Source organism: Dreissena polymorpha, chromosome 11, assembly GCF_020536995.1.
Source record: "Dreissena polymorpha isolate Duluth1 chromosome 11, UMN_Dpol_1.0, whole genome shotgun sequence".
Classification (NCBI taxonomy): Eukaryota; Metazoa; Mollusca; class Bivalvia; order Myida; family Dreissenidae; genus Dreissena; species Dreissena polymorpha.
Genome location: NC_068365.1, coordinates 7,436,293 through 7,498,792, shown reverse-complemented (window position 1 = coordinate 7,498,792; position 62,500 = coordinate 7,436,293). Strand labels below are relative to the sequence as shown.

Genomic DNA, 62,500 nt, shown 5'->3' with positions numbered 1-62,500 from the left:
AAACAAACGGTAACTTATCTCCAGTTTATGATTTTAACATGATTTATCATCTGAATCGACACTTTTGGACACAAAATAATACAAGAGAGAACTTGTTGGAGACCGGATATATTGTCAATGTAGTTATTTGAGATATCAAAGTTACTAAAATAAAGAACAATGGCAAATATTATATTCAGATGTTTAGGTCATTCAGTGCAGTAATTTATTAATTCGTAAATGTCAAATGAGCCTATTGATTTATTTTACAATCGTGTCCATTTGAAATATAGTCTATATTACATTTTCCTAGTATCTCAGAAATGAATCTTACACAAAAGTAGGTTTTTTTCAGTGAATTGTCAGGGAAAAGAAGTGGAAACAACATAATAATGTTAATCATGGTATATACATATCTATACTGTCGTTCATGATTTTCAGAATTGTATTCATTTAAAACATCACTTTGTTTTTGCAATCGCATAGACAGTTATGTTATGACCAAACAAACTCGTTATACGACCCAATGTCTTGCGACAAAGAATCATTTTTTTCCGACAATTGTTTGGCTTGAAACAAATCCAGCAATTCCTAAAATACATATGCATTCCATTGCGGCTGTTGGGATATATTTACGTAAAGTTCAAGGATACCAAATGTTTATACCACGCTGTTTACTACTGCTTACACATATCGTTAATTTGATTGCATTTAATGACGGATGTGTGTGCTTTGAGATAACAGGGAGCGGGTCATTAACTCGCAGATATCAGAAAATCAAACAAGCAAACATCGGAACGTCAAACTGCATCGTTTTAAATGACTTTTTAAGTGATAATATTTATCATTGTCTCCCAATTAAGTTTCTAACGTTTTGTGATGGGGTTTACGAGCTGAGTACAATCATGCTTTTCTGAATTCAAATGACGTCTGAGACAGTGATCATCGCACAAACTAATACAGACACAGGGCTTATTTCCGTAACAATATGGTCAGTATTGATAGCTCACTTACTTCAGCAAAGCGGTATATTGATACTTGTCTGTAAAATATTTCTTTACCTGACATATTGGTATAATGGTTTGTTGTAATTGTTTCACAAAGTTATATCGATATGGGTAGAAAGTATGCACATATTAAATGTCCTCACACTCATGAGCATGGTAATCTACACTTAAACATCGGTCAACAGGATGATGTACAATTCTAACAGTAATTGTACTGTTTGGGTAATCGGCCACTTGCCTTAAATAAAGGACCAACTAATTGTTTATAATAAGATTTCAATACTGCTCAAGCAGCTGGAGTTTCACTTCTTTATGTTCAAGGAATACATGTTTGTGATAAACACGATTGTAGAGGCATTCTGAGTAAGTTATAAGGGTGGAAATGTATTCAGGTGTTGGTAAATATTATCCGTAGGAAGGCAAATTTTGATTTTACATCGCTCAAACAAATTATTATGTAATAGTCAGGAATTCAAGAGCGAGTGGAAATTGTATAACAATATTGTAAGCTGCGACAATATAATGTATCGGATAAAAATGTATTCCTTGTATGCGAAATTATCAGGTAAAATGCTTGTGTAAGTTACTAAAAAAAGGATGGACTGAATTTTCTAATTATCTTTTGTAAAATCCCTAAGTTGCTTAACATTTTATATCACTCAGAGAACTTTATTTAATTAGTACACTCACTAATATTCTCCGTTTGTTTTAATTATTGGTAAAGAATCATTAAATGCGTGTCGTCAAAATTTGAGGTTTCGTGCAGAGTCGCAGTGGTCAAAGTAGTAGCATATTTGGTTTCCTAAAAATGTTTATTTTGTTTTGATTTACATAAGTTAGCTTCTTCTTATTATAATATACTTGTATTTAGTGGCAGAGGAACCGTACTGTACTTTAAGTCGCCTTATTACGCCATACGATGTTGATTAATATTCAAAAGCACTGGACAATATTGCAACATAAACTATCTTGTTTATGGTCTCAAATTGGTCACTTATTATTAGTTTTGCCAAACGTATCTCTATTTGTTCATGTCCAATGATCAATTTGACACTTTTGAGAATAAGGTAATCATTAAAACGCATGGCATTTCTCCCGCAAGTCATCCGTTATAATGCAATTGTTTGCTCTGTACTGATTTTCAAAACGCGATCGTTGTTTTGTAGAATATATTCAAAATATAAAAAATTGATATTTCCACCAAGTCGTACTAACAAAATGCACATTATGGTAAATATGTTCGTGTAATGCTATCACTTGTCCTTTTGACCTTTTTTAGTAAACATGTTTAACTGTTTTACTGTTGTCTTACAAATGTAACCTTTTATTTGAATAAATGCTTAAAGCATCTGCCACGTTATTATGACATAATGGTATAAGCATCATAATAAACATAGTTAGTTTTCACTCTACAATATAATCAATGGTCCGAAGCATGAACTTTCTATTTCATTTTTATTAAATATTCGTAATCTCCAAGTGTGTTAGCTGTTAGATCGGACGTTTCCCCGGACTTAAATACAATGGTTATTTCTTATATATTTTACGCAATTTAGGAGTAATGAACCTCAACATACAAAAGATGATCATTACAAATGAAAATGTCTCCTTTCTCCTCGTTAATCAAACTATTGCATTTACAAATGGGATAAGACAATACAATAAGTCAATAAAAAAAATAAAAAATCATTATACCTCCAAGGATTTTTATTTAAAATAGTAAAATTTAGCCAATGTATACATCAAGTGATTGTTTATGAACACTTATGTCTAATGGAATAACGTGAGGTCCACACATTTTTTGTCAAAAATCATGTAAACCTTTTATTGTGAAATCTTTTTCTTAAAACGACCATAAGACACACGTATATCATATTGATCTTTGAAATATAGCACAAAATTTGAATATTTAATGCAATATAAGTTGCATAGAAAGGAATAGACTTGGAAGTCCAGAGGTTCGCAAACTCTAAACGAACTGAACAAATATTTTCAAACAACGTAAAACACATACATAGGGCCAAGTATAGTTTCTTAATGTGTCCACTTCTTTGAACTTAAGTGATATATTATTTTGTGTTAGCGTTTTATAGCAACGTAATAAGCGACAACCGGTTGGTTTTCATGAGGGCAGGAATTTTAACGTCGTTACCAATAGACCCATTCAAAAATGGGCCTGACATTGGAAAGACCAACTTACCAGTGGGTACAAAAAAAGCTGACGCATTTTCAATAACAACCCGTATCGACCGTTATGATGAAATCAGGTGTCATAATTTTAAAAGATTTCCACAACATTCACGTAACTACGGTGGCATAGAGGTGACATGCACTTTTCTTTTTTAAATTGCTCTCCTCTTTTTTCTATCTCGTGGCCACGAGTTAGCTATGTCGTGGCCACGAGATAGAAAAAAAGGAGTGCAAAACTAACTTAGAGCGGCGTACAATAAAAAAAAGAGCGGTGCAGTAAATACAGGCAGAGTGCATTAAACAAAAGCGTAGAGAATTTTCGCTATCTCGAAATCCCGAGTTAGTCAGACAATCAAATTTTGCGAAACATGTATAAATATTCTCTACGCATATATATAGCTGGTCAAAGCAGACAAGGCTCTGATATAACATAACATACTTCTATTAGTACTACTATTACTGCTACTACTACTGCTGATGTTGTTGTTGTTGCTGCTGTTATTACTACTACTACTACTACTACTACTACTACTACTACTACTACTACTACTACTACTACTACTACTACTACTATTACTACTACTACTATTACTACTACTACTACTACTACTACTACTACTACTACTACCACTACTACTGCTGCTACAACTACTACTACTGTTACTACTACTACTTCTACTACTACTACTACTACTTCTACTACCACTACTACTACTACTACTACTACTACTACTACTACTACTACTTCTACTACTACTACTACTACTACTACTACTACTACTACTACTACTACTACTACTACTACTACTACTACTACTACTACTACTACTACTACTACTACTACTACTACTATTAAAACTACTTGAACTACTACTACTACTATTAAAACTATATGAACTACTACTACTACTACTACTATTACTAATATCGATACTGCTGTTACTGCTCCTCCTCTTTCTCCTCCTCCTACTATTACTACTGCTATGGCTGCTGTTGCTAGTAGTTGTAGTAGTAGTAGTAGTTGAAGTAGTAGTAGTAGTAGTTGTAGTAGCAGTAGTAGTAGTAGTAGTAGTAGTAGTAGTAGTAGTAGTAGTAGTAGTAGTAGTAGTAGTAGTAGTAGTAGTAGTATTTGTAGTAGTATTTGTAGTCGTAGTCGTCGTCATCCGTCGGTCGTCGTCCGGTCGTCAGTCGGTCGTCTGTCGGTCGTCTTTCGTCCGTCTTCCGGTCGTCCATCCAGCGTCGTCCGTCGGTCGTCCCTCGTCCAAAAATCGGTCGGTCGGTCGTCGTCCATCGGTTGGTCGTCCGTTAGTCGTCGGTTGTCGTAGTCGTCGTCGAAGTGGTAGTCTTAGTAGTTGTAGTAGTAGTAGTAAAAGTAGAAGCAGTAGTAGAAGTAGTAGTATTAGTAGTAAAAGTAGTAGTAGTACTAGTAGTAGAAGTAGTAGTAGTAGTAGTAGCAGTAGTAGTAGTAGTAGTAGTAGTAGAAGTAGTAGTAGTTGTAGTAGTAATAGTAGTAGTAGTAGTAATAGCAGCAAAAACAACAGCAGCAGTAGTAGTAGCAGTAATAGTAGTACTAATAGAGGTATTTTATGTTATATCAGAGCCTTGCCTGCTTTGACCAGCTATATATATATGCGTACAGAATATTTACACATGTTACGCAAAATTTGATTGGCTGAGTAACTCGGGATCTCGAGATAGCGAAAATTCTCTCCTCTTTTGTTTAGTGCACTCTGTCTTTATTAACTGCACCGCTCTTTTTTTAATTGTAAGCCGCTTTTATTTAGTTTTGCACTCCTTTTTTTCTATCTCGTGGCCACGACATAGCTAACGCGTGGCCACGAGATAGAAAAAAAGAGGAGTGCTTTTTCCATTTCGTAATCTCAAGATCCCGACTGAGCTAACTCGTGGCCGTGAGATAGAAAAAAGAAGAGTGCTTTTTTCCATTTCGTGATCTCGAGATCCCGACTTAGCTTACTCGTGGCCGTGAGATAGAAAAAAGAAGAGTGCTTTTTTCCATTTCGTATCTCGAGATCCCGACTTAGCTAACTCGTGGCCACGAAATAGAAAAAAGAGGAGTGAAATTTAAAAAAAGAGGAGTGACTCCGTACGTAACTATCATGCGTAAAGCTCTTCTGCTCGTAATGGGAAGAAATAATCTTAGGGGAAAATGTTTTTATTAGCGTCATATTTTGAAAACAGAACAGTCTAAACGTGATGATTTAAAGTGTCCTGTATAACAAACATGAACATGGTTTTACTTTACTGTTTGAAATGCATTCGTCATATTTATGTTTAGGTTAATCTGTTTATGTCAACATACACTAAAACATTAACATGCATTTTTTTCAATTTTATCTGAACCGATGCCAAGGTTTTCAAATTCTTTTAAAACCTTTTCACTCAATGTTTTTTACACAAAAATCATTTCACACACAAAAGCTTATGTACCAAATGTAATCAAATATTTCAAACGCTCCACTGCAAACAATGGGCCAAGAAGTCTAAGAACGTATTTGAATAGTGTTAAAACAGAACACATTACATTAAGTCACAAATAGACCTGATTTAAAAATAGTTGTACGATATATTTATGGCAAGGAAATCATATGATTACAAAACTGTACCTGGCCTGGGTATTTTATTCGCGGTCTCTAGATGCCTTAGCAGTCACTCTACAAAAACACCACGAACTCACTCGGCTTTTTAATGTTTAACGTTGTAAAAACGGTACGTCGGTAAAGCAAGTTTTTTTTTCAAAATCTTTCGAATTTTAGAATGTCGATTACTGGTTACAAGTAAAAAAACATATGTTTAGTAATATTCTTCATATATGTAGTAAGAAGTGTTATTTGGCTTGATGGAATAAAACGTTTTCGAATCTATAACCTTTGTTTTGACATTTTTTTTAACTGTTCACCAGTACTGTTAAATTATGTGTCCAAGTTTAGTTTTTTATCACAAAACTAGTGCGATTAGTTCCGTATTTTTGTTGCAGATATATACATATTTTTTAAACGTTCAGAGAGTACTGTTTAGGCCGAAATTCGCATTTTCATATCAGAAAACAATCTTGAATCTTCCTAGTTTTTGTCGCAATTACCAATGGATTGTACCGTCTAGTGTTAATGTACGAGATATGTGAAAACTGTTTGGGACTATATCATTACATAAACGGAAACCGTATACTTATAGCATAATTGTGAAAGGCAGGTATACTTATCTATATGCGGGAAACATTAAGAAGTTTATTATGTTGACCGCGGCTTTTATATGATCACAACTGTGAATATGCTTTAAATGCATCATAACCGTTATACCTTTGACCATTGATCTCTTTATGAACTATTTAATACTATCTTTAAAGAAAGATCTTCGTAAGTTATATATAATTTGACGTTCATATGTCTACATTTAACAATCACAGTACTGATAGTACTGGTGTGACGATGCTTTTGAGGAGGATGGATATAAAAGCATCAATTTAAGTTTATCTACATCACCACAATTGTGTATGTTGGTACGAAAAAAAATGGGTACAAACATTTTAGATATGATTAAAATATGCGAAAAAAAATTTGGGTACAAAAACAATTTGGGTATGAGAAAAAATTTGGGTACGAAAAGAGAATAGGGTACGAACACAATTTGGACGAATACTTTTGGGTACAGAAAAAAATTGGGGGTACGGGAAAGTAGTACCTGTGGGGAACTTATCCCACAGTCGCACATTTTCGGCCCGTCAAACGTCAAACATCGGATATATACCTCAAAGGCAATTGTATGCATACACATTTCGGAAGCGGTAATGCGGTTCTACCTATGCGAGTCAAAATGTAAGCGAAATATGTAAACAAAGCGGTAGCATCGGAACACATACTCAAAAAACAAGTGCATCAACATGCTTTTTGAGTAAGTGTTCCGATAATATAGAGGCCATTGTACAGAAAATTGACATAAATGTGAATATATTATTAATAAAAAAAGAGCCGACAACGAACGATTTAGCGTTAAATTTCCCGGGTACATTTTAGTATGTTTACCGTAACCGGGGTACATGTAAGTAAACATAACAGTACCCGAGCCGACAATTAACAATCAAGCGATAATGGAAATTGCAACATCTCTCACGCCCCCTAGCATAGCTTTAAGCTGTATTCAATTCTCAACAGAAAAGTGCTGGAGTCATTGATCCGGGGGACAAGAAAAACAAACATTAATGTTCGAAATAAATCATTTGATTAATGACAATTCTATTATTTGAGTCAGGTCACAGGAAAAGCGCAGTCAAATCAGTATCCAATTAAAGTATTTGTTATTGTCAAAAAACAGCTTTAAAGCAAACAGATTTAAAGCGACCGCAGGCTGATCTGGATCCAAACTGGCCACAATCGCCTTAATATCTCTTTTTCTGTGACACAGTTCAGTTAAATTTAAAATGAAATAAAGTACTAAAATAGAAAGAAGAAAGAGTACAAACCAATAAAGAGTTTGTAATCAATGTTGAATTTCAGGACAGCTTTTCGATCTGCAAATCCCCTATGATATGTTGATATCGGGTATCAAAGTCATTAAATAAGTCGCAAAATGCTCGAATACAATTTACAAAGCAAAATGTGACTTAAATTGACAACTCAAAATACCAGTATGCCAGTTTTGCCGTGCCAAGCTGTCGAGATCCAGAAAGTCCTTCATTCACATCGAATATATCCTTCGAATTCCATCCATTGTTGTCTTAAGCGGAGATTTAGTGAATTAATAACTCAAATATCCTAAATAACAGTTTCTAAATAGTCAAACAAGCCGATTATTGCTGTAAAAAAGTTTTGACCAGAGTGTCATGATTCTCTTATGGGCGCGGCCATTGTTGTATGTTGAAGCACAAACGACAACTCTGCTAGGAGAATGTTATCAATGATAATCAGCGAGGTATGCCGGTTAGAAAAAATAGCATATCAATCGGACTGGCGCGGCCATTGTTGTCTGTTGAAGCACGAACGACAACTCTGCTAGGAAAATGTTATAAATGATTATCAGCGAGGTAATCCGGTTAGAAAAATAGCATATCAATCGGACTGGCTCGGTCTTTTACATAGGTCGCCATTGTGAAGAATGTTTTCATGGTATGATAACTTAGACGAGCTGCTGAAGCAGCATCGTCAAAAAATCGAAGAATCGTGTGTGTGTGTTCCAGAGTTTAGTTACAGGTCCTACTAGCCCCTTCACAAGGTAATTGCAACCCTACTTGGGTCGAAAATCGAAGAATCATTTCGTTTTAATCACTTTATTCGTCAAAAGTAAATATCGAAAGTGATTGGTAAGTTTATATTCTGCAAATCATCATCTTGGCATAACAGCCGTTTTGCAAATATGATTATAAAATATCCGCATGCATTATGATGTTTTGTCGGACCGTAAATTTCAGAATATGTAAACCCCAGCAAACCGGAAAAACGTTTTAGAATTTAAAGACCTTTTTCGTTTTAGATATGCATATTTTAAATAAAGTTTGCGATACAATACTTCTGTATGGTCTTTAATTGATGATTTGAATGCATATTTACGTTTCTTTCATGTATTCTTTTTGATGTTGGCCTTTCCCGCGGGATTCTTTCATTTTCTCATGGAATATATGTTGTTTTCCGTATCATACGGTTTACACTGAATCAATATATTTTAAGATCTGATTGGCTGATTGGACATTGAATTTTACCCGTCAAAAACCGTCTGAAACGATTCGCATCATACGGTTTTGAATCATACGGCTTAACGTACGAACCGGTCCAAAAGTCTTGTAAGCGTATCAAGCGTATAGGTCCAAAATTCGTATTCGTATCAGACGGTTTAATTAGAACCGTATCAGACGGTTTATAAACCGTATGATACGCTTTAAACCGTATGATACTCTTTTAAGACTTTTGGAACTGTTCGTACGTTAAATCGTATGATTCGAAACCGTACGGATAGGTCCAAAAGTCGTATTCGTATCATACCATCGTATCAGACGGTTTAGCTAGAACCGTATCAGACGGTTTTGGGGTCATAAACCGTCTGATACGATCGTATCAGACGGTTTTGACTTTTGGATCGATTGTACGCTTAACTGTTTGATGCAAAAACCGTATGATACGATTCGTATAAGACGGTTTACGATTCGTATTATACGGTTTAGCGTAAACCGTATCATACGGTTTTCACTGAATAAATCCATTTTTAAATTAAATAATACATTTAAAATATATCCGTCATAAACCGTCTGAAACGATTCGTATCATGCGGTTTCGAATCATACGGCTTAACGTACGAACCGGTTTTTATTAAATGTTTAATGTTTTGTAGTCAAATTATGCTTCTCAAACATGGATTTTTTAATTTGGACAACACATTATCATTTTCTCTTATCTGAGGGATCCGGATCCGAAAAACTGGAAGAAACCAATTTTGTATTCGGATTCGGATCCGAACAAATTTTTTGGATTCGTTGCAGCCCTATTGCCTATACACAGTAGGATAAACACAAAAAATCAATTAAAAGCAATGATACAATATGGGTGTTACCGTCTTGGAACGGTCGACGCAAACAATTGGGAATTGAGCATAAGCTGAGAATAAATCAGAAAACACACAAATATTCAGAAACAACGGCATTACGAGGTAATACATGGCAATGATAATTTGATGTTATTTCAATTCAAGTATACAATAGTTAAACACCACAACAGAAGACGTTATGAGTCACGATACGTTTGCATATCATATTTTTGAATTCATTATTTACGTTTGAATAAGATTTCTTTATTTATCGATCAATAGAAAGGAATGAACTCTTACATGAAACATGTTAAAAATATAAACTACACGTAAATACAAATATATAGCAATAGTTTGTTTTACTGTTGTAATAAATATTAACTTGAATACCATATCTTTTTAATATAAATTGTTATAACTGTCACCTTTGCATTTATGAAAACGCTTGACACCGATTTGAACCTTAATATAATATTAATATTTCCTTTGAATTTTTTATTGATGACGAGATTTGGTTGTAAATATTTTGTTTGCCATGCATCAGAGAGCAACCCTCCTTTGTTCCAGTTACATGTTAATAGTTAATTCATTGAAAAGTGTTTTATGTTGTATGTGGATATTTGCAGTTTTTACTTATCAATGTATAGGTCAAGGGCAACGGTCGGATGCTAAATGTGTTTCTTTTCATTGACCATAACAAGGCAGTGACTCCAGATTGCCTGTATGTTCGCCGTGGTTTTAGTGGTGCTAATTTTGTCAATATGCCATTTCTGCATGCTGGTTTTTATAAATGAACCATCGTGTAATTTTCGTGTACAATAAATATGAGTTATTACTGCTCTTAGTTAAACTGAGTATACATCGCTTATTTTGTTATTGTTGCTTGTTTAATCAAACCATTTCTCATTCCTTATAAAAAGATAATAAATATCCATTATATAATCAAATGTAAGACAATTTATACAATAACAACTGTATTGAACCACCACACTAAATAAAACCTTTTAAGTTAAAAGTCGTCCTAATGTTAAATGCAGTAGATGAAAATAAGTTTTCAAGAATGTCTACACATATTTTATCATTTATGAAAAAGTCAGCGAATTAAATAACTACTGGTAATGTAGTATATTTTATATTTGGAATCGTTGATATGATCATTAGATAACATATTAAAGAGGACCATGTGCGCTTCGACGGATTCGAACCCGGAATATCATCAGCAAGCATACTTTTTCTTTTAAATGTATACACATGTCGTTTATACCCGTATCTGCTGAATTGTTGATCAGAAGGTTACAAACGCTTTGAAGTTATGATTATGGAACGTTATTAATGTAGCATTTCTTTTTTTTCATATATATGTTAACTAATATCCAAATATTTGTCATATAAGGTTTTCCTGTTGTATGTTTACTGATACAAAACACGTACAAACACAATATTATTCAATGATGCTGAGCTCTTAAATATCGTAAATATTGTGGAATTAGATGGCAGTTGTGGCCTTCGAACGGGTGTAGGGTTCAACAGAAGTTTAAAGGGAGATTATACGATTTTGTCAAATAATTATGAATTTACAATAAATGTGTAAAACACTTATTATACATATATTTCAATATAAATAAAAATAAAAGTTAAGATGAACATGTGTCGAAAAATGCGGAATAAGCAAGATATTTAATTCTGAAATCGAAAATGTCTGTACAGTCGAATTCGCCAGGATTAATATCATGCATGTACGATGTGAATCTAAATTTAGTTTGACGGATCATTTTTATTTCCTGCAACGATATCTATTCGTACGATACACGCACACTAACGCCGATAAAAAGACGAATGCTTCTGTTATTGTAGGAAAATATGTACGACATATCTTCGTCACAATCGGCTCGGGGCACTAATTTGTCTTTGCTGCATTTTATGAAATTAGCCTTCATTGTATACTTTTGCTTATATATTTAGTGTTATTGTAACATATTTTTATCAATATATTACAATTTAAAACATATGCAAATCGTATAATCTCCATTTAAACCGGTTTAAAGCCCATCGCTGACCATTTCATTACAATAGCTCTGTTCATATCATGTAATGATTAATGTCACGTTTAATCTAATGTAATCGAATTAATAATGATTTTCGCAAACCGTTCCAATTCGGTAACCCTAAGATCTTTGATACGTTCAGTTTCATTTTACATATATTGTGGTTATAGAGGCAAGCGGTTGGTTATAACACCTTCTCTGCAAATAATGTTTCAGAATTATTCCTAGTGTGATTGAACTGATACCAAACAACAGCCACTCTATCTATTTATAACATATAATTTAAATGACCTAGGTGCATAACAAACAGATATTACATCAAACAAAATATTATACTCAAACATATGTGATGCGCCAACGTAAGTTGCAATACCAGTTGATGCAACGACTGTACCGTAATGAATTATTATGGAACGTCACAACTACATCATACCGAAAGTAAAGGCATTACACATGGAAGAAGGACACACGGCAAAGAGTTGAGTTCATAGAAGTCAATCAATAAAAGATACGTTATGCTTTGCGCATCGTGACCTTTAGTGTCTAAGACAATGGCCACATAAATCCTTGCGCCTTCTATGAAAGTCTTAGTTACCTCATGTATATGCCAATTCCAGCGACCGAGCGGCTGGTCATCGGTCTCGTATATAATATGATTTGAACATGGAAAGTGGGATTATCAAGCGAATTGTAAAGCGTCTCTCTCTTTCTCATTAAGTGACAAACTGAAGATTGTTCTTCTGAGTGTGATATGAGGAATACCAATGTCGAAGCGATATCATTTATCAGAGAGGCGATATAATATAAATCAAATTGTTTTAATTCAACATCACGTGTTACTATGGTTGAGCAGATAAGAACATTGATGTTGGTATGAAGTCGTCATATAAATCGTATTGTTGATATATTTAAAAGGAGTGTTTAAAATGTTTAGTATAACTATTAAAGCCTTAATGGGTTGCAAACTGTTTATTTAAAGGAATCATTTTCAATATAATATACAGTTCAATTTGAGCCTATTTGTTTGTGCATTGAACGTTTAAACGGTATTGTAGTGTTTTGTGTTTCTCGCTGATGTGCCAAATTGTGTACACGATTCGCTCAATTATGAGGCTAGGATTTAAACTGGCCACAGTCGAGAGTCTTCAAATCTATTATTACGTCTTGTTTGAGATTCACAGAATTTCCTCAACAAAACAAATACAAACGTTTTTCAAATATTAACACTTTCTTAATAAATGTCGTTTGACTAGTTATTTAAATGTCACATCGGTTAATGAACGACTTATTTTTCAGCTTGGTCTACTAAAACATGAAATCCAATTTACATAAATTACGTTTACAGCGTCTTAAAGGTAGCGCACCTCTAATGGACACATATCCTCATATAATCTAATTAATTATTTTCTTAATCAGCATCATTTCACTGAACTACATGTTAATTTGTAGGTAGGCTTTCCATGCTTTAAAAAAAAAAATACCGTTTTTTTCAAAACCACCCTACGCTCAGCTTTTGTACAGTTTATTTTCACCCCTGGGGTATATTAAAGTTCCATAATTCATTCAAATTTCCAAATATGGGCATGCTGTTGGTGTGTATAGATGCAGTTAAGGTGTTTAAAATTTAAACAAGATGAAATAAGTATTCTTTTACAGACATTTATTTTTTACAAATTTTTATCTATGGAAGAGCGCCATGGAATGTAAGTGATTTCAGCCAAGTAAAAATTGGGTCGGTTAAAAACAAAGTGTCATAAAATTTGAAATAATATAATTTAATTTATATTTTAAACATAGTTTGTATAGAAACACTATATACAGCAAAAATACCAAGAGATAAACAGATTTACCGTTTACTTTTTGAAATAAAAACAAAAAAGCAACATGCATCATTCGTATTTTCAGAAGTAATTCACCCAATTTAGCCATAACGTTGTTTTAATTTTAAAAATTGAAGGATGTGCATAAACATTTCAACATATTAAACAAAAAAACCCATAGCATATATGCTATATTAAATCATATTACGTTAGAAAAGAAATAAAACGTGTCGCAAAAAGTATGCGATGTCGGCAGGATTCGAACCTGCGCGGGAAGATCCCAAAAGATTTGAAGTTCATCGCCTTAACCACTAGGCCACGACAACTTCAAATTGGTGAAAGCTTAAAATAGATATTCATAAGTAAACAGTAAAGGCTCGCCAATCTTTGAAGAAATCGCGAAATCGTATTTTTATCAAATGATATTTGTATCAAAGTCAATATTTATTGTGAAAATAATGTATTCTAAAGGAATTACGTAAACATATAACAAAATTCGAACTATGAAAAAAATAAAATGCATCTCTCGGAAATAACCGATCATTGAAGATCGGCAATGATCGTAAAATAAATCGCGGGAAATCATTAGAGGTGCGCTACCTTAAAAATAAAATAAGAAAATCTTGATCAGCGTGTTAGAATAAAAGTAAAAACTTCAGCAAATGATTTTCACATTGGAAGTTTGGAACAGCTATCAACTCACTGTTTTGGCACCTTGAACACTTGGTATGATAGCATTTGATTAAATAACACATACGCTTATGTAAATCAGCCAATGGAATATATACACATAAAAAATCATTGTTCAAACGATCATTTAGTCGTGTAGAAACAATCTCGACTGTTACACTCAACACAATACGACCACACACCAAATGAACTTTAAGCAGTACATGCTGTTCGCATGTGAAGTGTTTATTAAGTCAATTACTGAACTCTAGCAATGACGATTACCTTGACGACTTTCTTATGCCAGATTTGTCAATTATAAAAGGGGAATAGGACGAGTATTGACGAATGAAAGTCTGAATAATGCAATTAAACATTATCAAGAATATAGCATAGTTTAACATTTAATTACACTAACGAAGTATTGCAATGGAAACCAGAAATATACAAATATATTGCACAATTATATCTGAAAATAAAAATCATTAACATTGAAAAAACAATCTATCAAACAACAGGCCACATGCCACTTATCTGGGAAATGTGGCTTACATATGTTGCATTTGGCCATTTTGATATAACATTGTCTTACTAAATAGACAACACTGTTATGTATAATCACTTGGAGACAGTGCACTAGTAGTGGCAACGGTGTCTTCCGAAAGCGATGGTACAGACAAAAACGATCAACATCTTAAAGCAATGATTGAATAGCAAAACTTTTCTCAAAAGCTATCGGGGAATACATGACGTACTTAACCGATTAAAATAATTAGCATACAAAGAATGAAAAACTGTTTAGCTTAACATTTGAAACAAATCCGTTATAAGGATAAATCACTTAAACTTTATTTAGTTTGCGCTAAGGAATAAAAATATTTCACATAATTATTAGTAAAACACAAATGGTCTATATCATTTAATTTGGATGTTTCACTCTCACGCCGGGTATGCGAATACTTCGTTGACGGATGGCACTTCACTAACAGAGAACAACAAACGCCACGCGCGAGATGTAAGTTCCTATGTTATATTTAAAGTTATATACTAAAGATTAGTTTTTAAGACAAGACACATGGTCGAGTTGATAAATGGTGTATCCTTTTGTATTGGGAATACATAATTTCACGGAAGAATGATACAGTTTTGCCCCAAAAATAGAAAATTCGATCGGAAAACAGCATAAACTGGATGAACAGTAAACATTGAATTTTCTCAAATACATTAGTAAACTAAAATGCAGCATGTTGTAACATTACTGGATATATTGATCTTGCATTTCGAATAGTAAGCACGTTCTTGATTTATTTCCAAGTATGTTTATTTTGTTAAAATATGTACTGGTCATTCAATTCATGCTGATTATCGATGGAATTTAATCGTTATTGTTTAATAATTCACCGTTATTCCACGAATTTCTTTCTTCGCAATACGAAGTGCTATACCATTAATCACACAAACAATGTTCTGTGTCTAAAAACCAAAAAAAAGAACATTAATACAAAAGAGCTGAAGAACTCACCTCTTGCGCGTGTCTTTTGTTGTTCTCTGTTAGTGAAGTGCCATCCGACAACGAAGTATTCGCATACCCGGCGTGACTCTGTATACGTATGTTCTATAATGTTATTAATTAGTTGAATTCATATTATCTTTGTTATCGAGCTGAAGACAGCCGTATTGTCTGAAGCTCAATAACAAAGCCAATATGAATTCAATTAATTAATGACAATTTCATTAATTAACTTTTTAATACAACTCAGAAAGACAATAAGGATTGAAATCTTACTTATTGCCATTAGAAATTGCATTTGTAATGTATAAATCCTCCATGATTTCGAATTAGTTTTGCTTACGACGCTTGATTATGGTTGATTGTAGCGTTGTTATTTAATGTACGCTCAAATATTGAACCTTACTGTTGTGGTTACACTGCACTATTCTTATTGTCAAAACCTTGAGCTGAACATATGAGGGGCTGAGTACGTTAAGCATTTTTTTAAAGGTTTAAACTTTTGCACCCGAACTAAGCATACAACTTCAAAATGGCATCCACATTTGTCAAAATTTTAGATTCTCATATAAGGCCGAGTTTCTTATTGGCTAAATCTAGTATTGGCCGACCTTTTTCCGTATTGGCCGTGTTTTTTCCCTATCGGCCGCCTTTTTCTCGTATAAGGCGAGTTTCGAGCTTTATTGGTGAGGCTCAACCTGTATTGATCGAACAAATTGAACACATTCTCGTCGTATATTATAGAGTTAATTAATAATATTCGAAATAGCACGCGCACACCGCTGCTACCGCGTACAACCCATTTTTATTATAACTAGCCTCGGCATAATTGTCCGTGTCTTTGTTCCATAGACACCGGCTAACTACTCTGAATCCCTGGTTACTGTCCTGACCATCGGTCACGGTCATTATATACTTGTAGCGCTGAAATCCCATGTCCTTCGTGCGCGACTTGATGCGATCTATTGTCTATTCGGGAGTCAGAGGATTGTTATAAACTTTCATATCGAAACGATTTTTTTCTTTTATACCGATTGCATGCTATGGTACATACAATTCACAGTGGTAATCTATAGAATGTTTTAAAAGCATGCCCCTCTGATAAAAATTATATTCGTTCAATTGGTTAATAGTACGTTGATCTAATTTCTACATATTTCAACAAGCGGTATTATTGCCACTATTTCGATTGTATCTAGTTCTTTAAAGCATATAATATAGTCCGAAAAACCCGTCATCCATAAACGTTATCCATTCGTTATTTATGTTGCATGCCTGTATAATGTTACGTTTTGTATCGCGCAGTATTTGCAAAATGTTATCAGTTCTGTCAAATCTAACACAAATTACATTTGCTTTTGTCAGCAAAACTTCATAACGTATGCATGCTTTACAAACTAATTATTATTTAAATAGTAAGAATTCTTTAACTATGACCCGCATTTATCTAGTGTTCCCACCGGTCTTTATGTGGAATTTTGCCATTACAAAATGTCTCCATCCTTATACTCTGATGGTTTACAACTGAAAGTTAGTTGTAAATGTCACACAAAAGGAGAAGAATCTATCTGTTTGAAATTGGACGTTCTGTAAATAACAAATGAGCTGAATAAGTCATTGAGGTCCATGTCAATTTGGACTATAAAACCAACATACAAATATATTGCTTTGTGATAATTTATGCCGTTTTGGCAATAAACTGTCATTTGTCTTCCCTTCCAGATATAACAGTAATGATGTAATGCTTCGTCTTGACAATAAAAATAAATTGTTCCCACTTTACATTTAATGAAATAGCCGCAGTATAAATACATGGATAAATAGACATTAAAGCAACTAAAGGGCCCTGAGTAGTGACACAGATTACAACTTCAATGGTTCTTCGGGCGCCACTTTGTGACTTTGGGTTATACATTCATGTGCAAGTTCATTTTACATTACACAATGATTGAACGCAAACATTATATAAAGTGAAACAAATCTTTGGCCAGTCACGCGAATAACCACTGGTCTTTTGGAAGCAAGTATAACATTTCCAAACAAATTCGGTAAATTCTAACAACATAAAATAAATCAAATCATACAAATGATTCTATTTGTGTCACTTCCCTGGAATGACCCATTCTAAGCATGGCGTTGGTATTTTACCCATTAAAACAATTCCGTCAGAAAATCACACTTTGACCAGATAAACATGTACATATCGCCCCTCAAACAATATAAAATTATACTTAAAACATTTTTTATCGTGTTATGAACACCGCAGATGATTCTCGTTCGCAATTCACAGCTAGCAAAATAATCACTCTTAACTAGATGATGTTCACAGAACGAAAACGAACACGGATCATTCATGGAAACACCTAATGTTATTACATGTCTGGAAAAAACAGTACCAACGGAGACATGTTTTAATAACGTTTGGCCAGAATATCAAATAAATGCATTTCAGTCGGTCTCTATAAAATCTTATTTTAATACCCGTGCGTAAGGAGTAACCTGTGTGGTCCGCACATCCTTATCAAGGGTAACTCTTTCCGCATTTAAAAGAAAGTTGTGTAAGGAAAATACTTCCTTTTAAAACCTGAACGTTTAAAGTGTCGTTCCATAGGCTATACATGATCAACTTGGAAAATACTTAACGAATATGCATTAAAACTGATTTTCAAAGGAAAAGATTAATCTAGGATTATACTTACCGCACATGCATTAAACCCGGTTTTATGTATTCTGTTATTTGTTGTATTGTTCGCCATGAAGCTCTTATAATATTCGGCGTAAGATTGCTATAGAAGGAGAATCTTTAAGAAAAGTCAGGTATAAATTTATTGATGCATTGCGATGTTTTGTTTTTATCATAACAATTTGTTCAGGGAAAACAAGTAACTTATAAATCACCTTTTTGTCTATTTAAGACTAATCGTTTGCGACATGCGCTCCTAATTGTCGCCCGGATATATCAACGGGTTTCATGGATCCAATATTTAACACAGGCTTTACGATCACATGATTTGAATATTCTTTTGAATTATGCTCTCATGAAACTGTTTATTTTAACCAAATATTTACATTGATTTAAAAGTGTTTCAGAAAGGATGTTTGTTTTTACATTAAACACTGCCAAGACCGACAGCTTGAATGTGTGTATAAAGTGTCAAAACTGTACGCAAATGCATTTATATTGTGTTATGCTGATGAATGCCAAATTGAAGGCATCTTGTTATAAATCATGTATTTCAATATTCACCGCAGATGGTTTCCGTACGCAATTTAAACATCGCGAGTCAATCAATAAAACCTCGTTTACTTACAATATTTCACCACGTTCGCGAACCTAATTAAATCACAAAACACACATATGCAGTGTAGTAAACATAATGTACTACCATGGACAAGTGTTGGGTATTGTATGTGTCACATTGGAAACATGACTTGTTTCAATTTTACCTCGAAGCACATGGCTTCACGAAGCATTAGCATACATACCATGGCACACGTTGTTATAAAATCTGTAAACACATTATAATATAAAATCAAAATGTTTTTTGTTAATTTACATGATGTACTCAACCTCAACATCAACAATCTGCTCAGGTGGACTTGGTCTCTGTTGTAAAGGTATATAACGTGTACAGAAAATAAGTCAAACCTTCATTGGATGACACGGTCTACGTGACATGAAATCCAGTCTTCGTTCGGCAATCATTTTCAAACAATGGCGACGTTGCTTATGGATAGCTCAGTCGTAAAAAATAATCATGAATAATGTTAATATCCTGTTGTAAAATACAGATAAACTGCTTTCCACTAATGTCATCAGCTAGGTACCACTTGCCATTGCTTGTTTCGCCCTTTTAAACCTAGGACAAGCTCTAAGTGGCGGGCGGCAGTGTTGATCAGACACTACCCATTAGTGGATGGCTTCCAGCTACTGGCGTTCCTCCTTAGCCACAGCCAGCTGGAGCTTCTTTCTGCTGCCTGTGATACCTTCTTAATGGCCAGCTTTCTCGCCTGTCCCTCTATTCCCATATCCTGGAACATATTTCCCAACGATGGTGCAGGAAACCCTCTGCATCCCACTTCAATCGGGTAGTTCCATGCTCTCCACCCGGCCTCTCTACATTCCTGGACGAGATCTTCGTACTTGGCCTTCTTTCTCTCATGTGCCTGAGTACATCTTTCTTCCCACGGGACAGTCAGCTCTACCAGGATGATCTTCTTTGTCTTTCCGGAGACCATCACAATGTCTGGGCGTAGGGTAGTGTGGACAATGTCTGGAAACTGCAGCTGTTTCATAAGATCTGCCCGTAGTTCCCAGTCATTTGTGCCGTCTAGGATACTCGGATGTCCTCCCTTTGTACCCTTCATTACTGTCCCTGCTGGTACAAAGTTGATGTGCTTTGCCCCTGCATGTACTCGTGCCTTCTTCTTGTGTCTCTCAAGTGTATCCGCTACCTCTCGGAGTACCTGGTCATGTCTCCAGCGGTATCTCCCCTGGGCAAGTGCTTCCTTACACGAGGACAAGATGTGGTCCAGGGTAGCTCTTCCTCCACATAGGGTGCATTCTGCTGTTTTTATCAGCCCCCATCTCTGGAGATTCGCCGGTGTTGGCAAGACATCATAAACAGCCCGGATCAGGAACTGCAGTTGAAAAAACTGGTACTTCCAGATATCTGTCCATGACAGTTTCCTCCCTGTTGTCTGCCACTTTGTCCAGCTTCCCTGGCTCCCCATCTGGACTGCTTTCACCTTTCTTATCTCTTCTTCTTCCTTTCGGATTTCGCTCTGGACAAGTTCTCTTCTTTGGACTGTTGTGGCTGAACTCCACGGTTGTCTAGTGTTCAAGCCGAGTCCCTGTCTACCTTGACAACTTGTTCCCACTATGTCTTGATGTCTCAGTCGACTCTCTGCCTGCTCAACTGCATTCGATGCTGACCATCTTCTTCCAGTTCTGACCTCTATCCCTGCATTTCTAATGCTCATGTCACTAGAGTCTCGTAGGGTCAACACGAGCCTTGCCTTACTAACTTTGTACTCCTCTACAATTGATGAAAGAGGGAGCTGCAACATTCCGGTTCTGTTGTAGAGTCCAATACTTGTCATACATGATGGAAGTCCGAACCATCGTCTCAGGCTCTTGTTTATCATGCTTTCCAAGCTATCAACCGTCGATGTTGGGATCTCATACAACATTAGTGGCCACAGAAGACGGGACAGGAGGCCATGCTGGAAAAGCCATGCCTTGAACTTCCCTGGTAGGCCTGTTCCCTCTATCTTTGCAAGCCCATTCCTCAGTTGCTGCCTGATGCGCTCTGTGTTATTTCTGCTATCACCCAGTGTGGTGTCAAACCATTTACCCAAGCACTTGACGGGGTTGTCAATAAGTGATGGGATATCCTCGCCCTGTACCCTGAGTGTTGTCTTCTGCCAGACTTTACCTCTTCTCAAGATAAGAAATCTTGACTTCCTTGGTTTGAAGGCCATTCTAGCCCATGACACAACATCTTTAAGGGCTGATAGGATCCACCGAGCTTGTATGTGGGACTCTGTTGTGATAGTCAGATCATCCATAAATCCCCTCTGTGGTGGAAGTCTGATATCTGTCTGGGTCTTCGGTCCCCTTGACTCCCTGTCTCCGGCTTTGATGATGAGATTCATAGCGGCGATGAACAGTACTACTGACACTGTGCAGCCGGTTACAATCCCCTTCTGAAGCTGTATCCAGGATGTTGTAAAGTTCTTTGTTGTGAAGTGCATGTTGATGTTTCTGTAGTAGCTTCTGACAATGCTCTGAATATGTTCTGGTACATGGTGGTGTTTCAGAGCAAACTCTATTACCTGGTGGGGTACTGTGCCATACGCATTTGCTAGATCCAGCCATACAACTGTGAGATCTGTCTTGTTGATCTTAGCTTCCCTGATTAACTGGCTAATAGCGCATGTGTGTTCAATGCAGCCAGAGAATCCTGGAACACCTCCCTTCTGTGCTGATGTGTCAATGTACCCATTACTGGTCATGAATGTTGTAAGACGCCTGGCAACCACTGACATGAAGATCTTGCCCTCCACATTCAACAATGATATTGTCCGGAACTGTCCAATATCCTTGGAAACCTCCTCCTTTGGGACGAAGATGCCTTCTGCTCGCTGCCACTCCACAGGTACATCTCCTTTACGCCAGACCACCTTCAATAGTTTCCACAACCGTCTCAGCAGTTTGGGCATGACTTGTACACCTTGTAAGGTATTCCATTTGGGCCTGGTGCTGACTTGGATCTAGCCTTCTTGATTATATCTTGGACCTCCTTGAGGGTTGGTTCTCCCTCAGTAAATGCAACAATGGGCATGGGTACTGGGGCTATGCGTTCATGTCCCTCCATCCGCATATGTCTCGCCTGATCAGAGTGCGTGTTCTTCAGATGCTCTTCAACCTCCTCTTTAGAACAATTCAGCTGTCCCGCTTTCTTCTCTTCAAGGATTTCCTTGCTAAAACCATAGGGATTGGAAAGAAATCGTGATCTTTGTCTGGCCTTCTCCCTTCTGGCTTTTCGTATCCTTTCCGCTTTCCTCAGGTCTTGAAGTCTGCGTCTGGTGTGGTCTCGTAGTTCCTGTAGACCAATTTTCTCTAGCTCTGATGCCTGTCTGTACTGGTTCCCCAAGTTGCGAAGGTCCTTCCTCAACTTCTCTATTTCTATCTGCCGTCTGTTCTTGGCGACTGTAGTCTGCTTCCTTTCCGATGGTGTCACCCCAAATCTTTCCTTCCCGACTGCATATATCAGTCTACACATACTCCGCAGTTTCCTTTCTACTGTTCCAAGTAACACCTGTTCCACGATGCCATCTACATCCTCATCAAACTCCTTCCACTGTTTCTCGTTCATAGCTGGCCATTTGATGCGCTCTAGTCTGTCATCTGTATGACTGCCCTGGCTACCAAGATCATGTTCTGGTCTTGTAGGCTTATCCACCTGTTCCACCTCAGATTCGTGGAGATCCTCAGCACTGTGGTGTTCTTCCTGGCTGTGGTCCTCCTGTGTCTCACCAGACAAGTCTGTGCACTGTCTCTGCTCCGGATCAGGCTGACAACCCTTCCTAGACCGGTGTATCTTGAGACCCCTGGCTTTCTTACAGATTTTCCCGCAAACACACTGAGCTGTCTCTGTATAGGCCTCACCTGTCAATGTCCGTTGTACTAGCCGTGTCGATTCCGTTGTGTCCGTCCTATTGGATCTCTCTTCCACCCCCCCCCCTCTCGAAAGACCCTGGGGGTATCTTTTTGTATGTCTTGTTGTAGCTGTTCTGTGGGTTACTCCTTACGGAGTCATCATCTTGAGGTGCCGGCCCTTGATGCCCAATTCCAGTCTCTCCTGGATGTCCACTGTCTCTCCAGTTATCACCAATCTATTCCTGGTTGTCATCCAGTCTTTCCTGGAAGTCACTGATTCCTCAGAAGTCATGTTGTAAAATACAGATAAACTGCTTTCCACTAATGTCATCAGCTAGGTACCACTTGTCATTGCATGTGTTTCGCCCTTTTAAACCTAGGACAAGCTCTAAGTGGCGGGCGGCAGTGTTGATCAGACACTACCCATTAGTGGATGGCTTCCAGCTACTGGCGTTCCTCCTTAGCCACAGCCAGCTGGAGCTTCTTTCTGCTTAATTTCCTGGACGAGTTTATAGAAACATGGTTCAAATATAGCGAAGTATTATTTAAATCAATAAAAATGACAAAAATTACATCGTGATAAATCCTAAAAGTAATTCACCGACGTCATTGCATTCGGGTGACATAAATACATCAAAATAACATCATGCAAGTGGCCAATCAAATACAACGTGTAAAATACAATCGCACACATGTTTTAGATGTACGTATTTATAATGAGGGACATACACTACTGCAAATGAAACGTGTTTACAAAAAACTAAAACTAAAATGCAAAACTAATACAGTCAATATTGAAGATGTTTGGGCTTCTATAAAAATTACTTTATTAAATTATTTTTGTTTAATATTAGCATACAACACAAAAACTACATACTTTGATAAAATTTACTTTAAAACTTTCAAATAATTGTAACTATTATCGACTTTTGACTTTAACTGATCGACATTTATATAATATTAGTGTCATCGAAGTGGTATTAAGTGTGTATCTTTATTTTAGGGTAATAGACAAACACGATCCGATCGCTAAATAACTGGTTCAGAAAATATAATTATCTCACTTGACCGCCGCGAAGACGTAAAAGGGACACTAATCATATTTACTATAATGGGCATGCGGGGAATACGGTAATATGATTTGTATTTAGATGATACATTTATAGTACACGTTGTTTTTCTGAAACGACTACATGAATACATCTACTGATAGACTTGACATGTTTGTTATGAATAATCAAAGGGTGAACATAGCTTATAAGAAATGTAAATAAATTGTGTCGTGATGTGTGGAAATTAAATAAAGCTCAACAAGCTTTACACAGTAACACAAATTAACAAAATAGCAATCACTTTTAGTTACTGTTCTATATGAAAAACTACATCGATATAACACCGCCGAAAAATCTTGTTACGAAAAGCATTATCAATAATGAAAAGATGTCGAGCGGCGCAGCATTTTATAATTGGATAATGAATGCCAACCGCAGATGTTTCTCGTTCGCAATTTGCACATCGTATGGCTATCTATGCGAGTGTCAACCTCGTTTTTCTGAAGATATTTTTAGTGGAGAACATACCGACGTTTCGCAGTTATAGTAAATGTGTTATGATGTAAGCGTTGTAACTGGCGGAAATAATATTTTCAAGAATATTTAAAAACAAAATATTTCTATGTGCAAAATATTTTTTATAAATAAACAACGGCAAAGGTTTTACTTAACACCAATTATCTTACACATATTCTGTTTCTATATGATTATCTATAAAAAAAAACTACGTGATGATATTTTTTTTTAAAGAAATTGATAAATTATTGCAGCCAGCAACAATTTGCATATTCTTTTACTTAAAACGACTTAATAAATGTAAATGCATTCTAACTATTCGAATAATTACTTAAAATGATAAGAAATCTTATCTACTGTATAAGTGTTAGAAATTTGGTATTTAGTGTATAATTGACTGACACAATGCAAGTACTTAAATTACTGCTTCAGAAATATGATCATCTCAATTGACCGCCGCGAAGATGGGAACAGAACATTAATATTTTTTACTTTCAAAGGGAACGTTGGAATTGTGGTTTGCCTTTTATTTAGACTTTAACGATACACGTTGTTCTTGTGAAACGACGACATTCATATATTTTCTTTCATGCATGATATGTTATAAGATTGCGCTAATATGGATAAAAGAAATTATTAATTGGGTGCGTCGTGGTTTCGTTACATAAAATCAAACTCAGCATGCATACGCCGTGACACCAATAGAAATATTTCTAATGGAAGCATGTATTAAGCATGGCATATACACACAAATATATCGATTTAATACGTTTAGAAATTCATTTTACTGAAACTGTTAAGAAGATTAAGAAACGATCTCGAGCGGAGGCAAAAGTTTGTAATTGGGAATGAATGCGTAACACATATATTTTCGTATGCGATTTACACATCAAGGTACATAAATCCGGATGTCAACTCTTGTTTGTTTCTGGTGATATTTTAAATGACAACACATGGATATTTCATCAGAGAATTTAATTGATTATGCTAAACGAAATCTGTGTTGCTAGCATAAAGTACATTTATTAAAACGTATGTTTAAAATAAAGCAACGTTGATCATGAATGACTTTTTCCAGCTTTCATCACAAGCTGCACTGTTAAAAAAACATTAATTGCTATAATACATTTTATATGCAAACTTGTCATTATGAATATTTTTCTTCCTAAATTTCCTCCAAAATAATACAAAACAATCATACAAATAAGAGTTACCGCATTGGAACGCTCGCTGCAAAAATTGGGAATTGATCGCTGGCCTAACCTCGCACTCAGCCATGACGTACAAGACATCAGAATAATAATAATAATAATAATAATAATAATAATAATAATAATAATAATAATTAGATGTGATTGAAATTAAAGTACTCAATGATTAAGATGCCAACAACTTAATTTTTGAATCACGATGCGCACGCGATTCATACTTCGATTCCTTATTGCTCGATCAACAAAAATGAACGAAACCTGAACAGGAAACGTTTAAAAATATAATTGACGTGTATGTTTATTATTTACGTTAAAGAGAGTGTTTAATGCTTCATCACTTGCATCTTTTGATTTTGTTAAAGTTACATGGAAAGATTCACAAATATACTACAAATACCAACTCGCGTACACATTTGATCCAAAGCCGTATGCGATTGACTATAATAAATAATCGTTCTGATAACAAAATATTTTGAACAATTATTGTGTAAGGTTTTAAATGAAGTTTATATTAGTATATTAATAATTTAAAACTATGTGCTTTTTGGTTTTGTATAAACGTGTGTTCAATGCAAACAAGTAGCTTCCACGACTTTGCATTTGAATACTATGATGTCATCCTGTGAATATTCCGAACTAATTCAGATTTGTCAGTGCCGTGGAAGGTAGGTTATTATTAAATATTTACTGTCTGGTGCTTTTAACACTATTAAGGAGCATACGGCTTATGTGATGTTTCAATAAGTAATTTAGTAAATTTGTAAATACAAATATTAATTGCACAATACTGACGGAAGGTGGTGAAAGTTGTCCCCAAATCCTTTTTATCAAAGACAGGAAGTGGTTGATATTTTTTACAATTAGCCCTCCTTTTTCCGGTGACATGTTACGCTATAATAATTTAAACGTCATTTAATTGAAAAGTTCTATCTTTGTTTTGAAATCCATTTATTTGTTTGTCTATTTATGAACCTATTGCGGCGGGCGTGACTCTATAAAACAAGGCAAAACCCGACTGTATTTTGCAATTACAAACACAATGCGATGACTCAAAAATCATGATGTTTTCGTTTTTCAGCGACGACATGTGTGTCAATTGATATTTGCTTGTGTTGATAAATGGATCATCATGTAATTTTAAAACATACTCAATATGAATGCAACACGATTGTTTACATTCATCACGCTAAGCATTCAACGCTTGCATGTGTCTTTTAATTTGTATTCTCATTCTTACAAAAATCAACTAAGTTTCAATTGTTCACAAATATCACAATATAAAGAAGTGAAACTCCAGCTGCTGGAGCAGTATTGAATTTTCATTAAAAACAATTAGTTGGTCCTTTATTTAAGGCAAGTGACCGATTGCATAAGAAAGGTCTTAAACAAGGTTTCTTAAAAAATAATAAAAACACAATACCGCTACCAGCCTCTGAAGGCTGAAAATATAACAACATCGAAGGTATGTACGGGGATACACGCTACTGCATCCACGCAGCACACATCAAACTGTTGTGCAATGCAACATAAAGAAGTGAAGACATATGTTATACAATACAAATTGACTGTATTTATCTACCACAATCGAACGCTTTTTATTTGATATTCTACCGTATGCTATTTGCAGTAGATTAAATTAATTGTTCAAGGGATTAAGTATTACATAAACATGTAATTTAATGAATAAACTATACTGAAACTATAATATATTTGATATTTGAAAAAGTATCAATAGTTATGCTTACTAGGACATATATAAAAAAGAAACACGAGAACCTTTTAAACAAGCAGACTTTTGACTTTTAATTTGAAACGCTATTTCAGTAATACCAGTTTATTACTAAATTGTCGATGAGAATGCTTTTTTAAAATGATGTTTCCGTTTTCGAGTGATGTTTAAGGAACACACATAATAAAATATATGTAAATGTAGACTGATATTTATGCATTAGAATTTATTCTCGTTTGAATCTATGCAAATTGATTCCCTCTAGAAGATATGACAAACCTTATACTTATCATACTGATATCATTAGCCAGTCTACCTTCAATTGAAAAATTGCATTTCTCATCTTAAATCCCACTGGGAATGCTTATATCAAAAATCACCGACACAACAATGTATCTAGTGATTTCTAAATGCAAATGTAATTGTTCAATCACTGGAATGCAAACAGATTTAGATGCACAAGAGTACCCCCTATTCCAATAATTTAAATTTGACTGTTTTTACGTTATGTTCGAACGTTTACTGTAACGTTTCTATTTTCTAGAGGTTGTTTTTTTGCAACCATGATATTGTTTCCATGAACTACGCAGACCATTATTTTTGTTTTTACAAAAATGAACATCACACAGTACGTGATTTTGCTTGCTTATTGGGTTATATCTATAATTTCATTCTTTGTTCAATGCCACGCGTATTCAAACCATCTTTCATTGATCTGCGGATGATGGGATATACAAGTAGCTTTTAAACTATCCTTAACTGCGTCATATTAGTTTTACCCGTCGTATGTCTACACATTCAAAACAAGCACACGCCCAATTGTATGCAATTGTTTCACGATCTAAAATACTCTTAATATTATGAAAAAAATATTAAATCAATGACCATATTATAAAGTAGGGTACAGCAGAGTCTGAAACTGGTTCAAACCCCAAACTATCTACCTGAAGAAAATTACGCCTGTTTTCATAACGTTATCCAAAGTGACAAATTGATAATCCTTTAAGATTTGGAAGGAGTTTACTTGTGAATGCAGAGATTACCGCTAGTGAGATAACCGCTGCTTTGATTTTGATTTGTTATCGAAATCGAAACTACAAATTAAGGAAAGATCAATTTGACGATCTACAGTACATTTTTAAAGTGAATTTTAGTTAACGTAAGTACATTTATTTATTTTTTATTGATGTAAGAAATTGTTAGCATGTATCACTTATCATTTTAGACGCAAAAATGGTTCGATAGAAAACAATTTAATTATAGGCAGATTCAAAATAATGACGCAGTATATCACTTGTTTCATTTTAATATGCAATAAACGTTAACAGGAATTGCCTTTTTTATAACAAGAATTGTTCGTTTTGCCACACAATAGTATTTTAGTATTTTAGAAATAAAGTCAGCTATACATACAATGAAACAAAATATTGCTGCTGGTGTGAAAATATTCTGAAACTATTTTTTTTTCTTATTTTCAATGAGTAATCGTGAATTCATAAAATTTGGAACATCGATGATAATTACCATCAATATTTCGAAATAAAAAGGTATTTCAAAAATACTTATAATTTTCACACTGGCCAAATTCTAAAATATGTATATCTCCGCCTGAATCTACCATCGATTGTTCGTAGATTTTTGCATTAGTGACTAATAGCTCGAATATTCAAATACGACCTACGGCTGATGCAATGGCTTTCCGAACGTCTCCGATGTTTTATGATTTGACGCATGTTGCCTTTCAATGACGGTTGAATATGTAAGTCGGAATATAAATCCAAATGCAGTCATTTCAATATGTAGAATTGAACCATACTTAATTTGCCAAACAACATTTCAATATATTATATTATGCTATTTGGTGTGAGTATGGTTACCGACTAAATTCATTGTATAGTTCAAGTAAATGGGAATAAAAGGTTTACGCAATAAAAGGTAGTTGACGTGAAAAGAAAATAATATATTGACATTGTTTACATTCATTTAGCAATTACCTGACCAGAAAAATATCATACATTCTCAACGTGAGCAGAAAGTAAAGCTCGAGGTATGGCCGTTTTAAACTAGAAAATTGAGTTTACATTTTACCTACATTTATTTTCTGAATAAATGTTTTTTCCATAATATTATTTTCGAACGCTTTACAAATCGCAATAACAAAACTTCATGAAGATGTTTTCCTTGCGTCAAAAGTACTTGCGAACGACACGGTGAAACATACACAAATCATGACGATGGAATCTCGCCTAGATTCATACACAAATTGGCCATTAGACCTACCCCAGAAACCGGAACAACTTGCGAAGGCAGGAATATTTTTTACACAGGTAAACGAGTTTTCCTTTAAACTAATGTATGTAGCACAATTGCAAGTGAGTAGGCTTAATTGCAGTTGTACGTTTAAGATTTACTTGATATTTTATTGATATAATTTACTTTAAAAAGTGTTAATGCAAGCCTTATATGAACTTCTTATTGACTGTAATACATTCGTTTGTTGTCAAACAATAATTTACACGTTTCGAGAAGCCGCCATTCTCAATGCTTAGTTTATCCGTTATCTCTTATTTTCGTAAGAAGATTTTGCGTTTACAGTTGATACGCTCATTTGATGCATGGTCATTTTCATATGCTTGAAAGTGAAATGAAATATAAACAAATACACAAAAAACGATTTCAAATCGTTGAGATTGCAACAATATTTGAATAAACCATCATCACGTGGTGAGTAAGGCGGTAGGGATTTGATATGACACCTCTCTAATCTCCACGCGGTTGTTGGTGTTTTAGAATAAAGACCTTATTTAACGCAATCTTAAAAAGAGCATCACATAAGTTTTCAGTGTCATAAACGTCATTCAAGTTCATACCTAAATGCATGTGAATAATTCATATTATACATCGTAACATTTGTCCACCTAGTTGAGTATATACTTTACACACTTTCATTGTGATATATTTATTCTGTGTTACATTTCTATGTTTACACATATTTCTTCGAAGATTTTAATTACTGCTTAAAATAGTTAATGCACTACGATATACAAGCACATGTGTATGAATAATATTAAACATGCGGTAATACAGAATACGATCGTTTCATAAAAACAAATTAACGAAACAGAGTATGAACAATTGACACCCCACGCAGAAATCAAAACTATGAATTTGGAAATATACAATTATGTTGCATAATATATCGCTATCATGCATGGTAAGAAAACGAGAGTGCATGTGATAAAACAACTTACAGTGAATTCAGATGATGTTTACATGTTAACAGTAACTGGTCACAACAAATAACACACCCATTATAAAATGACTTTAACCTTTTACCTTAATGCGCGCATATATACATATGCAAAAACTTTCAAAAGGACGTACATGCATACATTTGATGCGTATATTTGTCTGCTTTAATTAATTGAAATAAACAACAAATAATGATGGAAACTGGTATAAACGTTTTGTGCATAAGACTCGAATTCCATTCTAATTATACCATATTGGAATCTAAGAGCATACCTTCTTGTTAACAATATGCCAATTGTATGAGTCGAAATGCTTCCAATTTGAATCGTGTTTTTTTTGTCATAGGAAACCGCATATATATATTTATATATGATCATGCCATCAAAGCAAAACATCAAGAATCATATCTCATATGTTCGAATTATTTTCCTTGTCGGTATGTTACAGTCTGGACATCTATCACTGTGTTGTACGCAGTCCAAACAGTACTTGTGATGTGTGCATGGGGTGCATGCGTTCACTCGGTTGATGTGGCATGAATTGCAAAGAAGCATGCTCTTTAATCATTTGATCATCCCATATATGTGCGAATCCTTTCCTCAATCGGTCTGCCACAGTCTGGACATATATCGCTGTGTTTTGCGCAGTCCAGGCAGTATTTGTGATGTGTGCAGGGTAGAAACAATGCGTTCTCGTGGTTGTTATGGCATAAATGGCAAAGAAGCATGCTCTTTAATCGTTGATTTTGTTCCAATAACTCTCCTGAAAATAAATGTGCGATTAATTTGTTGAAATCATTCACATTATTTGTGCCTTAAACATTTGAGATAAAATTAGCATAATATTTAAATACCATCAAAAAGCCCTGGAAGCGAAAATATAAAACATCATATTCGGATTGCTTTTTTTTATTCATCACAACTACAGAGCTGACTATTGTTTCTGTGATATTTTGGATTGATTGTATGCATGATTGCATAATGACATATAACTAGTGAGTCATTAGTTATGTGTCATTACGCAATCATGCATACAATTACTAGTTACTTGTCCTATACAGAGATAAGAGATTACAATGTACTATTTATTTATGCGAATGATTTCAAACCTGCCGAGGGTATTCCTCCTGGATCTGGTGGTTCTTGGGTATTCTCGTTCTGGTTTTCAAGTAGCTTTCTCTCATTCATTACCTCAAGACGAGTTATGATATCATCAACATTTGGCTCATTAGTGGCTGCAAAGCATGATTTATATTGTTAATAAACCTTTATTAAAAACATTTGATTACCATTAGCATCAATTGCATCGTTGGGTAGAAGTATCAATTACTTAGTTGCGTAGATTGTGGGGATAACACGTGTGAAAAGTGTTATTTGCGTTAATTAATTTTGTCATCAGTTAAATGCATTATGTTAAATCGTAAAATCCTAACAACGATATTATTTTCTAAAACGATCTATTAACAGTGTCATACCAAAATGACTCATATTGGCACAAACAATATACCATTGAGAAAAAACCCATACAGTATTACTAACAATCAGGGAAACGTGCGTGATAAAACTAGCTCCCCATTGCAGAATATTACTAGACAGTAATACACTCAACTAATGGAATAAGGAAATTAAACACATACCTTGTTGTACCAGTTCCAGAACTGCGACTTTTACATCGTCAATTGGGAAACCCATGCCCAATATTAGCAGTTCGCGATTTTGTCTGACTATGCGTTCAACATTAACGTTTTCAGTCGTGGAAGCAGCCATCGCCACGCTCACGTCATCATGATGATATGATCCATGTTCCTGTAAAAGATAAGATATGATTTCGACCGTTACATCTAAAATCGCCATGTTAAAAGCTTGTTAAGAAGCAAATTATATGTGTTTGTCTCATAGAACTATTTTTCTATCGTAATTTTTGACATAATATATTTATTTCAGTATTGAGACGCTTTTTGAGGGGAGGTGGATTTAATCATCAATTTATCTGTGCTTTATTAAAAGTCATACGTCTTCATATATTGTTTTTTTGTGAATTTTGGTCTAAACAAAACCAATCAACACAGATTAGCACAAAATTGAATTTAGGGCCGACATTTCTATTCACTAAATCTTCCACACAACCTAAATATGTCAGAAGTTACAACAGCAACTAACCCTCAGGGCCTGGTCAGCAGAAAGTTGGATTAGGTTGATAAATTCTTCGCCCTTAATGTCTCTGGCATAAGGACAAGCCGGAAACCATCGACAGTGTTCTATCCAAGGATCATCTCCTGGTTCCCATTTTCTCAACCCGCCGTCACAGGCAAAACAGCGGCAATGGTCATCAACACCTTATAATTATTAAAAAAAACATAAATATTTAACACAGGACTTGCATAAAATTCTAGCAAAAACAATCTTTTCGGAATGCCACGTATACCAGTTTTTAAATGGTCAAAGTTGTTTGACGTTTAATGCAAAATTATATCGATAGTTTACCGAGATGTTTTTACCTGTGTAGTACATTCCTGCACCTGCCAACTGTTCTGGTCTCTGGTATAAATGTAAGGGCCAGTATGTGAATGTATTCAGTCGAGCAGACAGCTCGCGGAACCGCTCGTGTTTGGCTCTGTAGTTTGTAACGGTGTGACCTCTAACTGCCAATGTATTTAAAGATGTATATAATTCGTTTGCTTTTTTTATTGAAATAATAAGATTGTAACATTAACTAAATATGGTAATGAAAACACAAAGTAAAACGCATCGTAAGGAATTCAGTGAGTACAAAATATAATTAAGTTTATGCACACATCTTATTATTGTATACATGATGGCAGATAATAAAGACCGGTAAATGTCAATTTGTAAAAAGATTATGTGAAAAATAAATAAGTTTTGGTTCATATTCAATCTATTTATGTATATCTCGAAGAGATAATTACTATTTTGTATTGGGCATTGTAGTTTAGTCATACATATTGATTCTAATTGGGATAATTAGTAAAGGTTTCCCATTTTAATCATTACGTCATGAGACATTTCTTAAAATAAATGTCAACTACCTAATCGTTTAGAAAAGTCCCAGTGTTAAAAAAGATCTGTCAGGGGTCCTGACTTAATGTCCAGTACTCCTTCAAAGTATCGGGTATAGCCTCGCCCTTTGATTAAAAATAAAACAATTCTAATTATTTTTGAATACTATTCCACATAGCACCTTGTTGTCGTTCGTACAGGTCGCGTTGTCTTCGTCTGATATCTTCAGGATCCTGATGAACGAATCTTTGCTATAATATATTTGAATAGTTTCATCATTTTAATCATGCGTCAGTAAGCTGGAAATTAACGTTACATTGTGAATATAGTGACTATGGTTTGCATTTTTTTTTTGTTATATACATGCAACGAATATAGGTATCTAATCACATTGACATCTAGGCAAACGTAAAAAAGTATACGAAATGCAATTAGACGTTATTTAGCGATACTAACATTACTTCCTGAAGCAATGATTAGACAAATATTTTGTAAAACACAAATGTGTACATTCGGCAAAGATCATTATAATACGGTACATTGAAAGCAGGGACGATCACTATAGGGAGATTGTTACTATATATGTTTCTAACGCTTCCCGACTTCCGAAGAGGTCAAGTATGTAGAGACAGTTCGACGAATGTATCGCGTGCTCAAGCAGTGGATTGTCCGTGTCAGAGAAGTCTTTCAGGCCGATACCGCAGTCGAAACATCGTACAAGGTCGAAGCTGTGACCTGGAATGAACAGAATTATTTTAAGACAAGGATACATGCACAATTGACTGAAAATCCAAAAATATATCCATACACTAAAGTATGACCCACTCCGCACTCACGCTGCTAATTTCTAGTATAACTTATATTATATTGATATATTGATTACCTATTAATAAACACGTAAGAGTATCGACACGTCTGAATATGGTTTCTTTTTTTTTAAATACGATGTTAAATTTACTGCAATACCCGTGTAAAAGAATCCAGCTTCGCATAGTTTACTCGGGCTTGGTTCTACCAACGGCCATCCACGGTATGATTCCAATCAGTTTTTAATTTGCTCGAAATCTGGATATTTGGCGATCTGATATAAAAAATAATAAAATACATTTTTTTGCATAGGATACCGATATTAAAAAAAGTAGGTACCTATACCAATATCATATTTTGGTCTTCTTGTTCCGTTTAGATTATTAAGCATATTACTTCAAACGAGTTCTTAAGAGATTAATAATGAATTCCTATGCAATCAATCAATAGACTGACTGTCTAAAAAAGGTAAATATCAAAATCTAAAACATTTTTCTTATTAAAATATGTTCTTATACTTTCCATATCAGGTTATTTCTATGTCCGAGTCCTGCTGTTTCTGTCTGCGTTGTTCTACCACGGTCATTGTATTCCGTAAGCTTAGGGGTTTCATTCTCTCGGTCATCACTTACTTGAACAGGGAATTTCGATGCATCTGAATCGTAAAGAATGAAATCAGAATATCGAGAATCTAAAGAGAACGCGCATTTCCCTAAATCATCTGATACTTTTGAATCAAATGATGTCGATCGGGAAAACAAATTCAACTTTAAATGATGCGCACACTATTAAATATGTTATATATTGTTTTATTTTGTGTGTGCGCACACATCATAGTTTCACCATATAGTAATACATACATTCATGTTACATACATAGCAGGTCATAAACACATACTTGAAGGGTTTGTTTAGACATAGTTGTAATCAACATGCATATATAACATGTATGTTTCAAATTGTTTTCTTTTTACACAAAAAAGTATTGTTATACTTCATATATTAAAGTTGCATATGTTTGTGTATACACATAGTTGTAATCGTACACTTATGCATAACATATATGTTTCCCTTGCTTTTACAAAAAAACACAACATTCATTTACTTATAAAATAACAACGTTTAACCTGTATGCATGCATATCTTCTTTCATGCACATATGAAAGATTGCATTATTTATAATGCAATTATAATTATAGTGATACAAATGTTAAACATGAAATTTGTACCTTTTATCAGAATTGTCATCGTCGTTGTAAATATGATCCCTGGAGAAACAAATTAGAGGTATAAATGTTTAACCGCTTTCGGCTATGTTAGCTCTGTGTTTTCTGAAAACGAATACTTGGTAAGTAAGGACACCTTTGTCAACATTAATAACGTGAACGTATGTGGAAAGTTACCTTGTACATCAGTGAAATTTCCGACCTCTATTGACGACCCGTTTTCTAATGAAACATATTTTAAGACTGACAATCGATAAGTGCTCAACATAACTCCTGCGATATATTTATGGCGATGCGGTTAGAGACTTAACTGTTGTCATCATGATTGCGACATTTTCCGTAATTTCTAAATAAAATTTAATAAAACTTCATGCTGATGTCATTGAGAATTAACGTTTTGGTAAAGGGACATTTTCACAGATTTTCTTATACATGTATTAAATGTTATTAAAAAATGTGCATCCAGAATAACCATTACTAAATAAATTAGAAAAAAATGTTTGCCTTCACTGGGCAAAATTTAAAGCTCTGCAGTTGAGCATTCAGACGTTAGAGTTTCGACCCATGATTGTTATAAATAACCGCTGGGATTCCAACATTTAAATTATCTCCTTTGTGTGTGGGGAACCTTTGGGATCCCACACACTAAACACGCGGTATGCTAGGTTTACCGTGTCAATTTGTTTGGTAAAATGTGTAAGTTCCTTTAATCTTGAAAACGTATTATAACAACGAAATTTCAATATATGTGCGTATGTTGTATGCACGCAAACTGATTTATACGGAATAACCTGTAGCTTACACGTGTTTAAATATAGCATGTTCTATTAATACCATTGATGCTGAAAAAAGCTTCCCATTTACAACATTGACTTTAACTACTATTTCTGCATTTAACATACACTACAAATTCATGCATATTTTCTAAACTTTTAGTCCATTTTAGATGGTTAATTTTTAGGGCAAATATTTTACTTTTCCTTGATTTTCTTAAACTGTGTTTATTTCATTCTATGACCCTTAATGTCCAATAATTTTATTAAGCTCAAATTTTCATGTAATATTTTGGCGGCCATCTTGGATTTCAAAATGGCCGCCACGGAAAATGGTAGCACGGCAAAAATCTTCTCATAACTTGGACATTTATGCGTACAAAAGGTGTCAAAATGTTCCTTAGACATCGAACATTAGTTCTATATATAACCCATTTGAATGTACTCATTTGCATATAAATGGATATATAAATGATTGAAAAATCATTACATTTTTAAGGAAAAAACCCAGCGAAGACATCTGTTCAAGCTTATTTCTGATGATTTGGAGGGTCAAATACTATTGGAATCAAAGAAACTAGACTAACATATCTAGATAGATGTGTACTGGGCATAAGATACATCTCATTACACAAGATATAATACAAAGCAGGCTGTAATCTCGGAAGTTGGGATCGAGGTGCGGATAATGTGGATAATGGCTTAAAGTGATATTATGGGCATCTAACAGTGTATAGGTGTCTATCGCAACCGTTGTTTATTTTTGATGTTTTCACTTCATATACACGTATATTTGTTAATTAAGCATCAACATACTAAAACAATATCCCGGAAAGAAAAAAATAGTGCATTTGAATATCAACCGTACTTTCGTTTGACAACTGATCATGCATGTACCATGTGAACCTAAATTTAGTTTTATAGCAGATTCGTTCATACGACACAAAGACACAATTTTGTTTTACGGACCATTTCGGCTTAGAGGACTGGGTGAGTCATGTAAAATATCGTAAACAAAATATATTTTTAATAAACAACTGGTAGCAAGATGAGTTGCAGATAATTGGTCAGTAACCACATTTTAACTAACTATTTTGACCTGTTAATTCTTTTTTTACCAACAAATGTCCAAGTTGAGAGAGTTTTTCTGTTTTGTGACCAAATTTCGAGGCGGCCATTTTGAAATTAAAGATGGTCGCCAAATCACTGACATTCAAATTTGACACAGAAATGTTCCTAAGTGTCCCGTGTGCATTTTGACACCTTAATGGTCTTTTTATACCCACAAATGTCCAAGTTATGAGTGTTTTTCTGTTATTTTACCAATTTTCTTGGCGGCCATATTGAAATTCAAGATGGCCGCCAAATCAATAACATTGAAATTTAACACGAAAATGTTAAACAGTCTATAATGAGCATCTTGACACCATTTCGGCCATTTTATAGCCACAAATGTCCACGTAACGAGTGTTTTACAATTGTGCTACCCATTTCCGTGGTTGCCATTTTGAAATCCAATATGGCTTCCAAAATATTGACATGAAAATTTGAGCTTGATATAATTATTTGACCTTACATGTCATAGAATGATAAAAACCCAGTTTTAAAATATCTAGGAAAAGTAAAATCTGGTTTACCATTTCAAACCGACTATTTATATAATATTATCAGATAACAAAAGGAATACTGTAATTCAACATATTATAATACGAAAATCGCACTTTAAAATGTTTTAAATCAAATTCGACTTACTTTTCACTTTGCATCAACGCTTGACATGTCTTTTCCAAGTTCTGTTAATTATATCTTATCCGTTTTGCAATTTACTGTTCTTGTAATAATGTCCTGATGTAAAAAGTGTATTCAAATAAAGCAATCATAACGCGTTCTACAGGTTAACAAATACATTTAAATTATTTTCTGCCAAGTTTCGAATTTAACTCAGATCATTTAAGCGGTTATCTAAATACCCGATGGATCACGCACCATTGCCTGTGCAATGAACCTTGGTCTATTTAGGTTCAACAACGCATGATAAAATCGACATCGCAATAGAAATTATGATGATTTTACAAACTCTATACACAGTCGCTAAAACGCAATAATTGAGACGCAATAAAATATGCGCGAATCGTTACAATGCAAACAATAGGCAGCTGCTCTCCACGCTTTCCGTTTGTATGTGTTTTATTACTTCTACCATCAAACACCTCGTATAGCTTACTTCCCACATCGGTAACGGTAACTTCAGCAGCTTCATTATAATTTCATTTTTTTTTGTTATTAAATTACATCCATTACCATTTTTAAAGTTACGTAATAACATGAAGGCAATTTCATAACGCGATATCAGGCACACAAAACAGGACACTAATAGACTCTCGTATGTAGAATACATATTGTTAAATTACATAAATATCTAATAATATGAGGATGAATGAGCGCTGCTTTAAATTGAGGTCAAGATGTATTTCCTCTCTCAAATAACATTGAAAGGACCCAAACATGGACACAGTTAAGGAAAATATTGTATCTCCGCTGAAAATACATATCTTGGCAACTTACCACCCGTAAACATGTATTTATATAACATAAACATTATTATAAAACAATGCTTATATTTCAGTAATCAGATCTATACCTTCAGGGTAGTTACATTCTTAACTCAAGTGCAATAATATATAAGTAATAGATATTTGCAATGTTTGTTGTCTATTTGACACAAGTCGACTCGCTTTCACTGGGTTCCAAACATTTCTTTAACATATCAAATTTTGACTGCATTTATCAAACGCTGCAGTTTTTAAAATGTATACATGCATATAGATACATATTGATATACGTTCTGTTAGGAAGATTAATTGCATTTAGGTATACCACTCACATTTTGAATAGTAGACCTGAATGTCATAAGGTTTATACAAAACATTAAGTGCTGTCAACAAAGAACAAACACACACGCTTGATTTACACTGTAATATTTAAACTATGTTGTCAATATATGTTCAAACAAACTTTGCAATCACTTTAAACGATAAGTTATTGGAATACTTACATAGACGCAATTTACTCTTTAAATATAATTGAACGCCTTTTTGTTGAATTATTTGAGTACGAAAGTGAGTATCCCATGCATTCGCATCGGCGTTTCAGTAGAAGATTATGTTAACGACGAGTATGCGATTATCAACATCACAATTGAAGAATTGATCCTTTTTATTAGCTGCTCCGGATATAATGCAACCATATGTTGAGTCTCTGTTATAGATAAACACGTTTTGTTTTTTAATGTGACAGAAATGGACAATTATATATTACTGATGTATTTCATTATAATCATTTTTAATACAATAAATAATGCTTACAAAGTCGCATGCGATCTACTCCATATTGGTGACTCCGTGTCTTTTGAAATGATAAATCGTTATCGTCAAGTTGTTAACTGCGGAATAGGTCACATTTCAAGTGGTTGAAGTTGTTTACATTTGTTATGATATCTTACGCTAATATCTTAAGTTTACAAAAATCTGAATAAACACGGCGTTTGCGCTCTCTTCTGAATCGACAAGTTTGTATTCATATCTTGTCTTTTTGACATTTGCTTTTTTAAATTGAATGTAGAGCGCGATATTGTAAACACTACACGTTTACCGTATGGAGCGTGGGATTGGAATCCCGATGGTCATGCTTCTTCCCCACTAGAGGCACGATTGTATTTGTGGTCTGTAATGTAATCTGTTGCGCTCCTATTTAATTTTATAATATCATGTGGTTAATCTTGGCAAACGTGCTTATCATATATATATATACAGCATTTGTATCTGAAATGAGGACAGTTTATGTTACACAAATGAAGACGTAACGTACAAATTTGACAACTTAATGCCATGTGTTTGATCAAGTGTGCATCACTTTTTCGAAGAATATTGGGTTTGGTCAATCACAAAATGGATCGTTGTTCATTATGGAACATCGTGCGTATTGCATTTATATATTAGGCTACGGTAATGAAATATGGCTCTGATTTTAAATAAATATATCGGATTGCCGCTTACCCTTACTTGGAAATATTACACTTTCAGAACAATTTATGACTCAGTGTATTTTATTATCTTCTTTGTTTCGGTTGTGAATTCCAACTTACGAACTAAGTAACAATTAATATTTTACAATCATTATATCCGTTTTTATCAATAACTTTCGCATGTGTTTTAGTTTAGTGTTTACAAAGGTGTAATCGCTATTCTTTAGTGCGTTGAATTTTTTTAATATTTTCTTACATTTTGTGGCTTTTCTCTTCGAGTTGCATTGCAATATGTGTCTGACAACTTCAGGCGGAACGGCATGCAGTACAGATTAAAGCAATTTGTCAAATCCCGCATTGCCGTCGCGAACAAGCACGCAGTATTGCGTTAGCGAGAAGCAAGATCGAATTTTTATCGCGGGTATTTATCACGATGCTTCAAAAATGCAATGGTTAGGCGTCATCGCAGGCCGCTGTGGAAATCGCGAAGTTCACGGTACTATCGTTGCAATCTGCGGTGGCATAGAGGTGTTCCAAGACTATTTGTTTTCTGAACATCAAATAAAAGGTTCACGACATGCACATGATACACGTGAATATAAAATTTAAACGTTTATACAAATAAATTGTCGTTTGATTGCATTTCACGGTTGCTTGTGTTGAATAGCCTCTTTAATCATTTTTTTTCAAATAAAACACATGTGCTCAAAATGATACAATATAATGTTTTCTTCATAGATGTTACAAGTTTGTGCAGGCCAAGTTTATATCCGGCGACCTTCAACCTAGGCATACCATTAGTGCCGTTATGACCGACAAAAGGTCTCTGGTCTTAAAGTGCATGTCGGAATTTGAATGGATTAAACGTTTGCAATCAGCTTACCCACTTGGATTAAATGATAATATTATAAATGTTGGAACTATTTCTAAAATAAATCGATTAATTCATTTTCTCTGTTTAGTAAACGTCTAAGAAATAAACGTTCACACGGCATTAGGAAAAATGGTAATTTAAGGCGTAAATTTAAACGTCTGCTTTCTTTAAATGACTGCTACGCATTATTACAAAATGGGGGTAAACATAAATTACTAAGTGCGCTTTGCTCTCTTTCTGTTTCTTCGTTGGCGCATATTGATAAGGAATGTAAACTTATTTTACTTCAATCTGACCCTCTATATGAATGTGCTTGTATTATTGAATCTTTCACTGACTACTATCTTAAACCATTTAAACCATTGAAAATGCACTTAACAAAACTAGAAATCGTATCAAAATTGAGTTTTGTAACAAAGGTCTTGATTTAATTGACCTTCCAAAAATATTCAATGATGAAAATGTACGTCGTTTGATTCCCCCTTATTTCCGCAATACTGAATAACCACTTATTTGCTACAAATATAGTAAACCTGTAAGAAGTATCGTTTTTAATTATAATTCTATTTCCACAGATATAAATGTAATAAGAAATTATACTACATCATGTGACTGTTCTAGTTCCAAATATATATATGGTCCAGTTTGACATGTTTTAACTGGGATCCTTAATTTCATTCAATATAAAAACCTTAGAAATTTACTACGCAGAGGCCCAAAGTATAGATTGCATATTCCTGTTGATTTTGATGACTGCATTAAGAAAATCGTAACATCCTTGTAGGATTATTGCACTAAATGGTGCGGGAAGGAAAATGCTGAAATTACTGCACTCAATGATTGGAAAACAAAAATATTTAGTATGGCCATGAATAAAATATATTTGTATGATACAAATCCTTTGGCCTTACCACATTCACCTAAATTTAAGAAACAAAATCTCTGTAAATTACTTGAAGACTTAAAATCTAAATTCGTCATAGTTCCTGCTGATAAGGTTGCTACCAATGTTATAATAATATGACGAGCGTTTTATGTTCTAACTATTTCACAAGAACTTTCACAAACTACATCATATTGTGATTACAATAAGCAACCTAATGAAATTATTGCCGACCATATTGCCGAATGCAAAAAAAAAATAAATGTAATAGTTAATATTACTGACAAGAAATTGCCATCACTTTACTGGATATCTAAATTACATAAAACGCCATATAAAAGTCGTTTTATCGATAATTCAGTGTCTTGTACCACCAAGCAATTATCAGTGTACCTTACATCTGCATTGAGTGCTATTAGATATCATATAGCTAAATATTGTGATTAAGTTTATGAAAATAGTAATATTAACCTATTTTGGTCAATAAAATACTCATTAGAAGTTATTGATAAAATTGAAAAGAAAAAATATAAGGTGTCACAAGTAAGCACTTATGATTGTTTCTACACTATATACAACGCTTCCTTACTCTTTAATAAAATCCAAACTTGTTTCTTTGATTGAAAAAACATTTGCTAGAGAGAAGTGTTCATAGTTAGCTTTAAACACTAAAACAACTTTTTTACTAATCAGATATTAGATAATTACATCATTTGGACTGGTCTTGACTTTTGCGTATCTTCTGGATAACTTGTTTGTTGAATTTAATGGTAAAATATTTAAACAAATTATTGGCGTTCCTATGGGTACTAATTGTGCGCCACTTATAGCTGATCTTTTTTTATATTGTTATGAAAGCGAATTTATGTTAGAATTATCTAAAACTAAACAAGTAGATTTGATTCATAGTTTTACCTTACTAGTAGGTACATTGATGACATACTTAATTTAGATAATCCATTATTTGAACAATATATTCACAAAACCTACCCAAACGAACTAGTCTTCAATAGATCGTCTCAATCCAATACAGACGCTGCGTATTTAGACTTACATCTAACTATTAATAATAATATGATTAAAACTAGTTTATACGACAAACGGGACGACTTTAACTTTGAAATTGTGAATTTTCCGTTCCTAGATGGCAACATCCCTAAAGGTCCTTCCTATGGTATTTACATTTCGCAGTTGGTACGTTATGCCAGAGCATGTTCATGTATTAGAGATTTTAATGATCGCAATCTTATATTAACAAAGAAATTGCTAAAACAAGGCTTTTTGTATCATAACCTAAGAAGTAAATTCGCTAGATTTCACTCAAAGTATGGTGATTTAATTTCAAAATATAATGTTTCTTTAAAATGGCATTTAAATTATGGTATTTCCATCATTTTATGGAGATGTTTTGAAGCGTGTCCGCAAAATAAAATATGTTAAAGAAAATGTTCATATTAAACTTTTCAATTAAATCAACTCGTTTTTATCAAAAGGATATTATGCTGATGCACTTAAAAACACGTGCTTGATGGTTTTTGATTCACTATATCTTTCTTCCCTTAAAATTTGGAATCATGAATGATATTATGGGCATTTTTCACATTGAGCATAATTGTGTCCTTGTGTCGTTTGCACAAATCTGCATGAAAACTACATTTAGACTCACATCTTACATCAAATCATTTCTGTCGTCGGCTGTCAAAACACCTATATACTGTTTGATTCCAATAATGTCGCTTTAATGGAATTACTATTTTTATACATTTGATTCTTAATATTTAATCACCTAAACTTGTCTTATTAATAGTTCAATTTTGCAGTACCGCCCCATTAATATTTTTACTTTAGAGTACTGCCCCTGGATTTTGTTCACGTCATTGTGTCTTCGCTTGTCAATTACGTCATAACTCTTTCTCTGTTCCTGGGTACATTGATTTTTGTGACGTCATACGACCAACTTTCCCAGTTGTAATCTACATGCATAGGTCATTGGGATTATAATTTTATTTTTATTTTCTCTGCGACCGGCGTTTCTTGTTTGATTTTTTGTAATAGTACATAAACAACCAAGCAATGTAATATGGAACTTTTACACCCATTATTGCTGCTTCTTCCTGTATTTGTGCGATGATGATCTGAAATATAAACTTCATGATGCTATATTTTAAAATCTTTTTCTATAAAGAAGGAAATTTCAATGTAGTTGACACTTGTTCATAGTTTCATTCCATTGTTCCTCAAAAAGTTGTAACTCTGTTGCTCTGGTATCTTCAATACCATTGAGTAATTAAATGGTAATTAAATTGAATGCGTTTTAATTCCCTTTTATTATTGTTTAATTTGAGTAACAATGCTATGAGGTTAAATTTTATTTACACTTAAATGTATTATGAATATTGCTGGGCCAAGTGTGAGGTTGAGCGCTTTAAAACCGGTTTAAACCCCCAATGCTTTGCATTGACCGTTCCAAGGCGGCGACCGCAGCTTTATTCTTATATGTGTTTATGTTGTTTTGTATTGTGCTGTATTGTGCTGTTTTGTACTGTTTGGGCAATCGGTCACTTGCCTTAAATAAAGGACCTACTAATTGTTTATAATAATAATTCAATACTACTCCAGAAGCTGGAGTTTCACTTCTTTATATTGATGGTGGTCATTCCTACGCAGGTTGGATACATGTTATTTCGACAATCTGACAATATATATTGTCGTGGTTTAAAAAAAGACGCGAGCTATAATATTTCCTACTATCTCCGTTCTGTAAGAGGTAAAACAGTGTTTCATGATCCTAAATGACACTGTTAAGACAACATAAACGTTAGCACTAGTTTGACATAGAGCGACAGCTATGCCATTGTTATTCAATATTACACACATGTAGTTCATTGTCAGTGAATCGTTGCGGAAAGAATTAAAATGGAAAACAAATTAATCTACAAACATATCAAGCCCTTTCTACATGCGTTGGGAATGAAAAACAAAAGTATTAATTAATTGTTTCCACGACGATTAATGAACTACATGTGTGTAATATTGAACAACAACGGCATAGTAATTTATTGAATGCTAAATATCGACGTGACCGAAATACAAACTAGATATCAATCTGGCAAGATTGTAAAATATATAACTATACGATTCTAACATGTCAGAATGAATAAATTAGTATTGTTTTCATGAATGAACTAGAAACCTGACAACAATTGTTCTTGATGTTCTTTTTCTTAAGTAGCTTCGAAATCGCAAATAGCCCCCTTAAGGTAGAGGGAGTGTAATGCACATGTATTAGGATCTATTTCATCTTGGTATTTTCTGATTTTGTTGCCAATAAGAGTATCTTTTGTGCAATATCAAAAAAAATCTAACCACAGATTGAGAAATAACTTACATTTTAGTAAACCTACCCCCCTTCTCGGATTTCTACAAAATGAAGTTATGGGGTATGAAAACAAAAATAAGAGCAAAATCATTAAAAGTGAATTTATTTTATCAGGAAAACCTTTTCTGTATACTATAATGATAGAACTACAAAATGAATATACAAACATCAACATATGTGTTGTTATTTTTATATACATTAAAGAATTTTATAATGTGAAGAATCTTTTTCGATAATGTTTAACTAAAACATGGACATGACAAAATTTTAAATCTGAAAAAAGACAACAAATTATCATTGCCCACTAATATACTTGACTTAAAAATATCAGTAAACATTAACTGTCAAAAATATATTGTGTACGGCAAAGTTGACCACAGCTAACTTAAAATAATTGAGATATACAATGGTGACCCCCCCCCTTTTCAAAAAAGAATGTGAACAAAAAACATTATATGGAATATTTTGTAAGCACTTTTTTCAATGAAAGTGTGTTTGGGCACTACAATTTTGCTCACAATATTAATATTGCATCTATGCTAAACAAATCGTATAAATTATATTGTATGTTTCCAGGTGTATATCCAAAAGAAAGGGAGGTAATTTTGGCAATGTAAAGAAATGACAAATAATAAATATTGAAGCACAAGGTGTCCATTTTATATGTATTCTTTCTATACGGTAAAAACCAAATACCTTAATTCATTAGACCTACTTACTTTAAGGATATTGTTTACAACAAAATACACTATTAAGAGCTGTAGAATATTCTTATTCTTAAGTAAACAAGGACCATAACTCTGTAAGGAAAGTCGACGAAAATAGCCAACACAACCAATTATCACTAGTTTTTTTTTAATTTAAACAGAAAAATGGTTTTGTCATGATTTTCATATGTCTAACAACAAATCAGCACTCTACAAGAAATTTGATGGCTCCAAGAAGGGCAACAACTCTGTCGAAATTTCAAGCAAAAAAGTAAATTTGTATGCATTGAACACCTATGTGCTTGATAGCACCAATTATTACAAATCACACATAATTTAACAGCTGTGTACCTTTCACACAATTTTAAGTGATAAAGAAAGCTGCAAGCTTTGGCAGAACTTTGTCGAGTACTTTCTTCATACTAGTAACTCGCAGTTGACCGTAAGAGTTTTTCATAGTGAAGATGTCTCCAAGGCCAACTTCTCCTGACCTGCATCTTTTGCAGACTCTTTGGCGACAGCTTCAATGAATTCCCCAGCCCGGTTTCCATCAGTTTTAGATTCTCTAGATGAACCTCTTTCATGTCCAGGGCTGACAGGAAATTGTTGACCTTTACAGCACCACCCAATCCATCAATCATTGCTGTAAATGTAAGAAAATACACTGACAAGTACCTTTCATGTATTGCACCAAAATTTAACAAGCCATCAACAAAACAGCACAGACAAAACGGTCCGGAATTCTGGACAGTACAGCCTATATCTTTGTTTCAAACAGTCAGTCAAAAGACAGAATAGCAATAGAACAATAACAATTTTCAAAATATTTTGTTTAACACCGATTGGCAGTTGCAAAATAGTTATTTTTAATGTTCATAGTAAAAAGTCATTTTCTCAACTTGCAAGGCTACATTAGCTTGCAAAATTACACGCGTACTCTAAACAGATGTTATCAAAAGCAATTTCCATAAATGCAATATTCATACAAACTTCTTAACTATCCCAAGCTTTGTATTGACTTCAAAACAGAGCATCCCCGTTGATTTGACATGGTGTGTTGTTCCATATGGCACTCTGTTTACAGCACCACATTCAACATTTAAACACACAACATACAAGTGGCCCCACACCATTTCTGTAGTATGTCCACAACATTGTCATATGTTGGTGGCACGGGTCCTAGTTTACATGACTGACAGGACTGGAGGCTCTTCATTAGAATATCCAATTCCACAATCCGACGTCCATAACAGTTGTCGTTTTGTTTTCTATGGCTAAAAATGGGACAATTACCTTCTGTGCTCTTTCATATATTCAAGACGTGACTGTAATTATGCTCAATTTACACATTCCTATGATTAACAGAAACTTTTCTTTAAGATTTGGATTTAAAATGCTTTTTTTGTTACAATTCCTTGTTGTTTGTCATTGTTTAGGTTTTGGGAGTACAGTGATCTACCTTGGAGGGTTTCCCAGCAATTCCCAATAATAATTACGAACAATAGAAAACTGTCTTTTCTTTTATGGTAAATTCATTTGATGTATCAAAATCCGAGATAATGAAAGTCTGTTTGCGAGAAAATAATTGTGTTTAATAAAAAAAAATCAAATTCGCGACAGCAAACGGACTTTTTTGAGTTACAACGAAGTCGCACGAAATCTTACGATATTGTACGGAATATTCCGAGCGCATTACGCTCTTTCTACCTTAACAATATCGCCCTATGTCAAACTAGTGCTAACTTTCATGTTTTCTTAACAGTGTCATTAAGGATGATGATGCATTGTTTTACCTCTTACAGAACGGAGATATTAGGAGATATTATATTTCGCGGCTTTTTTAAACCACGACAATATATATTGTCAGATTGTCGAAATAACATGTCTTCAACCTGCGTAGGAATGACCACCATCAAGATCAGAGACCTTTTGAGCACATGTGTTTTATTTGAAAAAAAAATTAAAGAGGCTATTCAACACATGCAATTGTGAAATGCAAATCAAACGACAATTTATTTGAATAAACGTTTAAATCTTATATTCATGTGTATCATGTGCATGTCGTGAACCTTTCATTTGATGTTCAGAAAACAAATAGTCTTGGAACACCTCGATGCCACCGCAGATCGCAACGATATTACCGTGGAACTCCGCGATTTCCACAGCGGCCCGCGATGACGCCTAACCATTGCATTTTTGAAGCATCGTGATAAATACCCGCGATAAAATTCGATCTTGCGGTTCGCCAACGCAATACTGCGCGCTTGTTCGCGACGGCAATGCGGGATTTGACAAATTGCTTTGATCTGTACTGCATTTTGTTCCGCCGATATTTGTCAGACACACATTGCATTGAAAGTCGAAGAGAAAAGCCACCAAATGTAAGAAAATATCATAAAATTGCAACGCAATAAGGAATAGCGAAAACACATTTGTAAACCGTAATCTTAAACACATGGGACAGTAATACAATTGATAAAAACGGATATAATGATTATACAATATGAACTGTTACTTAGATTCGTAAGTTTGAATTTTACAACCGAAACAAAGCAGATAGTAAAATACTTTAAATTATATTTTTTTCTGAAAGTGTACTGTTTCCAAGTAAGGGTAAGCGGCAATCCGAATTATTGATCTATCTATCTGTCCGTCTGTCTGTCCGTCTGTCTGTCTGTCTGTCTGTCTGTCTGTCTGACTGTCTGTCTGTCTGTCTGTCTGTCTGTCTGTCTGTCTGTCTGTCTGTCTGTCTGTCTGTCTGTCTGTCTGTCTGTCTGTCTGTCTGTCTGTCTGTCTGTCTGTCTGTCTGTCTGTCTGTCTGTCTGTCTGTCTGTCTGTCTGTCTGTCTGTCTGTCTGTCTGTCTGTCTGTCTATTTATCTATCTATCTATCTATCTATCTATCTATCTATCTATCTATCTATCTATCTATCTATCTATCTATCTATCTATCTATCTATCTATCTATCTATCTACTTATCTATTCATCTATCTATATATTTATATAGCTATAGATCGATATATATATATATATATTTATTTATTTATTTATTTATATATATATTTATCGATATATAGATCGATATATAGATCGATCTATATATCGATCTATAGATCGATTTATAGATCGATCTATCAATCGATCCATCCCTCTATCTATCTTACTATATATATATGTCTGTCTATAGAACGATCTATAGATCGATATTTAGATCGATATATAGTTCGATCTTTTAATCCATATATTGATCGATGTCTCTCAAACTGTCTATCTATCCACCCATCCCTCAATCTTTATATTTAAATTGATTTGTTATATAATAAAACTATTGAAGTGTGTTGTATTTAAAGATTCTGCTTTCGACCATTTGAATGGTCACGTTTGCGCATCACAATTCGCACGTAATGGTTTAATTAAATTACTAGAGTTATGACAGTCAGGCATAGCACACTGCATTTAAGTTATATAAAGATGTTGTGTATATCTACGAGTTATGTGATTATATTTAAAATATATCAAATAAATAGACATTTCGATAAGCGCACACGAATATTACACACATGTAAATAACAAATTCAAGACAAAAACTTCCTCGTCTGACCATAGAACTCTATAATGGTCATAATAATAGTAATGACTGTGGTCGACTCGTCTCGTTCATTATATTTATGAACATTGTCCTGTCCTGTATGCCACAAGCTCTGCAGTCAAAATAATTGACCACACGTAAAGAGGACTTTGGCTTTGTGTTCTCGGTTAGCGAGGTAATACATGAGGAGAGAACGTATTAATACGAATATGTGTTCTACACTGCAATACCATTTAATGCAACGGCTATGTTTATTTATCAGTTAGGATCAAATGCAGGTAAGTGTTCTCAGACTTTAAAATTATTATCAAATATAAAAATAAACAAATGTTCTAACACATGTAATATATATAAATGATCTAAAATTCAGTTCTTCAAATACCTAACATTAAGACAATTATTTAAAAAGAAATATCGTAAAAATGTATCGTACAATTAAAATAAAAGAAAGCTCCAATGCCAACAGCCGTTAAAAAAACTATTTAAATATGCTAAAAGTTTGGCATTTAATAACGTGTTACAAATTTGCTGTAATTCAAAACTTGTTTTTCTTAAAAAAATCAATGAAGTTATTCAAAAATGTAATTGTTGTATTTGAATTGTCTACACTAAAACATTAAGTTAGATAAACATTATTCCTACGTCATACCGAAAGTTTAGGCATTATATTTGTGTGAAAGATAAACGAAAAAAGCGTCGAGATATATAAAACACAATTAATAATATATACTTGATGTTATTCGCATGATATTTTGGGACACTTGGCTAAAAAATCCAGGCGAATTGTGGTCAATGCGTATTTTTCTCCTGTTTATGCCACTTCCAACGACCAACCGACTGGTCATCTGTCTTATACAGAATATAATTCGAAAATATAAAGAGGGAATGTCATGCGAAATGAATAGCGTCGCCCTCTCATTAACTTGTATAATGATGTTATTTCGATTTTTCTTTCTGCGTGTAATGTAAGTGTTATTAATGTAAAGAATTATCATTTATCAGAAAGGTGTTATAATATATTTTTAAAAAATCATAATTTTAATATGATGCCTTGCCATGGTTTAGCAGATAAAAGCATCGATTGTGCTCCAACGTCGGCATGAACATCGCATAATTGACATATTGAAACAAGTGTATTAAATGGGAAGTATAATGATAACGATTATTTTGAAAATCTTACCGGCGTGCAAAATGTAAAAAACTATTTCAACTAATGGACCATGTGTGCGTGTATGTGCACCCGCCATGTGATTCGATTGCCATTCAGTGTTCATTCTGAGCAAACTGTTTTGTGAATTGTAGGTTCAAATTTGTCCAACAAGCCTTCATTGTAAATGCAATGTCTATATTTCTTTAAAGCATATAATAGAGTCCGAAAAACCCGTCAACCATTACCGTTATTTATTCGCTATTTTTAAGACATATCGCCTCATTATTAAATACCATGCTGCATTTCTGTATACTGATACTTTTAAGTATCATCTTTGGATCTTTGAATGTTATCTGTTTTGTTACATCTTACACTTCTTAAATGTATCTTTCCAGCAAAACTGAACATAATTTGTAAATATCATATATGTATGCATGCTTTATGCACTCGTCATAATTACAATAGTAAAATTTATTTAACTATGATCCGCATTTGTCTAGTGTTCCCATCGGCCTGTATGTGGAGCGAGAAAAAGACAAACAATGACTTGATCTTTATACTCGGATGCCAAACAACTTAAGGATCTATCTGTTTGATATGGAACGTTATGCAGATTATGAGCTGAATAGACCACTGAGGTCCATGTAATAATGGATAGGTCACCAACATTCAAATATATTGCTTTGTGATATTGCTTTGTGTAGTTGACTAACTAATTTCGAAAGCAAATATATGTATGTTTATTTATGATACCGAGACTCGCTTGTTTTTTTTATTTTACGCCGTTTTGCCATTTTTCTTCCCTTCCAGAAATAATAGTTATGCCGCAATGCTGTGTCTTGAAAATGACAATAAATTATGCCCACATTTCACCAAATGAAAAATCGCAATATAGATACATGGATAAAGAGATATGAAACCACCTAAACAGCACTAAGTAATGGCACATATAACAACATCAGTGGTTCTTCGGGAGCCACGTTGTGAATGTAGGTTAATAATCCATGTACTCGTTTATTTTACGTTACACAAGTATTGAACGCAAACATGATATGATATAATAACAAATAATTGGCTAATAACCACTGGTCTTTTGGAAGCAAGTATAACATTACCCATGAAATACGGTCAATTCTAATTACGTAACATGACCAAAAACATACAAATTATTCTATTTGTGTCACCACCCTGGAACGACCCGTTTAAACAAGTCATTCAGAATATCACCATTTGACCAGATAAACATGTATTAGCAATATATCGGCCCTCAAACAATGTAAAATTATACTTCAAACATTTTAAGTTGAGTACAGGAAGGTCGAACATTGGCATTTGATTTTAATCGTTTGATGAATATCCACCGCTGATGGTTCTAATTCGGGATTCACACCTCGCAATATAATTACTCTTCTATAGATAATGTTTCACAGGGCGAATAAAAGCACGGATCACTCATGGAACACCTGATGTAAGTACATGTCTAAAAAACAAACAACGGAGACCTGTTTTTATAACGTACGGCCTGATTAAAAAAATGCATTTTAGTCGGTCTCTAGAAAAACCTATTTGAATACCCGTGCGAACGATGTCATTCAAGATTAACCTGTGCAGTCCGCACAGGCTTATTAAGCGTAACCTTTTCCGACTTGACAGAATGTTTTGTTAGGTAAACACTTCCCTTTAAAACCTGAACGTGTAAAGTGTCGTTTCACAGGCTGCACAGGATCACATGGGAAAGTACTTTACTTTAAGACCGATTCCAAACGAAGAGATTAATTTAGGATGATACTTACCGCACATGCATTAAGCACGGTTTTATGTATTCCGTTATTTTGTTGTTGTGTTGATCATGAAGCTCTTGATATATTCGGCGTACGATTGTTTTAGAAGGAGAATCTTTGAAGAAAGTAAAGTATGAAATTAAGGATTCATTGCGATTACTTGTTTGTATGATATCAATTTGTTCAGTTAATATAATTAACTGATAAATCACAGTTCCTGTCTATTTAAGACTAGACGTTTGCGACATGCGCACTTAATTATCGCCCGGATATATATGATTATAATTAAATCAATGGGTTTCATGGATCCAATATTTAACACAGGCTTTACGATCACATGATTTGAATATTCTTTTGAATCATACTTTCATAAAACTGTGTATTTTAACCTAATATTTGCATTGATTTAAAAGTGTTTCAGAAAGGATGTTTGTTTTTACATTAAACAGTGCCAAAAACGACAGGTCGTAGCTGAATGTGTTTATAAAGTGGCAAAACTGTACGCAAATGCATTTATATTGTATTATGCTGATGAATGCCAAATTGTAGGCATCTTGTTATAATGTATTTCAATATTCGCCGCAGATGGTTTCCGTATGCAATTTAAACATCTCGAGTCAATCAATCAGTCTGCCAAACCTCGTTTACATACACTAATTCACCACGTTCGCGAACCTCATTAAATCACAAAACCTAGTTTTAGCGCACATATGCAGTGTAGTAAACTTTATGTACTACCAGGAACAAGCGTTAGGTATTGTATGTGTCACATTGGCAACATATTTCAATTTTAACTCGAAGCACATGGCTTCACGAAGCATTAGCATATAAAATAAAAATTATTTTTGTTAATTTACATGATGTACTCAACCTCAACATCAACAATCTGCTCAGGTGGACTTGGTGTCTGCGGTAAAGGTATATAAAGTGTACAGAAAATAAGTCAAAACCTTTATTGAATGACACGGTCTAGGTGACATGAAATCCAGTCTTCGTTCGGCAATCATTTTCAAACAATGGCGACGTTGCTTATGGATAGCTCAGTCGTGAAAATATTCACGAAGAATGTTAATATCCTTAATTTCTTGGACGGGTTGATAAAAACATGGTTCAAATATAGCGAAGTATTATTTAAATCAATACAACTGGCAAAAATAACATCTTGATAAATCCTAAAAGTAATTATTCGATGTCATTGCATTCGGGTTACATAATTACATCAAAATAACAACATGCAAGTGGCAAATCAAATTCAACGTATTAAATACCATTGCGTAAAAATTATTTAACCATTAAATTACACATTGTGGCTGTTTAATATTGGCATAAAACACAAAAACTACATACTTTGATAAAAATGACTTTAAAACTTTAAATAATTGTAACAATCATCGACTTATTGACATTAAATGGACTTTCAAGTAATGTAATAAATCAGTCGTGATAATCAATATAAACCAATAATTGTAAAAAATACGATATTTTAGAACTTTTCTTTTTTCGTCATTCGCGATTGACATTCCCTTTAACTGATTATAGCTCGAATCTACGTTTATATAGTACTAGTGTTATTGAAATGGTATTTAGCTTATCTTTATTTGACGTTAATAGACAAACACGATCCGAATCGCTAAATAACTAATTCAGAAAATGTAATTTTCTCACTTGACCGCCGCGTAGATGTAAACAGGACACTAATCATATTTACTATAATGTGCATGAGGGAATACGGTAATATGATTTGTATTTAGATGAGACATTGATATTACAAGTTGTTCTCCTGAAACGACTGCACGCATGCATATACTGATAATCTTGACATATGTGTACTGTCGCAAAAATCAATGAGTGACCATGGATAAAATACATTTACAAAATATTGCGTCGTGATGTTTGTTAATTAAATAAACCTCAGCATGTTTTACACGGTCACACAAATTAACTAACTATAAATCACGTGTATTTACTGTTCTAAATGCAGAACTTTATTGATGGATGTAACACTGCCGGATAATAATGTTTAGGCAAGCGTTATCCATAAACAAAAGATGTTGAGCGGAGGCAACAGTTAATAATTGGATAATGGATGCCAACCACAGATGGTTCTCGTTTGCAATTTACAAATTGTATGGCTATCAATCGAAGTGTCAAACCTTGTTTTTCTGATGATTTGTTTACTGGAGAACATATCGACGTTTCGCAGTAATAGTACATTTGTTATGATGTTAGCGATGTAACTGGCGTTGCATATTCCTGGTTTCGATTGGCTAAATCTCTTATTGGCAAAAACATTTAATTCGAAAGTGAAATGCAAGCTTTTCTGGCTGAATAATAAAGTTAGTTAATAACATTGTCATTAATAACTTGAATTCATATTAGCTTTGTTATAGAGCTGAAGACAGTTGTATGGTCCGTCGGCCTGTGGCCTCAGGCCAAATTGGCTCTCTTTAGCTCAATAACTAAACCAATATGAATGCAACTTATTAATAACATCATATTATAATATATTAGTAATTAACTTTATAATATTAGACGAGAATGTGTTCAATTTGTTCGCCCTATATAAGTTGAGCCTCGCCAATAAAACTCGTAACTCGCCGTATACGAGAAAAAGTCGGCCGATATGGAAAAAACACGGCCAATGCGGAAAAAGGTCGGCCAATACGAGATTCAGCTAATCAGAATCCAGGAAAAACTCGGCCTTATATGAGAATCTATTTCAACAATTTTGGACGCCATTTTGTAGTTGTTATGGTGCAAAAGTTTAAATCTTTAAAATGTTATATTGCAGTTTACTTAATGCACTCAGCCCTTAATATATTCAGCTCCCTTTTTCGACAATAACAATTGTGCAGTGTAACCACAAAAGTAAGGTTTAATATCTGAGCATATGTTCATAAATTACAACTTTGAAAATGTTCAAGCTGCAATGAGCGCCGAAAGCAAAACTTATTCGAAATCATGAAGGATTAACACTTTAAAATGCAATTCCTAATGGCAATAAGTAAGTTTTCAATCCTCATTGTCTTTCTGAGTTGTATTAAAAACAACCGTAGTTGATCCAGTGTGGCTGGAATGTTATTCGGGTAAATTTTGCACAATTTCGCGACCTGTCAAATTGTGTTCATGCATCATGTAATGTCTTGAAAGCATCTTTCGTCAAATACTTAGTTTAAATGATATTGTTCCAATGCTTTATCAGTAATATCGACTTCATATTACAATATTAATGAAATAATTTTTTTTTCTGCAATTGAATGCATGGAACAGATGTTTCCTCTTACAACAATATTAAATTTTTGTTTAAAATTAACAAGATATATCTTTAAAGGTATTTCAGTGTACATAACATTTTCAAAGCATTTTGCATGGTTATATAAACAGGGAAAAAGTTGTATAGAACAGAAATTTTGCTATTTTTCAAAACTCCATACTTCATTTTACAGCAAAAACCTGTATTTCGTAAGCGAAATTTAAGCTTTTCATGCTGAAATTAGAATTATATTATAAAATTAATTAACTCAATTGTCATTAATTAGTTGAATTCATATTGGCTTTGTTATTGAGCTTCAGGCAGCCGTATTGTCCTTCGGCCTGCCGCCTCAGTCCAATACGGCTTTCTTCAGCTCAATAACAAAGCGAATATGAATTCAACTAATTAATAACATTATAGCATAAGTGTTATGAATGTGGAATTTAGTATATAATAAAACAAGCTACATTGACAGACACGATGCAAGTGCTTAAATTACTGCTTCAGAAACATGATTATCTCACTTGACCGCCGCGAAGATTGGAACAGGACATTGCTAATTTTAACTTGCATAGTGGACGTTGAAATTGTGGTTTGTTTTTATTTACACATTAACAATACACGTTGTTCTTGTAGAATGACTTCAATCATATATGTTCTAACATTCATGATATTTTGTAAGATGGCGATAATATGTATAATAGACATTATTTATTTGGTGCGTCTTGGTTGAATAACATGAAATCAATCTCAGCATGCATACGCAGTGACACCAATAGAACTATTTTTAATGGAAGCATGTATTAACCGATGCCTATACACAAAAATATTTCGATTTACGACGTTTAGAAATTCATTTTACTGAAACTGATAAGACGATTGAAAAACGATGTCGAGCGGAGGCAAAAGTTTTTTATTGGGAATGAATGTTTACCACATATATTTTTTGTGATAAACACATCAAGGTGCATCATTCCGGGTCTCAGCTCTCGCTTTTCCGATAACATATTAAATGACAACACACGGAAAACGGAAAATTTAATTGATTATACTCAACGTTATCTGTGTTGCTAGTATAAAGCACATTTGTAACAAAACGTTTGTTAAAAATAAAGCAACGTTGAGCATGAATGACTTTCTCCAGCTGTCATCACAAGCTGAACAGTTAAAAAAACAGTAATTGCTATTATAAATTTTATATGCATAATTGTCATATTAAATATTTGTCTTCCTAAATTTCCTCCACAATGATTTATACGAATTTGAGCAGTTTGGGTGGAGGCTGCTTTCGCAACCTTACTTCAATATCGTGGAATCAAACTATTTATTAACCAATGTTTAACTACGTTTATATGAACATGAAACATTACTATCACGTTGTATTTGATAAAATTTCGTTACCAATGTAGACGTTTGATGCTGTAATAACAGTCCTAGAACAATCGACGTCCAACGAGTATCTCATTTAAGTCATGTGGCCGAAGTCTTATACATAATAAGGATATGCATACAACACAGACATAGATTGTAAAACAATCATACAAATAAGAGTTACCGCATTGGAATGCTTGCTGCAAACAATTGGGAATTGATCACTAGGCTTACCTCCAATTCAAGACGTACACTGCAAAACACGAGCATAATGATTCGATGTAATTGAAATAAAATTACTCAATTATTAAGATGTTCCACAACAATTGAAGTATAAGTCACGATACACATGCAAACCATACTTGTATTCATTATTCGCGATTTACCAGGATTTCTTCATTGATCGATTTACAAACGTAACGAAACATGAACATGATACATGTTTACATATAAACGACGTGTATGTTTATTATTTACGTTAAACAGAGTGTTTTAAGTTTCACCATTTGCATGGTTTGTTTTGTTAGATTAAAATGAAAAAATTTACACATATAGTACAAATACCAACCCGCGTAAACATTTTATCGAAAGCCGTATGACCTTGACTGTAATGTCTGATCGTTATGTTAACACAATATTTTGAAAATCGTGTTAAGTTTTTAAATGTAGTTTGTATTAGTATGAAACACAAATTAAAAACTATTCTGTTTTCTATAAACTCGTGTTGTATGCGAACAAGTAGCTTCCACTTTGCCTCTGAAAACTATGATGCCATCTTTTGAATTTTCCGAATGGATTCAGTTTTTTCAATGCCTGGGTATGTAGTTTATTATTAAAAAATCACTGTCTGGTTCTTTAAACACCATTTAGGACCACACGCCCCATGTTATATTTCAGTAAGTATTATAGTGAACTTTTAAATATGTATTGTTTATGCACAATACTGACGTAAAGTGGTGAAAGTTGTTCTCAAATCTTTCCTATCAAGGACAGGATGTGGTACATATTTTTTCTTCATGCAAGAACAAGCAGCCCTCCTTTGTTTCATGTAACGCTTTAATAGTTTAATGGTAATTAAATTGAAAAGATGTCTCTTTGTTTGTATATGCAGTTCCTTTTTGGGGGTATATTTATTGATCTATTGAGAAGATCTTAACTCTATAAAACAAGACTAAACCCGACCGTATTTTGCAGTTACAAACACATAAATGACTCTATAATCATAGAGTTTCTCTGTTTGTTTTTTGTCAGCGAAGCCATTTGTGTAAATTTACAATTGATATTTGCTTGTGTTGATAAATGGATGATCATGTAATTTAAGAACACAATCAACATAAGTTTTACAAGATCGTTTTCATTCATAGTGCTAAACATTCAACGCTTGCATGTGTATATTTGAATCTGTATCCCCATTTTAATTGTTCACAAATATCACAAGACATCTGTTATACACTAACATTTGACTTTCTTTATCTACCACAATCAAACTCTTTTTATTTGATACTCTACCTTATGTAATTTGCAGTAGATTAAATTATTTTTTAAGGGATTTAATATTACATTAACATGTTATTTAATGAATTAACTATACTGAAACTGTAATATATAATGACTCTATTCTAATAATAATCATTAATAATATTAATAATAATCATTTATATTTGAAATTTGAAATAGTATCAATAGTTATGCTAACAAGGACATATGTTCAATAGAAACACGGGACCTTTTTACCAAGCAGACTTTTGACTTTTTATGGTACACGCTATTTCAGTAATAACCGTTTTATCTTACTAAATTGTAGATGAGATTTTTTTTAAATGATGTGTCCGTTTTCGAGTGATGTTTAAGGGACACATAATAAAATATATGTAAATGTAGAATGATATTTATGCATTATGATACGTTCTTGTTTGATTCTATGTACTTTTATTCCCTTTAGAAGATATGACAAACATGATACTTATCATACTGATATCATTAGCCATTCTACCTTCAATTGAAAAATTGCATTTCTCGTCTTAAATCCAACTGGGAATGCTTATATCACAAATGAAGGACACAACATTGTATCTATTGATTTCTAAATGCAAATGCAAATGTTACGTCACTGGAAAGCAAACATAGAGTTAGATGCACAAGAGTACCCCCTAGATCAATCATTATAATTGTACTGTTTTGACGTTATGTTCGAACGTTTACTGTGACAATTCTATTTTCTAGAGGTTGTTTTTTTACAACCATGATATGGTTTCAATGAACGACGCAAACTATTACTTTTGTTTTTACAAACATAGACATCACGCAGTACGTGATTTTGCTAACTTATTGGGTTGTATCTATAATTTCATCCTTTGTTCAATACCTCTCGAATTCAAACCAGGGAACATCTTTCATGGATCTGCGAATTTTGAGATATACAAGAAGCTTTGAACCTATACTTAAATGCGTCATATGAGTTTTATCTGAATGTCTACTTATTCAAAACAAGCACACGTCCAATTATATGCAATTGTTCCACATACATACATGTATGTATGTATGTTTGTATGTATGTATGTATGTATGTATGTATGTATGTATGTATGTATGTATGTATGTATGTATGTATGTATGTATGTATGTATGTATGTATGTATGTATGTATGTATGTATGTATGTATGTATGTATGTATGTATGTCTGTATGTATGTATGTATGTATGTATGTATGTATGTATGTATGTCTGTATGTCTGTATGTCTGTCTGTATGTCTGTATGTCTGTCTGTCTGTCTGTATGTCTGTCTGTCTGTCTGTCTGTCTGTCTGTCTGTCTGTCTGTCTGTATGTCTGTATGTCTGTCTGTATGTATGTATGTATGACTGTATGTCTGTATGCCTGTATGACTGTTTGTCTGTATGTCTGTATTTCTGTATGTCTGTATGTCTGTATGTCTGTCAATCTATATATTTGTCCAATGATCGATCTTTAGATCGATCTATAGATCGATCTATAGATCGATCTATAGATCGATAAATCTGTCTATCGGTCTATCTATCCATCCGTATATCCATCCATTAATCTATATATTTATATTGATTGGTTATATAATAGTACTGTTGAAACGTGTTGTATTTAAAGATTCTGCTTTCGACCATATCAATGGTCACGTTAGCGTATCATAATTTGCACGTAATGGCAGTCGGGCATAGCACACTGTGTATTTAAGTTATTTAAATATGTTGTGTTTGTCTATCAGTTATGTGAATATATTTAAATTATATCAAATAAAAAGAGATTTGGAGAAGCGCACACGAATATTAACACAAATGAAAATAACAAATTCAAGATAAAAACTTCATCTTCTGACCATAATAACTCTATAATGGTCATAATTATAGTAATGATTGTGGTCGACTCGTCTCGTTCATCACAGTTATGAAAATTGTCCTGTCCTGTATGCCACAAGCTCTACATTAAAAATAATTGACCACACGTACAGAGGACTTTGGCTTTGTGTTCTCGGTTAGCGAGGTAATACGTGAGGAGAGAATGTATTAATACGAATATGTGTTTTACACTGCATTACCAGTTAGTGCAACGGCTACGTTTATTTATCATTCAGGGTCCAATCACGTAAGTGTTCTCAGGCTTTATAATGATTTTAAAATACAAAAAGAAAAAATGTTCAACACATTTAATATACCAATTACTTTAGATTCAGTTATTTTAATTCTACCTGACATTACGACAATTATTGAACAAGAAAGATCGTAAATATGTATCATCCAATTTAAATAATAAATAGCCCCAATGGTAACAGCATTTGACAAACTATTTAAATATGCTAAAATTTTGACATTTCATAACGTTTTTAAAATGTGCTACAATACAAAACCTTTTTGTTCAATTGATGTATTTTGATTGTCCACACTAAAACATAACGTTAGATAAGCATGTATACCTATATCATACCAAAAGTTAAGGCTTTACATTTGTGAAAAAGAAAAACGACAAAGCTTCGAAGTATATAAAATACAATTAATAATATATACTTGATGCTATGCGCTTTGTGGTCAATACGTATTAATCTCCTGTTTATGCCACTGCCAGCGACCAACCGACTAGTCATCTTTCTTATATAGAACATAATTCAAAAATATAAAGAGGGAATGTCAAGCGAAATAAATAGCGTCTCTCACATTAACTTGCATAATGATGTTATTTCGATTTTTCTTTCAGCGTGTAATGTGAGGTGTTTCAACGCAAAGAATTATCATTTATCAGAAAGGTGTTATAATAATATTATATACCAAATTTATATATCATGCTGTGCTACGGTTGAGCAGATAAAAGCATCGATTGTGCTCTAACGTCGGCATACAAATCGCAGAATTGAAATATTGAAAAAGTGTATTAAATTGAGTATAATGCTAACGGTGACTTTTACAGGCTTAACGGCTTGCATAATGTTAAATAGAGAACATTGTTGATCATGCGCGTGTATGTGCTCCCGCCACGTGATTCGACTGCCATTCAATGTTCAATCTGAGCCAAAGGTGCTGTGAATTGTACGTTCACATTTGTCCAACCAGCTTTTAATACTCGTATATATATACATGTGTGCGTTTTTCCTCATTGTTTGCTGGCGAATGTGAATATACCTTCTGAATAGACTAATAGTGAAGGGTTGTGCATGCCTTAAACTTGATTAAACACCTACCGTTCAAAAGCAGTGATTGCAATCACGTATATATTGCTATAAATAGTAATTGCTTTCTTTGTAAATAAATGGTAGTTTGAATGTCAATGAGAGTGACACTGATTGTTTTAAAAATTCAAATAAATGTCTAAAAACATTTTTTTGCTGTATTTTATTTGTCAAGCGTTTTTGTTTAATGTTAGAAAATATTCCATTAGCTTTTATGCAGTTGATATTCACGTAATTTTGTAATGAATCTTTTAATGATTAGTTGCAACTGCTAATATTCGCTTATGTTCGCTTATATTTATCAG

General features: G+C 33.8%; 2 protein-coding genes across 2 annotated transcripts; both read right to left on the bottom strand.

Annotated features, from left to right (window-relative positions):
* Positions 1–19,651: 19,651 nt before the first annotated feature.
* Positions 19,652–23,205, bottom strand: LOC127851227 (uncharacterized). The gene is made up of 3 exons (XM_052384844.1): positions 23,100–23,205; positions 21,985–22,922; positions 19,652–21,934 (listed from the first exon to the last, which is right to left on the bottom strand). Exons 1-3 carry the CDS (start codon positions 23,203–23,205, stop codon positions 19,652–19,654), a joined length of 3,327 nt encoding a protein of 1,108 aa, XP_052240804.1.
* A 7,299-nt stretch (positions 23,206–30,504) lies between these two features.
* LOC127851328 (baculoviral IAP repeat-containing protein 3-like) lies at positions 30,505–34,820 on the bottom strand. Its single transcript, XM_052385035.1, has 8 exons — positions 34,657–34,820; positions 34,268–34,425; positions 33,872–33,941; positions 33,171–33,314; positions 32,833–33,008; positions 32,310–32,478; positions 31,782–31,907; positions 30,505–31,435 (listed from the first exon to the last, which is right to left on the bottom strand). Exons 4-8 carry the CDS (start codon positions 33,181–33,183, stop codon positions 31,245–31,247), a joined length of 675 nt encoding a protein of 224 aa, XP_052240995.1. The 5' UTR covers positions 33,184–33,314; positions 33,872–33,941; positions 34,268–34,425; positions 34,657–34,820; the 3' UTR covers positions 30,505–31,244.
* Positions 34,821–62,500: the final 27,680 nt, after the last annotated feature.

Bases quoted from the DNA above. Each gene is read 5' to 3' on its own strand.
- LOC127851227 (XM_052384844.1), bottom strand. From the start codon at position 23,205: ATGACTTCTGAGGAATCAGTGACTTCCAGGAAAGACTGGATGACAACC. The intron at 22,923-23,099 runs GCATCAAGGGCC...GGACATTGACAG, and splicing joins CCAGGAGAGACTGGAATTGG to GTGAGGCCTATACAGAGACA. The intron at 21,935-21,984 runs GTGTACAAGTCA...AAACTATTGAAG, and splicing joins CAAATGGAATACCTTACAAG to GTGGTCTGGCGTAAAGGAGA.
- LOC127851328 (XM_052385035.1), bottom strand. The intron at 32,479-32,832 runs GTTAGTTGCTGT...TATCTTTTACAG, and splicing joins CTGCTGACCAGGCCCTGAGG to GAACATGGATCATATCATCA. The intron at 31,436-31,781 runs GTTTGAAATCAT...ATTTATTTTCAG, and splicing joins AGGAGGAATACCCTCGGCAG to GAGAGTTATTGGAACAAAAT.